Genomic DNA, 72,089 nt, shown 5'->3' on the forward strand with positions numbered 1-72,089 from the left:
GCTCCAAATGAGTTGGCTCTAGTGGGTCCACAATTAGTAGATTTATGTCAATGTTGATTTGTCCACATGTGCCAGCTTAACTTTTGTGGGTCTATAGGTGATAGAGCTTTGTTTTCCACGATTGGTCCACATACTTCCATGTCAATAGCTGGTGGGGTCTAGGGATTCACATGCATGTATACGAGATCACTAGTTTTTGTGTCTTCATATTTGGCTCAACAAGGTTTCAAGGGTTTCATGAAGATATAAGATGCTGCCACACGTCTCTATTCTAGAATTCCTTCATGCTACAATATTCCCTCGATGCTCTGGAGCTTAGAATTGTGCCACATGGTAGAGAGTCCCACATCCTGCACTATCTTTTTTCCTTTTTTAGGGTCACCTTGTTCTAATGATTGTAGCATTTTTGTATCTCCATTGTTATACTTTGCAAAGATGCAACAATCATTGGATCTAGCACATCTTAGAGATTTATTATGACATCTCAGTCATCCATTTTGAAGGAAGGGTCTTGATCAATGAATGTGTCTTAATCTTTTGTTGGAGGGAGATCCTCTCTACATATGGGTTGTTCATCTCAAAGAGAGGATCGATGAACAACTTTTGTTTTTGGGTAAATCAGATTCTCCCCCTTGTGGTTAACCCTGAATTTTGTGAGCGGATTACATGCCATGTTATTTCTCCCCACATTTTTTCTCTAGTGGTGTGAATCAACTTCTTGTAGCCATGACACACTATTAGGGCATGTTCTTCGATGTTGAGTGACTTCTTGGGCCTATTTTTTAGACGCTAATGCCCTAAATGTCTCTTTAATGCATGAAATGATAAATTCTTTGAGGATTTAACCTCTGATAGCTAGGTACATTGTTCTTTTCTCTTCTAGTCACTTCCTATAGCAGGGCACTCCACGATTAGATTTCTTTCTAATTTTTAGCTATTGCTTTCTCTACGAGCTAGTTGGGTGGTTAGGCCTAGGGTTTTTAGTGAGACATTAGAGTTATGCCTAAACTCTTTAAAAGGTAGTTTGTAATTAGTTTCAAGGGTTCTTCTCTATCTTCTCTAGCTCATGATAGTAGCCTTCAACTTTTTCATTGTAACCTCTTTTTCCTTTCATGAATAGAAAACTTAGTTTTACCTCATCTTACTAATCTGATGCATTATGTAGATTTTATGCTTAGTATATGTAATTTTCTTCTCTTTTCTCTCATGTTTTCATATAGTGTGTAGCTTTCTCCTGAATGTTGTTTGGTGAACTTGTTTTCTTGTAACATTACATTAGTTTTATCTTCATGTGGATTCTGAAAGAGTATATTTGAGTCAAGATCTATGTGTTTAGGTAATTTATTCATGTTTTCTATAGTTGTAGTCAAAGTTGTAACCACAATCAATTTTGGTGCATCACCCCCTTTTCCTTTTATCAATTTACTTTTTGAAATCTCTCTCCCTTTTCCTTATAAGCCTTAGTTAGGTGCACCCCAGATTGTGAGAAAGTCGGCCTTCTCTGGAGATTCGATCTGAGATTGTAAAGTCCCACACTTTTGAGATTATTTCCATGTTACACAAGGTCATTTGAAGGTCATACCTCAAGCAGTGGTACAAATTTTTGTTTCAATAGTAATCAAATTTTATATCTCCATATTTCAAGAGGCATGACTCTTGGAGGCTTTCAAAGGCCAAAAATGCTCTAGAGGCCTCCAAAAATACAAAGTACTAAAGTATAGAAAATATTGTAAAAAATAGCTTTTGGTATTTTCCCATTTTCTCTTTTTTCAGCCTCCTCTTGCTCATCACGGACCATGTTCTAATCATTCCTCCCACTTGTGAGATAATAGGCCCCATTGCATCCACACTCTATAGTACATGTGGAAAATGAATATGAATTTGTTCACATGTAAGCCACTTCCCCTCATGAGAAAAATTGCCTACTTTCACCACATGATACAAGTAAATAGTTTGGTTCTTCAATTTCTTCACAAACTTCTCCACAACTTGATTAGTTTGGCTGGATTAGCCACTTTTGGATTTAACTTTGTATGGTTGATCTCCTAGCAACACTTGCAATGTCTAGTAATGGAGGAAAATAAGGCTTTAATAGTTCAACATTGAACACTAGGTGCATACCCAAGAACCATGGCAAATTAAGTTCAAATGCATTTTCACCAACTTGTTTGATAATCTTGTATGGACCATAATGAAGGGGAAAAAGATTTCTATGAAGAAATCTCTCCTTCTAAAAATGCAGCCACACCTTATCCCCAATCTGAAAATTATGAGGAGTTTGATGCTCATCATCCCTTTATTTATACTTCTTTGTGGTATGCTCCAAAATCTCATGAACTAGTTGTTCAAAATGGTGAATTCTATCAATGAACTTCATTGCTTTTTCCTTCTCTTTATCCAAGCATGGGGTCAAATTAGGTTGCATAGCTAGGATAGAACTATTTATTGGCGTCAATGGATGATATCCAAGACAAACTTCAAAGGGGCTATGACTAGTTGAAATACAAGTTTCTCTATTGTAGCTATGTTATACATAGGGAAAAATTTCATCCCATGTATGACAATGTTTTGAGTGATACATATGCAATATTTGAATCATCATGAGATTAAAAACCTTAGTTTGAACATCTGTTTGAGGATGGAATGTAGTGGACTTTGTTAGTTTTGCGTCCATCATTGCCCATAATGGAGACCAAAATCTACTTAGAAACTAACTATCTCAATCTAAAATAATACTACTTGGTACCCCAAAATAAACCTAAACATTATCAAAGAAGAGATTTATAGTGTCTTCTTCAGAATTATGTTTCTATAGTTTCCTTTCTTAGAATGTAATGCTTCAATTGTATGCATGCTTGAGAAATGGCATACAATTTCTTATCATAGGTGGGATACCTATGTACCACTATGGTAGGAAATTGGATGTCCATGCTATACAGGACCACTCCCAGTGCATATTCTGATGCATCAATTTGTATTTCAAAAGACTATTGTAAATCAGGAAGAGATAAAATTGGTGTAGAATATAAACTCTATTTTAACTCCTCAAATTATTTTTGATGAGCACCTATCCATTTGAATTTTTCTTGAATTCCTCCTCGTAGTGACTAATATAGAGACTAAGACAATGTGAAAACCTAAGAACAAATCTGTGATAAAAGTTAGCCAACCCCAAGAAACTACACAATTTAGTGAGATTCCTTGGAGAATGTTAATCTTTGATCACTTGTATCTTTTCAGGATCAACATGAACACCCTCATTATCAATAACATAGATCAAATACTTAATAATTTGCATACCAAAATAGAATTTTTCCTTGTTAGCATAGAGTCCATGGTCTTGCAAGGTATAAAATACTTGTTCCACATGTTGCAGACACTCTTCCTAGGTTTTTCTAAAAAGGAGAATGTCATTTAGATACACCACTACAAAAGAACTAGTGAATGGCTTGAGTACATCATTCATCATCCTCATAAATGTGACTGGAGCATTATTGAGGGTAAAAATGCATTACCAACCATTCAAATAATCCCTCCTTAGATTTAAAAGCATCATTCCATACATCTATTAGATCAATTAGCACTTGATGGTACCCAAATTTTAAATCATTTTTGGTGATGAATTTTATCCCTCTAAGCTAGTCCAACAGATCATCTATCTAGGGGATTGGATATCTATTTTTTACAATAATCTTATTCAATGCTCTATAGTCAATACAAAGTCTCCATGTTCCATCAATTTTATTTGTAAGTACAATTGGGCTACTAGAAGAGATGCACTTGGGAAAATATGCCCCTTCTAAATCAATTCTTGCATCTGCCTTTTGATCTCATCATTTTATAACAAAGATCTCCTTTATACTGGCTCATTAGGTAATGTATCCATAGAATCAAATTGATAAAATTTCTAACTTGGCAATGTGAGGGTACTTCTACTAGTAACTAAAACATATTTTGATATTTTGTCAAAAAAAATTCCATTGACCTTTTTTTTGTTCTTGTGATGGACATGGTGGTATGAGAATTACATACCATTCTTTTATCTTCCTCAGAAAAATAATTAATTGTTGAAAAGAGATTGAGACAAGTATGATAAATATGTTTCAATTATTATTTTTTCACTCATGTCAAACCTACCTTTTGTTGGTAAGACAACTGCTTATATGATTTAAGTACTATCACTTGTTTTATTGATGAAGAGGATTTGATCAAAAAGATGTAAAAAAATCACCTAGAGGAAAGGTTGAGTTATGATATACAAAGGAGTACAAGAATAAGCTAAGACAATGATATCATAATGTATTGAAAATCTACTTAAGGTTGCAAAGGTTGGCTACATTAAGAAAGTTTAGAAGAACGAGTTAAACTAAGTGTGTCTGCCAAGTTTGACTGAAAAGATAATAGGTGCCAAGAAAAGTTAGTACAAGCTAAGAAAAAAATTAGTTGGAGCTAAGTAAAAGTTCATTCTTGTGGATGCCAAGCAAAATAGTGGATGTCGAGTAAAGTTTAGTTGATGCTGAGCACCAGTAAACTTTAGTTTGTGTCGAGTGATTTTTTAGTGGATGCCAAGCAATGCAGTATGTGCCAAGCATAAGAAACAAGTTAATGCCAAGTGCCAACATTATTAGAAAGATCATGAATTTGATGTATTTGAACTAACAAGTTTGTTTTATTATACTTTGTGAACCAGGTGGAAGAAGAGATTGATGAGCTGGTGGCATAGAATTCATGGTAAACCATTTTGAGCCAAATTCAAAGAGGATTGAAGGATAAGTTTATAGAAGTGATATGGAATTAGGGATAGATTCATTTCATCCTAACTAATCTTTCATAATCATAAATTGGACGATGAAAAATGAACAAAAAAAGATCTTAATTCTCTTTTAAAAGGGATGGTTGGTTAGAAGCAAGGGTTGTCATGTGTGAGAACCTAAGGAAAACAAGGAGTCAAGGTATATTGCTTCATCGAATGACCTAAGTGAAGAGTTTGCATTGGCATGTAAAGAAAGAAGGCTAAAGGGTATGAATTCTTGAAGGGTGAACACAATATCATAACTAAAATGTGTGAAAGCCAAGTGGAATGGAGAACTAGAATAGTGATATGTAATCTGCAAATGGAGTTGTAAGTTGTCATCAGATCGAGCCTTACGGTTACTCTCTAATGATTGTATTAGTCTAGGGTAAATCCTTTGGATGAAGGTTGACCTAACAGCCATTTGTAAAATCCTTTAACCAATTGACATTCCAAGTGAATGGTCTAAAGTCCTTTAACAAGGCTCACTCCTTACAGGGTGATTGAAATCCTTTAACAGGGTCACATTTAATAGTTTGTATTGTAACCTTTAACAGGGTTGGCCTTTCATAGGACATCACTTTAGAAGAGTGAAAAAGAGTAGCATGTTACTAGTGGTTTTTCCCAAATTGGGTTTCCATGTAAATCATTGTCAAGTGTGTTGCTAAATCCATTATGTTTCATGTTTACATTTTTGCAAATTGATTTGATAGTAACCTACAAGTTTTAAGTTATTGCATAATCTTATGGATGTGTGCATAATGATAAATGTTTTATGTGTTCACTAAGCTATGAAAATTTTTATCTATATATATGGACCTTGGATAATTGATCCAACCCCACCTCTTAGTTATTCTAAAGAATTCTAGCAATTGGTATCAGTGTCATCTGCTTAAGAGGACTATTTTGAAGGTACTAGAAGCATGAAGATCAAGATGTCAAAAAGAGAAGTACCCAAGCTTAATAGAGATAACTTTCCTGGATGGAAAAGTCTAATGAAGTTACACCTAGGAGGACTTAGAGTTCATGCATAATCTACCATCACTACTGAGCATGCTGATCTTGCTAAAGCCCTAATTGTTGAGGATATGAAAAAGAAGAAAGGACACAACTAAGCATTGCTGGAGATTGTCTCTTCCTAAGCTACACTAAATTTGATGATATCAAAAATCTTGATAGTGCAAAAAAAATTTGGGATGCCTTAACCACTATCTATGGAGGAGAGACCAATGTTCTAAGAGCCAAAGCTGGAAGTCTCAAAGGTAAGTTTGATGATACGAGAATGCATGAAGGTGAAAATATTGCTCAATATTGCTCAAGGAAAAAGATGTTGTCAATGCAATAGGAGGAGCTAATGGTAAAATAGATGATGATACTATACTAAGAAATTTTTTAAGAACACTACTACCGATATATGCTGTTAGAGTTTTTGCAATACAAGAATTGAGATGTAGCCTAAGGAGTAATCTATCTCTTGAAGGTTTGATAGGTAGGATCACTATTTTTGAGCTATCTAAATTTGATAATTACAAACTTGAGAATATTGAATCTATTTTCAAAGCTAAGCTATCACTGAAGGAACCTGATGAGAAGAAGAAGAAGAAAAGGATAAAGAATGTGTCTAGTGACAGTGATACAAATGAGGAGGATGTAGATCATTTTGAAGCACTATTGGCAAGAAGATTCCAAAAAAGGTAAAGGCAAGTTCAAAGGTAAATTACCTATCATTTGTTTCAGTTGCAATGAGGTTGGTCATACTACTGCTAGATGTCTAGAGAAGAAGAACTACAAAGGTGGTGACAAGTACAAAAGTAGAAGAGATGAAGACAACAAGGATTACAAAGACAAAGGCAATAAGTCTTGCTACATTACTGAAGAGGAAAGAAGAGATTAATCTAATGAACATGATGATTAAGTGTTGTATGTTGCAATGAAGGAAAAATCTAATGAAGATGTGGCAACTATACTTGTGAATTGTGTGAACAAGAATGACAACTGAATCATTGACAACGGGTGCTCACATCACATGATTGGAGACAAAAGTAAGTTCATAAGTGTTATGATAGAAATAGTGTAAGATTTGGTAATGATGCACCATGCTTGATAAAAGGAAAAGGTTCCATCGAACTCACAGATAAGATTTAATGTGACAATGCATACTATGTTGAAGGACTTAACTATAATCTATTGAGTGTGTCACAATTGAATAATTTAAGATATAAGGTTGAGTTTGAAAATAAGATTGCTGAGATATATGATACTGATGAAAAAATGATTGGAAAGGGTGATTAGACTAGGAGTAATCTATTCTACCTTGACATAGAGGATGCTGCTTGTCTAGTTGTAGAATTTGAAGATGCGTGGCTATGGAAAAAAAGGTTATTTCATGTTAATTTTGATAACTTGGTTAGTATCAGTAACATGGGAAAAGTTATAGGTTTGCCTAAATTGAAGAGGCCTAATAATATAATGTGCAAACAATGTCAGTTAGGCAAAATGAGAAAGTCAAGTTTTAAGAGTAAAACTCATACCTGTAAAGAAATACAAGATATTGTTCATAATGACTTGTGTGGACCAATTGAAGTGCAAAGCTACAAAGGAGATAAGTACATTATGTTGTTTGTTGATCATTATTCTAGAATGATGATATTTATGTTTCTGAAATAGAAATATGATGCTTTCCAAATGTTTAAGTGGTACTTAGCAAGAGTTGAGAAGGAAACAGGTAAAAGTCTAAAATGTTTGAGATCTAACAAAGGAGGAAAATTTTTATCAAATGAGTTCAAGATGTTTTGTAATAATAGAGGTATCAAAAGACAAACATCCACTCCTAGAACCCCTCCACAAAATGGAATTTCTAAAAGGAGGAACATGTCTATAATGGACTATGCTAAGACACTCATGATGGAGAAAAATGTTCCTTTGAAATATTGGAGAGAAGCTATGAGTACAACTGTCTATACCTTGACCCATGTACAAGTCAAGAAAGGTAGCCATTCAACACCTTTTGAACTATGGTATGGATACTCACCCAATGTAAAATATTTTAAAGTTTTTGGAAGCAAATGCTATATTCTCAAATATTTTAAGAATGGTAAAATAGATGCAAAAAGTGAAGAAGCTATATTCCTAGGCTATTCTACAAGAAGTAAATCTTACAAGTGTTTGAATATTAACACTAAAAAAGTTGTGAAAAGTGCAAATGTAAACTTTATGAATATATAGAAGTATGTGAGGCTGAATCTATGAAAGAACTAGGAGAATACAAATTATTTGTATACTTTTATGAAGGTATGTTTGCTAAAGAAGATGATACAAACTAACAACAAGTCTCAATGACTGTTGAGTCACATACTATGAATGTCGAGTTGCATTCAGGAACTGAGCCACATTTAGATGCCAAGTTACATAATGAAGTTGAGGTATATTCTAATTCTAAGTTTAGTGTACATGAGAGAGATGCTAAGCTAACTGACAGATATGCACATAGTGACTTTGAAGCTAAAAGACCAAATTAAGAAACTAGAGCTAAACCAAGATTGTCCAAATATGTCAAGAGACATCATCCTGATACACAAATTATTGGAGATAAAACTACTAGACCAGTGACAAGGAGAAAATTGAGAAATGATATATGTTTTCTGAGCATGAAAGAACCTAAAACAATGAAATATGCCTTGGAAGATGTGGACTAGAGTAAAGCCATGGAAGAAGAGATTGAACAAATTGAGGAAAAAAAATGGACTCTAGTTCCTAGACAGGAAGACAAAAATGTGATTGGCACCAAGTGGGTATTTAGAAACAAGCTAGATGAAAATGGTGAAGTCACAAGGAAGAAGGCAAGATTAGTCTGCAAAGGTTATGCACAAGAAGGGATTGACTGCGCAGAAAATTTTGCTCCTGTTGCTAGATTGGAAGGAGTAAGAAATCTGCTTGCTTATTTTGCATACAAAGGTTTCAAAGTTTATCAAATGGATATTAAATTTGCATTTTTGAATGGCATATTAGAGGAAGAATTTTGCATGGAGAAACCAGAAGGATTTGTTGATGTGAACAATAGGGATACGGTATGTAGATTGCACAAAGCTCTATATGGTTTGAAACAAGCACCAAGAGCATGGTATGAGAGACTTCATAAGTATTTTGTGAAGATTGGATTTGAAAGGATTGATGGTAACAAAAATCTATACATGAAGAAAGATAAAGGCAAAGGTATTTTGTTATCTAAATTTTTTGTTGATAATGTGATATTTGGAGGTCAAGATGCTTTATGTAAGTCTTTTGAAAATGAAATGAAGCAAGAATTTGAAATGTCTATGTTTGGGGAGATCAAATTCTCTGTGGGTTTGCAAGTATATAAGATGAAATATGGTATATACATCACTCAGTCAAAGTATGTCAAGGAGATATTGAAATATTTTGGATTAGAGGATTCCAAAGAAGTAAGTACACCTATGGTGACAAGACTTAAATTGTCAAAGAATGATGATTCAACTGAGGTGAATCAAACATTGTATAGGTCTATGATTGGAAAATTACAATATGCAGTACATAGTAGACCTGACATTGCATTATTTGTAGGGATAGTTGCAAGATTATCTATTAATCTCAAGGAGAATCATTTGATGGTTGTAAAGAGAATAATGAGATATCTAAAAAGAACATAGGAATATGGTGTATACTATATAAAAAATGTGAAATTTGAATTAAGAGCCTATATTGATGCTGATTGGGCTAGAAACATTGATGATATAAAAACACTAGTGGAGGAGCATTTTTCTTAGGCAAGAGGCTGGTTACATGGACCAACTAGAAAAAAAACTACACTTCACAATCTACTATTGGAGCTGAATATGTTGCTACTACTGTAAATTGCACAAACATTGTATAAATCAAACAACTACTCAAAGGCATGAAAGAAGAGATCACAAAACTAGTGATACTTTATTTTGACAATACAAGTGCTATAAACATATCAAAGAATCGAGTAATAGACACAAAGACTAATCATATTGTAATCAAGTATCATTACTCCAGAGAATTAGTTCAAGAAAAAGAGGTGAAGATGGAATATGTTAACACAATAGAGAAAATTGTTGATATCTTCACAAAAGCATTGCCTAAGGATGCTCATGAGTATCTAAGAGGAAAACTAGGGGTGATACCCCTATCAAAGGCTATCTAAGTAACAAAAGGAGTGTCCTACATCAAAAAAGTTGATTGCCATATGTTACAAATCAATGTAGTGGATCTTACAAATCAATTACAAGCAAGGTGACACATAAGAAACTGAAGAAGTTCATATCTGCATGTTAAGATCACAAGTCTTTGGCATTGTTGTCAAAGAGGGAGATAGTTACTAATCAAGAGAAATAATAAGAAAGAGGGAGATAGTTACTGATCAAGAGAAATACAAGATATTGGAGATTGAATAAAGAGGGAGAAATCCTAACACACATAGTATGAGGGAGAAATGCTGACAGAAAGAAAGTGTATTTGCTGATAACATCTACCTAGCAAGAGGGAGATAATTGTAGAAGGGAGATGTAAAAAGTAATTTAGAGGGAGTCATAAGGATGAATTGATTGTCTGTTGATTAGAATAGAACAAAATTTTGTAACCTATTCAGAAGATGAAAATTTATGATAGAGGGAGAAATTTCAATACATGAGATTATATATTTCTTTTTTTTTAGCATTTTGTTGGTCTTACTATTTTAACCTAGTCTATTTGGTTGATTAGTTTGGTTTTCCATCAATACCAAAGAGGGATATTGTTGAAAATATATTGATACAAGTATGATAAATGTGTTTCAATCATTTTTTTTTCACTGATGTCAAACCTACTTTTTGTTGGTAAGACAACTGCTTATATGATTTAGGTACTATCACTTGTGTTGGTACACATATGGACCCAGAACTTTAAACTTTTAGTTTCAAGTCTTGAACCTTTCAATTTCAAGTTTTGAACCTCTTTGAACTACTTTAAACTTGGTTCAAAGTGTTTAAAAGTAGTTTGATGGTTCAAAGTGGTTCGACATGTAGATTCAAAATCAAGGTTCAGGCTTACTATTTTCAAGTTCAGTGCTCAGTTCAAAATGCAGATTTGTTAGTTCAAAAAAATTTAGAATTCTATCTCAGTTCATAATTTAGGTTTGGATTCTATCAGTTCAATAGTTTCAAGAGAGTGTAGAAGTTTCACAGATTCAAAATTCAGTTTGGGTGTTTGTTAATCTCAATGAGTTCATATGCCAAGAATTTGAAGGCTACAAATCAATGAGTTGAATTCAAAAGTTTGATTTTATAATTTAGATTTATCAAGGATACACCATTAAAAATGTAGAGCCCCTCACACATGATATGGGAATTCATAGTCAGCTCAATATATCAATACTCCAAATAAAAGTGAATATGCTCTTTTGGGATTACATTTACTTATATATCAATTGAAATCCTAAGGGTGGAAAGTTATCCAAAACATGTGAAGAACAAATTTGGCCTTGGTAAACATGAAAGACTTCTACGTGTACAAGGTCCAGGCCATTGAAATATATATGAGCAATGTGTAATGAAATTTATGCGATTTGACTAAAATCACCAGATACATTGACAAAGAGTTCAAAGGGCCATATGAAGTTAAAATTCATGATTCTGTATGCTGTGACTATGAAGAGCTTTATGCCAACACCCCATGAATATATGACACCCATGTCTCATTGGGTCTCTAATATAATAGACATTGAATATAGTGTTTGAAAGGAGTATAAACAAACTCGAGTTTTTTCTTTTAAGGTCATAACATGGCATAACATATATCTATATAATCAATGGATGATTCTTGTAGCCTACAACATTGGGTTCTTGTCCCAGAGCCTTAATATGAATCAAAACCAAAATTTTATTTTCACAAATACATAATGTGCCATTCATTCAAAAGTTCATAAAGGGACACCCACAAATTTGAAATAAAGTCATGTTTCACTATTAAATGGTAAGTACCAATAGATCCTAAAATTCTTAAAGTCCACAACATTTAGATAAGAAGGTGGCAATGATGTAGTATCCACGAGATTCCATTCAACTCCATAGCAACATATTTCAAATGTAAACTACTATTAATGCAATCAGTTTTTGTGGAAGCAGTTAGAGATATGAATATGTGAAGAAACTCACAGGTCATGATGGTAATTTCATAGATGGTATTGTGTCATATTGACAATGTTAAACCTGTAGTTGAATTCCATAAAAAATATTGAAAGCAACATGTAAGTTCATGCTAATGGGGGATTTCAATTATCTTCATGAAGACCTGATAGTGAAGGATGAATACATATTGGATGATCACGAAACTCACAGATATGAATTGTAGTAACACATGGTGTAGACAACATAATGCCAGTATCCCCACGAGTTAAGGAAGATAATTGGTATGATGTGAGAAGTTAAGTTTGATTTGCATAGGGACAAGGATCAATGCTTCACCCATTCCTTCAATCCATGTACATGATGAATGAGAAAAGAATTGATATGGAGGGTGGTGGTTTTCAAGTTTGGAAAATAAAGCTCATTTAAATGCACTGGATTTTCCATGAGCATGAGTAAGCACACCAGAGATTGAATAGAACACTCTCAGTTTTAGCACAAGTGCTTTATACATAAGAGTATTGTATTCTTATATAAATGCATACACATTGAAATTTGAAGCAATTGTGTCGATTTTAGAAGGATTTTAATGTGTCTTATCTATAACTAACAACACTCATCAAGGGCACATTAGATAATAAGTCTAAAATATAAAAATTCTGGGTTATAAACATATATCCCGCATAATCTTTCTAGGTGTCCACAGACCTCTATTCAGAATACAAAATATTATGTATTATACTATAACTTTAATGACATATGTCATTAGAAGTTGCTACCTAATATTCAATTTGGAATTGAACATTACAACTGTGGAAGATTGAAAATATTAAAAGGAAAATGGGAAATCATAAAGTTTTTCAAGATTTAGTTAGGGAAACTAAAAAGTTTTCATAGGAAATGAGAAGATAAAAAATAAGCCAGCAACAAAAATAGCAGGGGTGACATTCTTTCTTTCTTCTGGACTATAGACTGTGTGCTATAGTAGGGAGGGAAATTTTCTAGATTATTCCATTTTCTTGTGAGGCTATGGGAAGAAGAGCTTGTGTTAATTCTCCTATTTTAAACTATGTGTTAGAGATAGGAATAGATTTCAATTGTTAATGTAATGTTAAAGAAAAGAGTTTTAGTTTTTCTTTAGATAGTGGTTTTGGTTGTAAATGTGTAAAAGGATCTTTGTGGTCTTTTACATTTAGAGAAGGGAGGCTGGAGGATAATCACATTAGATCTTTGGTTATGATGTATTTTCCTTCCATTGATCATGATCTTTGCATCATTTTCAGTTTTCTTTGAAATACATTCTAATGTCACTATTTTCTTATTATGTTATCATTTCAAAATATCTTTTAAAGCTCTAATTTTTCATTCGCTCAAGAGGATGGAAGATATATTGTTTGTTTTCACTTGGTAATACAACATATAACAAATGAACTTTGTGTCATCCACTGTCCTTTGTTTTTCTTTTCTTTTTAGTTATTAAGTTTTTGCATCTACTCCATATTTATGGGTAGATGTTTGTAAAACCTTTTGTGTTTTCAAGTTAGAAGCATTTGTACTCAAATTCATTGTAAATCATATATGGGGAGTTGTACCCAGATTAATTCAGAGGGTGCTTACACTCTTTCCATAGTGAAGTGATTCAATTGTTAGAGCTAATTAGCCTTCTTACTTGGGCATTTAGAGTTATATTTGCATGTATTTTCTTGAAGGACAATCCGTTCACTAACAGATTTTTGGCAACTCTGCTAGGGATCAAACTGAAGATCATTGCCTAACATTTGTTTCCTCAGTTTTATGGTTATCTTTGTGTATAGAATATTGACAATTCTGTGTTAAAAACTTCTTAAATTCTTGATTTTGGAGTTCCAGTGTGTTTTATGGTGGTGGTTGTAGCTCAACCATGGGGGGCTTGGATCAGACCTTTTGCCTTGGCCCAGTATTCAGCCTTACCTAAAAGATCATGGGAATAGCTTCCCAAGTTTCATGGAGATAAAACACAAGATCCAACTGATCACATCAAAGTAGTTACTATTGCATGTGAGATTCTTGGTGTGCAAGAAGAAGATGTGTTCATCAAACTATTTGTTGAAAGCCTCATGGGAAAAGCTACAGAATGGTCTTAGAATCTACAAGATGGATGTATCACAACTTGGGATGATATTAAGGAGAGATTCCTTGAGAGATTTCAACCCACAATTGATTCCTATCAATTGTTGGTAAATCTTTTTCAAATTCAGATGAAAGAAGATGAATTTGTAAGGGAGTTTGTTGATAGATTTAACTAGAGTGTTGGTAAAATCCCTCTAGCCCACCAACCTAATGAAATCAATTAGTTATGCTTCTTTATTGCTGCTATGGATGTTGAAGTAAAGTTTTGGTTAAAACACCTTTGAGTGCAAAATTTGGTAGATGTGCAAAAGGAAGCAATCAAGTTGGATGATAGCTTGATTCTTAATGGTCTGAAATCTACGAAGACTCCACCAATGGAAGAATACCTTTGTGGAAAAAAATGCTACATTGATGAGGAAACTACAAAGAAGAAGCATGTTCTAAAAGAAACCAAATCCACTCCCAATATTTCTCTTTTTAGAATCTAACTATTTTTAATGGTGAGGATTTCCAAGAACCTTTATTGGCTGAAGATAATGCTTTAAAGATGATAGGAATTCACTACCTAGATATTGAAAATGGTGAAGAATGTGTTGCTCAATCAAACAAACTAATGACCAGCCTAAATGTACCAATTGCAAGGAAGATACTTGCTACGTATGAGTCAGATAAAGAGTTATCAATGGCTGTCCTTTGTCCAAAAAATGAAGGCTTTACTCTTGAAGTTGCTAATGCCCTTTTTATTATTGATTCTAATTAGCATGATATGGTGTATCAGAAGGAACAAAAACCCATAGACAATGAAGAATTATATGACATTCCTCTCTCCAAATCCTTCTCATTTGAATATATACCATAGCCAGAGGGATGCTTGCAATCTGAAGTAGTGATGAAGCAAGAAGATCTTTCACAGAATATGGTGGGTCAAACTATGCAATCCTCGCCTTTGTTGACAAGCTCTGATGATAAAAATCCTTCACAAGTTAAAACATCTAGAAATCTTGATGAAGTGGAATTGAAAACTATGGTAAAGCATTTCATTTCTACCATGTCACAATAAACACAGGTGAAATTGAGGCATGTTATTTCGATGATGAGGTTGGTATTCCCAAAGAGAAAGAGTTCCTGCAACACATGGTTGTTGAATCCATCTTTGTAGTTGTCACAAGATGTCTACTAATGTTGGTGCATTCTACATATCAGTCACTCTTTTGCACAAACATGTATTTCTCTGAACTAGTCAATGGGTTTCCATGGGCGGATGAATGCATTCCCAGAGGTATGGGCTACTAGCCTGTCTTTTTGTATAAGTTTTTGTGGTGCGTAGTTTAGTTTGCTTGCTACTGCTTTGCATTTAGTTTAGGAGTTTTGGCTTGTTGGTTTTTCCCTATTCCCCTCCACCGTCTCTACAAGCAGCTCCCAATTTTCCCTTCTTGTTGAATCTATTGCCCAATGGTTAAGGCACAAATATTTGGTTAGAGATTGCTAGAGTTCTCTATTTTTGTAGTAAAAAATAGTCCCATAGTTAGAGCCCCTGTTGGTACACATATGGACCCAGAACTTTAAACTTTCAGTTTCAAGTCTTGAACCTTTTAGTTTTAGGTTTTGAACCTCTTTGAACTACTTTGAACTTGGTTCAAAGTGGTTTGAAGTGGTTTAATGGTTCAAAGTGGTTTGACATGTAGATTTAGAATCAAGGTTCAAGCTCAATATTTTCAAGTTCAGTGACTCAATTCAAAATGCAGATTTGTTAGTTTAGAAAAGTTCAAAATTTTGTCTTAGTTCATAATTTAGGTTTGGATTCTATCAGTTCAACAATTTAAAGAGAGTGCAGAAGTTTCATAGATTCAAAATTCAGTTTGGGTGTTTGGTAATCTCAATGAGTTCATATGCCAAGAATTCGTAGGCTACAAATCAATGAGTTGAATTCAAAAGCTCAATTTCATAATTTAGATTTATCAAGGATACACCATTAAAAGTGTGGAGCCCCTCACACATGATATATGAGTTCACAGTCAGCTCAATATAAAAATACTCAAAATAAAAGTGAATATGATCTTTTGGGATTACATTTACTTATATATCAATTGAAATCCTAATGGTGTAAAGTTATCCAAAACATGTGAAGAACAAATTCGGCCTTGGTAAACATGAAAGACTTCTATGTGTATATGGTCCAAGCCATTGAAATGTATATGAGCAATGTGCAATGAAATTTATGCAATTTGACTAAAATCACCAGATACATTGACAAAGAGTTCAAAGGGCCAACTAGAGTTAAAATTCATGATTTTGTATGCCATGACCATAAAGAGCTTCGTGCCAACACCTCATGTATATATGAAACCCATGTCTTATTGGGTCTCTAATATAAAAGACATTGAATATAGTGTTTGAAAGGAGGATAAACAAACTCAGGTTTTTTTTTTAAGGTCATAACATGGCATAAAACATATGTACATAATCAATGGATGATTCCTATAGCTAGAACATTGGGTTCATGTCCTAGAGGCTTACTATGAATCAAAACCAAAATTTGATTTTCAAAAATACATAATGCGACATTCATTCTAAAGCTCATAAAGGGACACTCGCAGATTTGATATAAAGTCATGTTTTGCTATTAAATGGTAAGTACCAAGAGATCTTGAAATTCTTAAAGTCCACAACATTCAGATAAGAAGGTGATAGTGATGTAGTATCCATCAAATTCCACTCAACTCCATGACAATGTATTTCGAATGTAAATTGCTATTAATGCAATCAATTTTTTTGGAAGCAGTTAGAGATATGAATATGCAAAGAAACTCGCAGGTCATGATGGTAATTTCACAAATGGTCTTGTATCATCTTGACAATGTTTGATCCCTCTAGTTCCCAATCTCATGCGTGCACATGAGAATTCCATGGTGATAATGTTAAACTCATAGTTGAATTCAATAACAAATATTGAAAGCAACATGTAAGTTTGTGCTAATGGGGGATTTCAATTATCTTCATGATGACTCAATAGTGAAGGAAAAATACATATTGAATGATCACAAAACTTGTGGATATGAATTGTAGTAACACATGGTGCAGACAACGTAATGCCAGTATCCCCATGAGTTGAGAAAGATAATTGGTAAGGTGTGGGCAATTAAATTTGATTTGTGTAGGCAGAAGGATCAGTGCTTCACCTGTTCCTTCAATCCATGTACATGATGAATGCAAAAAGCATTGATGTGGAAGGTGGTGGTTTTCAAGTTTGGCAAATAAAATTCATTTAAATGCAATGGATTCGCCATGAAGCATGAGTAAAGCACACCAAAGATCGAATATAAAACTCTTAGTTTTAGCACAAGTGCTTTATAATCAGAGTATCATATTCTTATATAAATGCATACACATTGACATTTGAAGTAATTGTGTCAGGTTTGGAAGGATTTTAATATGTCTTATCTATAATTGAAAACAATCATCAAGGGCACATTAAATAATAATTTTGAAATATAAAAATTTTGGGTTATAAACATATATCCCGCATAATCTTTCCAGGTGTATAGACCTCTATTTAGAATAAGAAATATTATGTATTATATTATAACTTTAATGACATATGTCATTAGAAGTTTCTACCTAATATTCAATTAGGAATTGAGCATTACAACTACAGGAGATTGAAAATATTAAAAGGAAAATGGGAAATCATAAAGTTTTTCAAGATTCAGTTAGGAAAACTAAAAATTTTTCATAGGAAATGAGAAGATAATAAATAAGCCAACAAAAGAAATAGCAGGGGTACCATTCTTTCTTTCTTCTAGATTGCAGACTGTGTGCTACAACAAGGAGGGAAATTTTTTAGATTATTCCATTTTCTTTTGAGGCTATGGGAAGCACAACATGTGTTGATTCTCCTATTTTGAACTGTGTGTTAAAGATAGGAATAGATTTCAATTGCTAATGTAATGTTAAAGAAAAGAGTTCCAATTTTTCTTTAGATAGTGGTTTTGGTTGTAAATGTGTAAAAGGATCTTTGTGGTCTTTTACATTTAGAGAAGGGAGGCTGGAGGATAATCACATTAGATTTTTGGTTATGATGTATTTTCCTTCCACTGATCATGATCTTTGCATCATTTTTAGTTTTCTTTGAAATACATTCTAATGTCATTGTTTTCTTATTACGTTATCATTTCAAAATATCTTATAAAGCTCTGATTTTTCATTCACTCAAGAGGATGGAAGACATGTTGTTTGTTTTCACTTGGTAATACAACATACATCAAATGAACTTTGTGTGATCCATTGTCCTTTATTTTTCTTTTCTTTTCAGTTATTAAGTTTTCAATCTACTCTGTGTTTACGGGTAGATGTTTGTAAAACATTTTGTGCTTTCAAGTTAAAAGTATCTGTATTCAAATTCATTGTAAATCATATACGGGGAGCTGTACCTAGATTAATTCAAAGGGCACCTACACTCTTTCCATAGTGAAGTGACCCAACTATTAGAGCTGATTAGCCTCCTTACTTGGGCATTTAGAGTTATATTTGCATGTATTTTCTTGAAGGACAATCTATTCATTAACAACTTTTTTGATTGATGAAGAGGATTTGATCAAAAAGATGCAACAAGAGCACCTAGAGAAAAGGTTGAGTTATGATATACAAAGGAGTATAAGAATCAACTAAGACAACGATATCATAGTGCATTGATAATCTACTTAAGGTTACAAAGATTGGCTACACTAAGTAAGTTTAGAAGAGCAAGTTAAACTAAGTGTCTTTGCCAATCTTGACTAAAAAGATAGCAGATGCCAAGAAAAGTCAGTACAAGGCAAGTAGATAATTAATTGAAGCAGAGTAAAAGTTCACTCTATTGGATGCTGAGCAAAACAGTGGATGTCGAGTAAAGTTTAGTTGATGCCGAGCAACAGTAAACTTTAGTTTGTGTTGAGTGATTTTTTAGTGGATGCCAAGAAACACAATATGTGCCAAGCATTAGAAACAAGTTAATGCCAAGTTTTGGCATTATTAGAAAGATTGTGAATATGATGGATCTAAGCCAACAAGTTTTTTTTCTTGGATTTTGTGAACCAAGTGGAAGATAAGATCGATGAGTTGGTGGCATATAATTCATGGTAAACTGTTTCAAGGTGAATTCAGAGAGGATTGAAGGAGAAGTTTCTAGAAGTGATATGGAATTAGGGGTAGATTCATTACATCTTTCCTAATCTATCCTAACCCTAAATTGGATGATGGAAAATGAATGACATAAGATTTTAATTCTCTTTTAAAAGGGATGGCTAGTCAAAAGCAAGGGTTGTCATGCACGAGAAGCTAAGGAAGACAAGGAGTCAAGGGATATTGCTTCATCAAATGACATGCGTGAAGAGTTTGCATTGGCATGTAAAGCAAGAAGGCCTAAGGGTATGAATGCTTGAAGGGTGAATGAGCTATCATAACTGAAATGTTCAAAAATAAAGTAGAATAGAGGACTAAAATAGTGATTTGTAATCTACAAATGGAGTTGTAAGTTGTCATCAGATCAAGCCTTACTATTACTCTCTAATATTTTATCAGTCTAGAGTAAATCCTTTAGATGAAGATTGACCTAATAGTAATTTGTAAAATCCTTTAATTGGGTGACATTTCAAGTGAATGGTCTAAAGTCCTCTAACAAGGCTCACTCCTAATAGGGTGATTGATATCCTTTAATAGGGTCACATTTAATAGTGTGTATTGTAACCTTTAACAGGGTTGGCCTTTCATAGGGCATCACTTTAGAAGAGTGAAAAAGAGTAGCATGTTACTGGTGGTTTTTCCCAAATTGGGTTTCCATATAAATCATTGTGTCAATTGTGTTGCTCAGTCCATTATGTTTCATGTTTACATTTTTGGAAATTGATTTGACAGTAACCTACAAGTTTTAAGTTATTTCATAATCTTATGGATGCATGCATAACGATAAATGTTCTATGGGTTCACTAAGCTATAAATTTTTTTATCTATACATCTAAACCTTGGATAATTGATTCACCCCCCCACCCTCTCAGTTATTCTAAAGAATTCCAACATTAATAACACAAATATACTAGTTTGGGCAATCAATCTTCTACATTCTTTTGGATGAATCAAAGATATAGAGTGAGTAGGACTTACCTTTGGATTTTGATACTTTTGTTCATTCAATTTGATTATCACACTTCTTGGCCTAGATTTGTACACCCCATGGTGATGATACATGTATGGTTGTCCCAATAAAATGTCACACACATGAAGAGAAGCTACATCAAATATCACCTCATCTTTGAATGGTTTTATGGAATATGAAATACAACATTTCTTGTTTACTTGAATGCCTTGCCCTTGGTATACCCATGCCATAGAATATGGTTGTGTGTGTGTGGTGTTGTCTTCAGATTTAGTCTTTTTATAGTCTCAATAGATATCAAATTCTTTTGGATACCCTATCAACAATCAAATCCAAAGATTTTCCTCCTATCTACATTTGTGAATGAAATAATCTCTCCTCATCATCCTGAGAAAATACTTTGTAGTGGCCACTATGGCATATGGGTTAGCCTCAATAATTTGTTCATCGTCCTTGTTTTTTCCCAAAATCTATCACCTCATGTTTAGTAGTTTCTTTATGGGTTTCCACCATTATATTCTTTATAGATCTGCAATATTTGGTCTTATGAGAGGGACTTTTATGGACTTCACACTGCCACATACATGATTCTTGGGCTATTTTCTTCACACCCCATGTCTTCTTCGCTGGTGAATTTGGAAATGGCTCCTTAGATATTTATTTCACTATAGGTTTATTACCTTCACCTTTCCATTTGTTGATCATTTGGTTTTACCTTCTCCCTTTTTGTTTGAACTTCTCCTCAATTTTTGATGCATATTTGAAAGCACTAGACAGTGTCTCTATATTTAGGATATCCATTTCAGTCTATATGTATCTATGACGACCACTCTTATACTTCAAAAATTGATGTTTTCTTGAATCTTTAATACCAAGCTTTGCAGAGAGAGAATGAAATATTTTAGTGTACTCTTGAATTGATTGGTCCTTCTTCTATCAAAGTAATTGCTGTTAGATATATTTTTGTTCTTATATAGGTATCATTAGGGTAATATTATGATTTTATGTACTTGAAAAAATCTTCCCATGTAGGTATGCTATCCTATAATACAAAAAAATCCATGTTCATCTTGAGCTACTTGGGCTTCTTTAGTTTCTGCATAAACATCCCAACCAACTTTACATGATTCTCATCTTTGAAGAGGGCGAAGGTGATTTTTTCCATATCTGAGAAATTATTAGCATAAAAGTACCTATCCAATTTTGATAATCAATAATCAACAATGTTTGCATCAATTTTCCCTTGAAATGTTGGGACGTCCAAATTTACCTAGGTTTTCCTGCAAAATGTTCAATTAATTGGATTGGCCTGCAAGTCTTGTTTTGCCAACATCTATGAAAATTGCTTCATGATTTCTTCCCATTGTTTATTCAATGCATCTTTCACTAGTGTTTTGAAGGATTCTTCCATCCCATTAGTCTATTTTTTTTTTCCATTTGTGACCACACGCATCTCAAAAGAAGATAATATATAGGATCTCTTCTACCCAATCCCAACCTTTTGTAATTTGACCATGTATGATGGGACATACAAGAGAAAATGAGCTCTGATACCACTAATCCAAATTATAATTCTAGATTATGACACCTAATGTGATACCAATAGTTTGTTAATTCTAATATGAATAGAACAATTTCAATACAATATATTATGCAAACCAAAAGTGGTTCATTTCATTCAAAACTAAAGTTTATAAAATGTTTGATGAATCTGAAAGGGCCACCAAAATCCCTTTCAAAATAAATGAATAGTTCACATGATATTTATTGCATAAGAAAATATTAAAACTATGGAAACTATTTTAAAACTATTTCAAATGTTATGTCTACTTGTAGAAGTCATAACTTTCATCACATAGCTCAAGAATGTACACCACTTACAACATTGGAAAGGTAATGAAATTTTCTATTCCCAATTTTAAGCGGCATGCATCTTGGAGGCTTTTAGGGCCCAAAAATACTCTAGAGGCCTCCAAAACTAAATAATACTAAAGTATTAAAAATAATGGAAAAATAGATTTTAGTATTTTCCAATTTTTTCTTTTGTTGATCTCCTCTAGATCATCATGGACCATGTTTTGATTATTCCTCACCCTTGAGAGGCAATGTGCCCCATTGCATCCACACTTTAAAATAGGTGTGGAAAATGAATTTGAATTTGTTCATGTGTAAGCTACTTCCCATTATCAACAAACTGACCTGCTTTAACCACACGATACAAGTAAATAGTCTGGTTCTTCAATGTCTTCACAGACTTCTCCAAAGCTTAATTAATTTGGAGTGGATTAGCCACTTCTAGATTTAATTATGTATGGTTGATCTCCTCAACAACACTTGCAATGTCTAGTAATGGAGGAAAATAAGGCTTCAATAGTACAACATTGAACACTAGGTGAATATACAAGAATGGTGGAAAATTAAGTTCAAATAAAATTTCACCAACTTTTTTGATAACCTTGTATGGACTGTAAGGAAGGGGATGAATATTTTTGTGAGGTCCTTGCAATCTCTCCTTTTGAAAATGCAGCTATACCTTATCCCCAATCTAAAAATTATGAGAAGTTTGATGCTTATCATGCCTCTATTTATACTTATTATTGGTATGCTCCAAAGTCTCATGAACCTATTGTTGCAAATGATGAATTCTATCAATTAACTTCATTTATTTTTCCTTCTTTTCATCCAAGCATGGGGTCACATCTAGCTACATAGCTAGTATATAAATATTTATTGGTGCCAATGGATGATATCCAAGAAAAAATTCAAAGGGGCTATGATCAATTGAACTATGAATTGCCCTATTATAGCTATGTTGTATATATGGAAGACTTTCTTCCCAAGTATGAGGATTTTTTGAGTGATACATACACAATATTTGAATGATCATGTAATTGACAACCTTAGTTTGACGATCTATTTGAGGATGGAATGTAATGGACTTTTTTAGTTTTGTGTCCATCATTGCCCATATGAAGGCCAAAATCTACTTAGAAACTGACTATCCGTGTTTGAAATAATGCTACTTGGTAGTGCAAAATGAACCCAAACATGCTCCAAGAAGAGCTTTATAGTGTCTTCTATAGAAATTTCCTTTCTTACAGGCTACCAAGATTTCCATTTTTGAAAATCTATCTACAACAACATCTACACAATCACGCCTATGTCTAGTGGTAGGAATTCCATACATGAAATCAATAGAAATTGAATGCCAAGACTTCTTTGGAATGGGAAGTGGTAGATATAAACCATAATTACGATTTGAAAGATTTTCAGTGACACATGTTGTACATGTTTGAATGTATGTAATCACATCATTTTTCATTTTTGGCCAATAAAAATATCTTTGAAGTATAACAATAGTTTTACCTATTCCAAATGTCCTGCAACCTTGTTGTAGTGAGTGCCCCACATTATATTCTTATGTTCTTCCTCAAGTACATAGATTTGGCCAATGTGGTAAAATATTCCATCTTGCAAATAAAAAGCATTCACATGTTTACCTTTTACAAGATGAGTATATACATTAGAAAAATCATTATCACATTCACACAAGTGAGTCCAATTTTCTATTTCATGCCCACATTATTCCAACACCATACTTACTCCTACAATTGGGGGCCTTCTCAAGAAATCTAATACCTTATTGGAACTTCCCTTATGGAAATTGTTGAAGATAGGCTGACCACCTTTTACATCTATCATTCTACAATTTTCCTTGTGCTTGCAAAAATTGAAGGGGTTTGTGGTCTGTATGGATAATAATTTTCTTTCCTAGAATGTAATGCTCCCATTGTTTGCAAGCTTGAAAAATGACATACAGTTCCATATCGTAGGTGGGATACTACCTACTGTATCATATAATGTTTCATAATTGTAGGAAATCAGATGTCCATGTTGCATGAGGAGTGTTCCTAGTGTATTAGTTTGTATTTTAAAAGAATGTTGTAAATCAAGAAGAGATAAAACTAGTGCAGAATATAACCTCTATTTTAACTCCTCAAATACTTGTTGATGAGAACCTATCCATTTGAATTCAGCTTTCATTCCTCCTCGTAGTGATTGATTTAGAGGCCAAGATAAATGTGAAAACTCAAGCACAAATTTGTGATAAAAGTTATCCAACCCCAAGAAGCTACACAACTCAGTGAGATTCCTTGGAGAAGGCAAATATTTGATTAGTTGTATCTTCTTAGGATCAACATGAAAAACCTAACTATCAACAACATGGCCTAAATATTTAATACTTTACATACCAAATGAGCATAGAGTCCCTAGTCTTGTAAGGCAGAAACTACTTATTCCACATGTTGCAGATGCTTTTCCCAAGTTTTGCTAAAAATGAGAATCTCATTTAGATACACCACTACAAAATAACTAGTGAATGGCCTAAGTACATCATTCATCATCCTCATACAGGTAGCTGGAGCATCTATGAGGCTAGTGGGCATTACCAACCATTCAAATAACCCTCCTTAAATTTAAAAGTAGTCTTCTATACATCTATCGGATCACTTAGCACTTGATGGTACCCATATTTTAAATCAGTTTTTATGAAGAATTTTCCCCCTCTAAGCTTGTCCAACATACCATCTATCCAATGGATTGGATATCTATTTTTGATAGTGATCCTATTTAATGCTTTATAGTCAATACATAGTCTACATGTTTCATCCTCGTTCTTTGCAAGTACAATTGGGCTATCACAAGAAGATGCACTTGGGTGTATATGCCCCTTCTGAATTAGTTCTTGTATCTTCCTTTTGATCTCAACCTTTTCTAAGATGGATCTCCTATATATTGATTCTTTAGGTAATGGTGTCCTTGGAATCAAATTGATAGATTGTCTAACTTGGAAGTGCGAGGGTACTCCTACTAGTAACTCAAACACATTTTGATATTTAAAAAAAAATTGTTCCATTGACCTTTGTTGTTTTGTTGTGAAGGACATGGTGGTATTGGAATTATATACCATTCTTTTCTCTTCCTCAAAATGAATCATTAATAACACAAATGTACTAGTTTGGACAATTGATCTTTGACATTGTTTTGCACTAATCAAATATACAGAGCAGGACTAACCTCTAATATTTGATACTTTTGTTCATTCAATTTGATTATCACACTTCTTGACCTACATTTGTACACCCCATGGCAATTATACAGGTATGGTTGTCCCAATAAAATATCACACACATAAAGAGGAGTTACATTACAAATCACCTCATCTTTGAAGGGATTTATGTGATATGAAATACATCATTGCTTTTTTACTTTAATGCCTCACCCTTGACTTACCCATCCCATAGAATATGGTTGTGGGTGTGGTGTTGTTTTTAGATTTAGTCTTTTTATAGTGTCAATATATATTGAATTCTTTTGGCTACCACTATCAATAATAAAACAAAAAGATTTTCCTCCTACCCACATTTGTGAATGAAATAATGTCTCCTCATCACCCCAAGAAAATACCTTGATAGTGGCCACTGTGGCATATGGGTCAACCTCAATAATTTGTTCATCATCCTTTTTTTGCCAAAATCTATCACCTCATATTTAGTAGTTTCTTTATGGGTTTCCACCATTAGATTCTTTATAGTTCTGCAATCTTTGGTCTTATGAGAGGGAATTTTGTGGACTTCACACCACATACCTATTCTTGGCCTATTTTCTTCACATCCCATGTCTTCTTTGCTGGTGAATTTGGAAATGTCTCCTTGGATATTTGTTTTGCTATAGGTTTATTACCTTCACCTTTCTATTTGTTGTTCATTAGGTTTTCCCTTCTCCCTTTTTGTTTGAAATTCTCCTCAATTTTGATGCATATTTGAAAGCACTAGACAATGTCTCTATATTCAAGAAATCTATTTAAGTCTAGATGTAATTACTCTTATACTTCAAAACTTGATGTTTTTATGAATCTTTAATACTAAGCTTTGCATAGAGAGAATGAAATGTGTTAAAGTACTCCTAAACTAATTAGTCCTTATGCTAGAGTAATTGTCATTTGATATATTTTTGTTCATAGGTATCTTTAGGGTAATATTCTTGTTTTATGTGCTCCATGAAATCTTCCCATGTAGGTGTATTATCCAATAATACAAAAAATCCATGTTCATCTTGGGCTACTTGGGCTTCTTTAGTTTTTGCATAAACTTCCCATGCCAACTTCACATAACTTTAAGCTTTGAGGAGGATGAAGGTGATTTTTTCAATATCTGAGAAATTATATTAACACAAAAGTACATCTCCAATTTTGACAACCAATCATCAAAAATGTTTGCATCAATTTTCCCTTGAAAAGTTGGGATATCAAAATTCACTTATACTTTAAATGGGGTTAGCATGCTAAATGTTTAATTCCTTGGATTCACTTATGAATCTTATTTTCCCAACATTTGTGAAAATTGCTTCATCATTTATTCCTGTTGTTTATTCAATGCATCTTCCACTAGTATTTTGAAAGATTCTTCTATCCCCTCAGCCTATGGTTTTTCCATCTGTCACCACATGCATCTCAAAGGAAGATAATCTAAAGGATCTCTCATCCCCAATCCAAACCTTTGGTAAGTTTACCACATACGATAGGACATACAAGAGTGAATAAGATTTGATACCACTAATCCAAATTATAGTTCTAGATTACAAACCTTGTGTGATACGTTTGGTATTGTTAATTCTAATGCATATAGAACAATTTTGGTACAACAAATTATGCAAGCCAAAAGTGGTTCCTTTCATTCCAAACTCAAGTTTATACAATGTTTGATGAATCTAAAGGGCCACCTACATCCCTTTGAAAAGAAATGAATAGTTCACATAATTTTTATTACATAATAAAATATTAGAACTATGAAAACTATATCAAATTTTATGTCTACTTGTAGAAGTCATAACTTTAAGCACATAGATCAAAATGTACACCAATTGCACTATTAGAAATATAATCAAATTATTTATCTCCAAATTTCAAGAGGCACAACTCTTGGAGGCTTTCGGGGCCCATAAATGCTTCAGAGGTGTCAAAAAATGCAAAGTACTAAGGTATAGAATGTACTAGAAAAATAGATTTCAATATTTTCCCATTTATGCTTTTGTCAGCATCCTCTGGATCATCATGGACCATTTTTTGATCATTCCTCCACCTTGAGAGGAAATAGGCCGTATTGCATCAACACTCTATAGTAGGTATGGAAAGTGTATTTGAATTTTCTCACATGTAAGCCACTTGCCCTGATGAGAAAATTGACTTTCTTTCACCACATGATATAAGAAAATAGTCTAGTTCTTCAAGTTCCTCACAAAATTTTCCATGACTTGATCAATTTGGAGTGGATTAGCCACTTCCAAATTTAATTTTGTATGGTTGATCTCCTCAAAAAAACTTGCAATGTCTAGTAATGGAGGAAAATATGGCTTCAACAATTCAACATTGAACACTTCTTGAATACCCAACAATGGTGGCAAATTAAGTTCAAATTCATTTCTAATATATTATTTGATAATCTTGTATTGACCATAATAATTGAGGTGAAGCTTTCTGTGAGGTCATTGCAATCTGTCCTTCTAAAAATGTAGCCATACCTTATCTCCAATATGAAATTTATGAGGAGTTTGATGCTCATCATGCCTCTATTTATACTTCTTAGTGGTATACTCCAAAATCTCATGAACCTATTGTTGCAAATTGTGAATTCTATAAACAAAATTCATTACATTTTCCTTCTCTTTATCCAAGCATTGGGTCAAATTAGGTTATATAGATGGGATAGAAATATTTATTGGTGTTAATGACTGATATCCAAGACAACTTTCAAAGGGGCTATGATGAGTTGAACTATGAATTTCCCTATTGTAGCTATGTTGTACATAGGGAAGAATTTCATCCCATGTACAATGATGTTTTGAGTGATACATATGAAATATTTGAATGATCATGTGATTGAAAACCTCTATTTGACCATCTATTTAAGGATGGAATGTAGTGGACTTTGTTAGTTTTGTGTCCATCATTGCCCATAATGAAGACACAAATCTACTTAGAAATTGACTATGTGTGTCTGAAATAATATTGCTTGCTAGCCCAAAATGAACCCAACATGCTCAAAAAAGAGCTTTGTAGTGTCTTTAACAAAAAATTCCTTTCTAGAGGCTACCAAGATTACCATTTTTAAAAATCTATCTACAACAACATATACACAATCATCCCCATGTCTAGTGGTAGGAAGGTTAGACATGAAATTGATAGAAATTCAATGCCAATGATTCTTTGGATTGTAAGTGGTAGATATTAACCATACTTATGATTTGTAGGATTTTAATGACACATGTTGTACATGCTTGAATGTATGAAATCACAACATTTTTCATTTTTGGATAGTAAAAATGTCATTCAAGTAAAGAAGTAGCTTTAGCTATTCCAAAATATCTTGAAACCTTGTTGTAGTGAGCTTCCCATATTAATTTCTTGCATTCTACCTCAAGTACACAAATTCGGTTAATGTAGAAAAGCATTCCATCCTTCAAATAAAAATCACTCACATGTTTACCTTCTACAAGTTGGGTATATACATCAAAAAATTCCTTATCATGTTCATACAATTAAGTCCAATTTTCTATTTCATGCCCACATGATTCTAACACCATACTTACTCCTACAAGGGGCCTACTCAAGCAATCTACTACCTTATTGGTGCTCCCCTTCTTATGGAAAATTTTGACATGAAATTTTTGAAGATAAGTTGACCATCTTTGATGTCTATCATTCTATAATTTTCTTTGTGTTTGTGAAAATTGAAGGGGTTTGTGATCTGTATGGATAATAGTTTCCTTTCCTCAAATGTAATGCTTCCATTATTTACAAGCTTGAACAATGGTATGCAATTCCGTATCATAGGTGGGATACCTAAGTACTATATTAGAGAGTGTTTCACTATGGTAGGAATAAAATTTCCATGCTGTATGAGGAACACTCCTAGTGCATATTCTGATGCATTAGTTTGTATTTCAAAAGACTGTTATAAATCAAGAAGAAATAAAACTAGTGTAGAACATAACCTTTTTTAACTCCTCAAATGCTTATTGATGAGGACCTGTCCATTTGAATTTTTCTTGCATTCCTCCTCATAGTGACTGACTTAGAGACCAAGGCAAATGTGAAAAACCAAGCACAAATTTGCGATAAAATTTTATGAATCCCAAGAAGCTATGCATCTCAGTGAGATTCTTGTTGGAATTACAAATAAGAAAAGTAAACTTCTAAGGGGGGGGGGGGGGGGAGGGTGAATTAGTGCTTTAAATTTTGACTCGTAAAATATTCATCACACATCCATCTTACATATTCAATAAGTTAACTGAGATACCATGTAAAGCATATACATCTAAAGCATGTAAATAAGCATTCACACATTCATGACACAAGATATGATTACGTAGAAACCCTCCAATGAGAAGGTAAAACTGGGGTGGGGATGACACCCACAAATATTCACTACTATAGTAATAAAGTGTATCAAATGAAGTTGACAATGTTTGATCATGAAACATGATGTGCCCTATGAATTTTTCCTTGTTAAAGGTTTACAAAGACTATTAGATCTTACCCTATTAAAGGATTTGAACACCTTATTAGAAGTGTGTTTGGTTAAATGACTTCAACTCATAATTAAGTAAGTACCTTGTTAGAGGAATTCAATACAGCCTGTTATGACTACTCTGTTAAGAGATTTAACTAATGCACTTGTTAGAATGTCTTAGCATTGATCCTACAGTTAGCACTCTGATGCTTGTTGATAGATCATCTTTATCCTATTGTGTACTTGATCCTTCTTGATTGGATGTCTCTCTATTGATCACTTCTTCTTTCCTTTGTTCTCCTTTTATTGATTTTGCAATACAATTTAGATCATACTACCTTGATCACCATGAATGTCCTAATTTGTGCACAAAAAACTCTCCTTTTATCATTCATTCATTCCCTTTCTCGCACACATAATGTTTAGGGTTCATCCTCCATAAGAAGACCTAGGTGAGTTAGGGTTAGGTATGAATCAACAGTTGTGATTCATCCATATTTCCACTTAAACCTTCCCTTTACTTGATTGGGTGCATGTAATACATAGGGATTCCCAATTGAGATTTGTCCTTATCACCAAGATATCATAATTCAATCCTTAAGTCAGCCCAAAAATAGTTTACATAGTAGTTTGTGCCAATGCAAACAACTATGACAAAACTGTATAACTCAACATCTGAAGTCCCTGGTGCTTGGCACATACTGTGACTTCAATGTTGTCACTCAAAAATTGAATGACTCAGCATATACTGCTTGCTCAGATCCTAAATCACTCAGCTCATACTATCTACTTGGCACTTGAGTGACTCAAAAATCACTATTTACTTGACATGCTCTAACTTATATGTTGTGCTTGACATATGTTACTTGTTCAACATGAACTGAGTAAATGACTTAAGTGTATAGAAACTCACTAGTCAAAACCAATCTAAGTTTAACAATCTCTCCCTTTGACATGAGTGTCAAAAATATTTGGTCATACATTAATACTCTTATTCTTACAAGCATAACATAAAATATTATTTGGGTTCTATACAAAATTTCAAAATATCAAAATTTAGCAACATGACTTATACCTCAAAATCTTATAACTCTCCCTGAGTTTTTTGATCAATTTTGTACTACATTCTGTATCAAAATCTTTCTCCTATTGAGTAGATTTGCCTTAACTGATACTCTTTCACTATTTTCTACTTTTTTCTCTTACTCCCCCTTTTCTCTTATTCTCCAATTCTTGCTTTGCTCCACCATAGCTCTTACTCCCCCTTTTGACACTAATGTCAATGGGTTATACACTAATAGTGTATTTGTCCAAAAAGGATTTATGGACCTCAAGAATAATCTTAAGAGTTGCATCCCAATTATCACATGCTACCTCCAAAGACTTAATTTGGATGGCCAACTTGGCAACAAGGTGTACTAAGCCATCTAATGTAGAAAGATTAGGGTCTTTCTTCATAAGTGTTTTTGCATAGCCTAGCTCCTTGTGTAGAATCTCCATGTGAGGAATCAATGTAGACTGGATACTAATTAGTTTAACCCTTATGTTGACTTCATCTGCTTGTAGTGTTGCTAATTTCCTTTGGGTTTATAATAGGGTCCTGAAATGTTTCTCACTTTGAGCTAGAGTCACACGAAATTTAGCTTTGGATGACAACATTTGACTTTCCAAGCTTAGGATGTGATTCCTTATCTCTTGTGTGAAGAGTGTAGGATTACACAGTTTAGTGTACAGAGAGTAAATGTTCTCTAGGACCTTCTTCACACTATCTATCTTAGTTGCCAATGCAACTTGTGTTAGTGCTATATCACTAGATATCTTTGCATTCACTTTATTTTGAAACTTCTTAGAACATTATAATAATTTGGCATTAGTATCTAGATCTGTATCACTTACTCTTTCCACTAAGTTGGTCAATTATTCAATGGTTAGCTTTGTTTCATTTGGAGTAGGCAGATTAAATGCATCTAAGAAAATGTCTTTGATGTCAATCAAAGCTTGCTTCTACCTATGCTCCCTTCTAAGAAGTTCTTGATGTTTCTTTCTTGCTAGGGCCTCTTGAAGTATACCCATCTACTCAATTGTTATTCCTACGTAATCAAACTTAGGAAAAATAATTTCTTCATCTAGGCTAATATCTCCATAAGTTATTACCTCTTCTACCTTCAATGAGCTAGGACTCAACACGTAGAATTACAAAGGTGTTGCATTTGTGCTTGGCCTCTAAAGAGTTTGAATGGAAGGGTAATGTTACTAGTACTTGATTTGCTTCTAGCTCCTTTGGTTTGGTTTTCAAATTTATCTCTACAAGCTTTTCCTCTTCTTCCTTTTTTATTCTAGTTACACCTTGAACTTGTGTTGGAGGTGTAGGTACATCTACCTAACTTGTTTAATTTGGTGTCTCACCATTGACTAGTGTTTCCACCTTATCTTCTCCAATTGCCTCAACCTTGTCTTTTTTAGGTTCTTGAACATTTTGTGAGACTGGAGTGCTTTGCATGATGGGTGTACTGATAGTGCATCCTGCTATCTCCTTCCTTTCATATACAACTAAATTTGGTTAAGGTTATTAACTTGTGACTTGAAGAGTGATTGTAGGCATGTCTTATGTTTTTGCTTCCTCCCCTCTAGTCATAGATTTTGACTTTTGAATTTCATCAATACTTACCAATATAGGGTTGTCACATAATTTTCCCTGTAGTATGGATTGGTCAAGTATCCTTTTCAAATCTTCCTATGTTAAGGGATTGATGTTCTAATTAGTAGGATCAAAAACATCCTTTATTGTGACACTTGTAGTACTTACACTTATTACCTGTGGAGGGCTAACACTCAACATTTGTGTATCTTGTACACTCTGTTCTGGTTGCTACTCTTCCTCATCTATTGCTTGATCATCAATATTCATATCAATGCCTCCCTTAACTATGCCTTCTTCATTTTAATCATCTTCCTCATCTTCTACCTCAATAGGTTCTTGCTCATCATCTTTGGCTATGGCTAGTCCATATAATCTTCCCATTTATTTGGACTTCTTTACAACATCCTCTATGTTGTTCTATAATATGTTGAATGCCCTATAATTTAGGTACAAATATCATAGCATATTTCTTTATGGCTTTTGACATTTCAGCCTTGCTCAGTTCTAGCATAACTTGGGTGAGGGATGTCTCCCTAATTTTACTTTTTGTGTTTAAATAGTAAAGCCATTTTTGATCAACTCTATCATATAGACTCTTAGGTATGGAGTTGGAAATTTATAGAGGAGCCTTCTTGAATGTAGCCATCATGACATATATTTCCTCCTCTACTTGATTTTTCTCAATCTTTTGAAGGTTATTAAATTCAATGTGAGAGAAACCTAAAAAATCAACATTGTTTATGATGTTCTCACATAAATTAACTAGATCCTAAAAAGGAACTATGATTAACCACTTGGAATTGGTTGATGTCATTAGATTCAACCTAAGAAACATACTTTTTCCTTGGTCTTTTCTGTGCTCCACCTTCCTTCTCTTTAGGCTTGGCTACCTCTTTAGCCTTCTGTGCAATGACTCTTTTACTAGCCCTTGTGGTAGGTGTTGTTGGTTTGGGTTGACTAGGTTTTGAAACCTTCTTTAGTCTTTTCATTGTAGATGTATTTTCCTTTCTTTTCTTTTTATCAATAGGAGTAGGTCGCTAATACATTTGGCATCAATTTGCAATGGCTATGTGTCACAATTACAACAGAAATGTGTCACCACTGTGACAGTAGTAGACGTCATTGTTTTTTAGTTGCAAATTACGATGTCTATTTTATACCATCACAATTATGATGCCTATCCATCGCTATGCAACCACTTTATTGTGACGTCAACCCCATCACAATTCTTGTGGCCGACATCATAATTGCAATGGAAACCCTAGCAATTATGATGGCAGTTGCCATCGTAGCTACAACAACCCCATCACAATTCTTGTGGTAGACATCACAATTGCAACAAACACCTAGCAATTGCGATGGCAGATGGCGTCACCATTATAGCAACCCCATCGCAATGCTAGTAATTGACGTTGCAATTGTGATGGGTACAAAGTAAAACAAAAAAAAAAAATTCCTCAGTTGAATCCTGATAGCAATATCACAAGTATCTAGTACTCCAAGTGTTGCATACCTTTGTTTTTGTATCCACTATTTTAGAATCTCCACAAACACTTAAAGTTTCAAGAATGATTCGGGTACAACATGGTGAGATATATTTTCATATTATATATATCCTAGATCCACATAACTTCATTCCAGTTGCATCATTGCATCACTTTCAGATTGAATAGGAATGCCTTAATAGTAGCTAATACATTTCCATACATATATTATTCCAAAAGCAACCTCAATGATATGTGTAGGACTATAAAAGTTCTAATTTTTGAATAATTGTGCACATAGATACACTGCAAACATTTATCCTGATATACAAGAGCTGTTCAAATCAAATTATAATGTTGACTTCATCAAGAATATGCAACATCATATTTGTGTCATATCCAAATTAAGTCTTTAATAATTAATTGTGAACATGGCACTGAGAAAACATTGGTAACAAAGGTTTCTTCTAATGTGCAGCTGTTATCCTAGACTGAAATAGGATTTTCAAATATAGTTGGAGAGATTACTTTGTCAGTAGGCCTGATAATTTGGTTGACATCGATAAAACCCATTAGACAACGTTTCTTTGAATTCTTCTACTACACTCACCACATGAATTTGATATTCATCATCTTCTTTGCACTGCATGTTGGAGACATGGCATTCTCTCTTGCACCACCTGGAATTTTCCTTTTTCTTCTTGACCATTATCTCTAGTTTCTCCAGTCACAAAAAATTGTACATGTTATATATGCTAGAAAATTGTCTTCAAGCATAGTACAACTGGCTATTGCAAAGCACCCAAGTAAGTGTACATGCCTTATTAAACTCAATTTGTTTATGTACAAATAAAAATAGGTGGAATTTGAGTGGAAAATATACAAATAAAACAACGTTTAGTTTCAATTTATATTTATCTTGCATAAGCACTTTTATTCAAGAACCAAATCGTTTTAGGGCTCACAGATTGCAAAGTAAGGAATCCATTATTTTCTATTTCTATGAACTAAGTTACGTGCATTTATATTAGATTCTCATTCACATCAAATTATGTTATTCTAACAAAATGTTTAAGCATATTTGAAGATATTTTATACCCCCTTGAACCTTAGGAGGAGTTCGCTGGTCATTCATTTAACTTATGTCGATTATTTTCACATCATTTGACAAAAGGCTCATTCAAAAATTTTAAGATAGTTTTTGAAAAGCTGTCAGAGTATTAGAATGTCTATTTTCAACTTTTGACATTTTTAAAGGATTTTGAGATTGTTTCTTGTCTTAATATTTTTGTTCTGCATTAACTGTCATTACAAATTTGTCCAATTCTTTAGGGAATAAGGTAGAGTTTCAATCTAATCTTTAAATTTTTTTTGATTATTGGAAGACCAAGGATGGTTAGGAACTTTTTGATATTATTTTGTTTGAAGTTTTGATCTGCCAATAAATGTAATTGCCAACCACAATTTACAATTTCATTTACATACCTAAAACTTATAATTTTGTATACCTTATTTATACAACATTTTATTGTCATATGCATATGAATATGAGAAGATCAACAAGTCTACTATGGAAACACAAGTTAAGTACATACAATGTAAATGAGTCAAGACACTCTTTGACTAAGCAACTTCTATACATGCAAGGCTGGTGTATAACCCTATGAGTGTTATTCTTTTGAACCTTCCTTTTATATCATGTTCAGAATGGCATCCTTTCAGCATTGTTTCTACTTCAAGCATTGACTTGGACCAATTCTCTATACTAATCAAGTGCCAATGAGGATGGACCAAAAATCTTGACAACTTCACGGAATGTATAAACTCTATGGAGAGACCTTCACATCTTCAAGCAACTATTGAAGGTCCTTATGGTCCAACTTCTTAAGGTATCAAATTATATGTTCAATTTTATTATTATATGGTAAGATTGTTAGATTATCATGGTGAGAAAACATAAGCTGCAACATATATTATATTGTGCATATATTTGGGCATTAGTCGACTTAAATAAAGACACAAGATATGCTTAAAAGGTGTTGATACAGTTAAAAAGCCTTGATAACTCCTACAATTAGTTACTCAAGAGAAAATACTATAACTTGACCAGGGACCATTACAATTTTTTTCAAAAATGTTGAAAATATGCCTTATTCATCCAACATAAAATGTAAAATATCTAATCTCAATTATGTTCGTCTGTGTAGGTATGAAGCATTGGTACTGATCAGTGGAGGGAGTGGAATAGCCCCACTACTGAGCTTTTTATCAGAAACATTGCATCACAATAACATTAACAATGGAAACCATGTTCCCAGGGAAGTCCTACTCATATACTCAGTCAAAAAAGCTGAAGAGTTGTGTGTCCTAAATCTAATATCTCCCTCAACTATCTATCCAAATTATTCTAGGCTGGTAAAAGTAGAGGTGCAAGCATATGTAACTCAGGCAAAAACCCCAGATACTAAAATGGGAAAGATGGATGTAGAGGGAATACTTTCACCTACTGAAATATTTTTTAACAATGACCACAGCAAAGGAGGAAAAATCTCTGAGGTAGATACATGTATGGGTTCTCTACATTCTATAACAAGCAGAAACAATACTTTATGGCATGCAACAATAATTTCTTCTGCATTGTTAGGATATCTTATATTGAGCATCATACTAAATCACTTCTATATATACCCATTGGTTAACAAAACTTACACTATGTTCCCATGGTGGGCCAAAGGACTTATAACATTTATGTGCATGAGTTTGGGGATTGTGATCTTTGGAGGCTTACTTTATATGGTTTGGAAAAGAGTTCAAACCAAGAAAGTCCACAAGTCAACATAGGAGATGTATGAGATGCAGTCAAGAGGCAATATAGGGGAGCAACAAAGTGACACCATTTTAAGTGGATGCAGTATCCATTATCATCAATGGCCTAATCTTCAAGGTAACTTCATTTCTTATGTAATTAAAAAAGATTTCATCCCTTATGGATTTGCTATGGAAATCATGGAAGGATGCCACCCAATTGTTTGTTCACCATCTATAACTAAGCAAAGCGATTGGCTGTGCCGAAACTTGGACTAGGGGCAATTCAAAAATTTTATACTAGGCTTACATGGGTCTAACACTAAGCTATAAAGAATTCATGAAACACACAATATATTTTATATTTTATATTTTTAAATTTTATCTATCTAAAAATGTTAGAAAAGTGCAAAACCATACATGCTTTCTAATTTCAAGTAGAAAAGTAGGAGTTTCCGTTGCAAGTCAAATTGTGATATTGCTATTAGGATTCAACCATGTAGTTTTTGGGTCTACTTCAATGATCCATGTTTCATGAATAATGGTTCACAAGAGCCCATCTCTCATGAGAATGAATGGAACACTTAGCATTCATTGCACTCACTGACCCATGAATGGAACACCTGAATGCAATGAGTTTGAAGTGTTCCATTCACTCTCATGAGAGATGGGCTCTTCTGAACCACTACTCATGAAACATGGGCTAATGTGTTTGACCCAATAACTACACAATTGAATCCTGATAGGAATATCACAAGTATCTAGTACTCCAGGTGTTGCATACCTTTGTTTTTGTATCCACTATTTTATATGGATCTATTATGAACTAAAACATTCTTGTAGTTTGCTTGACCCAAATACTTATAATTCTTCTTTGTGATTGGCATGTCAAATTGGAAGACATCATTGGAAAATTTGGTCTGGAAATGGATGAAAAAAATTGTGGGTGTTATAGTGTATGGACCAGAAAGTATGCAGGAAAGTGTAGCGTCAGCCTGTAGGAGTCACACTTCCTTATTGAGTTTAAAATCCTCTACTACACTAGATTTTCACTCCATCAGTTACACTCTCTAATCAAGTCTTCTCACAAGATTTGAAGTCCTGCCCACTTTTCTTTCTCAAATGCACCTGTGTATGCAAAAAAAGAAAAAAAAACTTTGAACATTCACCATACTTCATGAATTTGCCTATATCATGTCCAATAATTCATAGACCCCACATAGTATTTTCCTCTTTACCAAACTCTGTAGTTTGCCTGAGTACTATGTAACTTTAATGTAATGAATTTAGTAAGAATGATATACTTTGAGCCATTCTGGAGGTTTTAACTTTTTTCTTTGTCTAACTTTTCCTTATGGTATCAATTGAGCATTCTCACAAATGTATCGAGAATTAAAAATAAAAATAAATTTCAAGATTATGGAAGATTTTGGATGATGTCAAAATACTAAGAATAGGTGCCAATTATTTGGATAAATATGTAATAAATTTTTATGTTCACATCATTAGAAAAAAATTAAACACATAAACAAGGGACACGGATCCCCTTTCCCTCTATACAAACATTTGATAATAACAATAATGTGTATTCCATATCTATTTTTAATTGGATTAAGAAGCAAAGTTAACAACATTGTTACAACATAATCATAGTAGCATCATGAACAAAATAACTATAGCAACAACATTACAGCAAGAGGAGAAAAGCCCAAAGGAAACTAAGAGCCAAGGTAAAAAGGATAAGCCTCGAACTGAAAGTACAAATAAAGGCGAGGAAGGAAGGACTACAGGTAACAAACAAGATCCTCTAAAGGATAATGTCATAGAGAGGGAATTAAGGAAGGATGGGGATCTTCCTGATAAAAAAGAAGGAAGAATTGTAGGATCCCCAAGATTGTGAGTTGGATAAACATATGGTGAATTTGCCTAATGTGGACCAGAATGTTGGTGAGTTGGAAGGAAGGCTTTGATGTTGTGGGGGAAAAGGATTTAGTTGGGGGTCCAAAAGACACTAGGATTGAAGAAATTAATACTGAGCAGGCTAACTATGTCATTGATGTTCCTAATGATATGGCTAGGGAGGTACGAGAGGGCAATCTTGAATTTCTTCACAAAGCTAAATTGCAGGCTGATATTTCCCTAATGGTTGATAGTTGGATTTATAATGAGGTGAATTTTTTGAAAAGGACAGCTAGGAATTTTTAGGCTAGCCTAGAGAAAGAGAAAAATAAAAGGATGGAACTGGAAGCCAAGGTTGGTGGCATTCTAGGTAAACTTTTGGATTATGAGGCCAAACTTTGCTAGCTTATCAAAAATAGTGAGTAGAATATGAATATGGTGACTTCTAATCTCTATGCTACTACTGCTAGTCTAGGTAAAATAAGTGTAAAAGAAATTGTGTTCCCTTCTAGTATCTCTTTCAGTGGTGGTCCTAGTAAGCATACCGGGTTGAGCACAAAGAAGGCAATTGAGGCAGCTCCTAGTTCGATTGCGAAGGAATCTATTGAAGAAGTGGCTAGCCTTGGGAGGAACTTGACTAAGGCTATGAAAGAGCTAGCCAAGTGTTGTGTTTCTTCTTTTTGTCTTTTTGATTTTTTTGTCCTAGTCGTCCTCTATGTGTTTATTAGTCTTTGGTTCTAGTCTTTGGTCATGTCTGTTGGTCCCTGTGTTTTTCATAGTATGTAGGTGTCTACTCTAATGGGGTTTTGATATAATTTTTACTGTATTAATTATTGAGGTTTCAGGTCCTTATAAAACTTGTGGTTTTTTGCTACTTTGATAGATTTTGTATGGGGTTTTGGGTCCCCCCAAAACCTATTTTAACATGAATCCAAAACAATATTATAGCGGTATTAGAAAGAGAACGTATTTACATTTTCATCACATTTTTATTCATTATAAGAACAATAGACATATATATCAATGAGGCAATTATGGACACGCAAATTTTATTATAAAACTAAAGCTGGAAGAAGGGAGTAGCATAATGTTACAAGAGTGTTAAAGCACTTCCCAATTGCCAGTCAATTGAAAACCCCTACTTCTTGTGCCTTTTCATCCTTCTGTTGGAGAGGGAAGTAGAGAAGAATCTAAAATGTATCATGTTGTAGTTGGCTTAACTCTATCTCATAACTATGCCTAGAGATTTTGGCCTGCAGATTAGTTGCAACATAATGAAAGGATGATACTAGCCAAGTCACTAGAGCTAGAAAATTGGAGCCTGTTTGAATTTCTAATTCCAGTGGGAGAAATGAGTGGGACAAGAGGCTTGACATCAAATCTTCCCAACATTTTTAATAACGACACACCTGCAAGAATCATAAATCATATTATATGCATGAGAGGATCTAGGAATAGTAGATTTCTATGACCATGTGAAATGGAAGAGAGCTGGAATGGGAGTTTTAGCAATCTCACACAAGAACAAAGTCAAAAAAAATTTGTTAAATATTCTTCTTCCCCACAAAAGGGACAACATGGGGTTGGAATGAGGAAATTCAAACAGTTCACCTGCTACCAGTCTATAGTTAAGAAGTTCCTACCTTGTCTACAGTGGCAGCAAGCATTTGCCCATACCTACCCTTACTGCCACTATAGAAATTTTAAAAAATAGTATACTTTTCTACTTGGATAAGGAAAATTGAGCATGAAGATAATACTTACCTTACCCATAATACTACATTGTCGACTTATTCCCACATATTCATAAGTTTTCCCATCAAAATAGTGCACAGTTTTCATACCTGCCCAAATACCTTCACAAGAAAAAAAAATAACGACATTAGGACTAGATTTGTATACTACTTAAACAATCCATGATACAAAAAAGTGGAAATCAAAGTAAGATTTGTGATTTTTTCTAAAGATTGAACTCTCCATTTTAGGCTCAGTTACAATGAGGTGAGATGCTGAGTATGACATTTGTGGCCCTAATTATATTATTCATAAGCTTTCTTGTCTTTTCCACATTCCATGAGCATTCTATATTATTTGTCACAACCCATTTTATTAACTCATTATGTGAATAAAAAAATTGATTATTAACTAACTATTTATCTGTGTGCATTTGATGTTTCGATACAATGAACTAAATGTGATGACACTAAATACAAATTTATGTCAATTAGTATTTTATTATTTTATGAATATCCATGACTTGATATCTTGTTAGTCTAAATATTTTCCATAGGTCCTCCTATTCGAATAATTTATAAATAAGATTGGTAAAATTGATTATGTTTTGCAAATGATATACAGGCAATATTTTAATTATTTCTATTGAATTGAATTATGATCTTTTGATTCTGACATTGTCTAACTACAATCTATTGGCATGAGGTGGATGCTGGTCAGTCTTTTTCCCCTCTCGCTTGTTGAGTTAGGCATCATCTGGAAAAGGGAGGCTGATCATGATAGTGAGGAAATTGTACTATAAATTTTAAGAACTTGTACACATGTATCAATCGTAGTTGATTGTATGATAATGCAGGGTAGACACGCAAAGGTTTTCTCAAGTATCATCACAAGTATCTATACTCTCATTGCCTTTCTATCGTTGTATGAGATCCAATGAAACATAGGGACTCATTGTTTCCCTAGTTAATTATGATAATCGTATCATTGGTGATAACACAGTCCCAAGATAGTGCTGAGATCCAAGGATGCAATAAAAAAGATACAAGTTTACAACTTCATGATAGTTCAAAGCATGAAGCCTTAGATGCATAGTACAACAGTCTAAACATAGGACAAAATAGAGAAATATTTAGTATCTTATTGAGCTTCACTTTGTTTCAAGAATAGTTTAATATTCTCTACTAAACAGGGCCAACCACGTGAAGGTAGAAGCTCATTTGGCCCCACCACCTCCCCCTAACATCAGTCTACATTCCCTGTTAAAATCTAACATTCATTCATTCTTTCAACCATTAATAAAATGTAACATTCAATTAATATCACATGATAACATTCAATCAATATCACATGATAACATTCATTAACACAAAAGAGTCATTAACATGCAACATCCATCAATATTATGCATTAACACATAATTCATGAACATTCATTAGCACATAATTAAATTCATTGAGACATAAAATTCAGTCATTATCAATTAAGGTATGTAGATGACAATCATTTCTTTTTTTTATTTCTATTCCTTTTTTCTATGTAAGCTCTAAGAGGAGCATCAGTGTCATCATCAATTCCCCCCTCATCAGTTGTTCTGTTCTTTGTTCTTGATGATCTCAAATTCCTATGCTGTTGCAAAGGGGGGTCCTCTGCAATAGCAAATAAAAGAGTTAAATTAAAAATAATTTATTATAATTTTTACTAGTATTTAATTATTTTAAATAACATAACTATGGCGCTCTTTACCTAATCTAACCACATCATTTTGTCTGGACTCAACGTCAACAAGCTCATGAACATTGACCCCTCGATCCTCTAAAACTGCTATACAAAATGTTACATTAATCCAACCACCAATTATAATTACATATAAAAAATTTAATAGTAAATTTATACCTCCACCATTGGGATGCACATCATGTGAACTTCAACATCCATAGATTGTGTAGAAGGATTCTCAGGCTGCATTCCAACATCCTACGCATTGTTATCATTGCTTGCTTAAAATAGATATACTCACTTTATATTGGAACTTAACATCAAATAGACTAATTTGTAAAGTATTCAATTTGAAATAAATTTCATTTAGCTTATTTACCTGTGGCTCAGATGCATCATTATTAGAACCTTTCACACTAATTTTAGCTCATAGCCATTCAGCCGTGGCTCTATAGCCTTGTTGGAAGCCAATTCTCTTATCCTTTTCTGTGAGGCATCTCTTGAACTTTGAGCCTTGCATTTTTGCATGGTATGGTGAATTTTACTTGCATTGTTTCATCAATCAATGGAGGGTAGTTAAAATATCAAAAGGAAATGGTAAATAGTTAGTAGGGTTTCCAACCCTTGTTACACCTTATTTTGGTCATGTTGGAGTTGTTCTAAACTATCTTTGGTGTTTGGGAGTCCTAGAGGATCCAATTGCACTCTTGGTTGGGTGTGTAGAATAAAGGTCAAGTGCTACAATCTGCCTTATGACTGGTAACAAAAAGTTTGCCTTAGACCTAATTTGTTTTGGGTTGTGTTGATGTTTGTTTTGGTTTCCATCTATATTAGAGGGTTGGAGTAGTCCAAAACACTTGGTGTCAAGGTTGGTTGTATGAGGCCTTGAATTGTACAAGGGAGAATTAACTAGTATGTAGCCTTATGTGATGAGTTGGGTCCATGAATTAAAGGAGCAGTTGTAATAGCAGATTAGTTCCTTGTTTGAAGGTGAATCAAGCCTTGAATTTTCTTGTGGAGAATAGAGGATTGGGGTGATAACTTGAATTGCTTAGTTGTTCCAAGGTGCTAGGAGTTTGTTGGTGCTTCCAAAGCATGTTGATCTGCATCATATATTGGTGTGGAGGAACACTGAGATCCAAGTTGAGGATCAAGAGCATAGACAAGCTAGTCTATCCTAGCATTTCCCATCACATTATATAAAAAATTTGATACAATTTTTCATTTACTAATACTTACAACTCATGCTTGAAGTTTCAAAAAACCACCAGAGCCGAGCTTGTGTGTCCCATGCTTTTCTAGTCTTCCCTTTGTTGCCTTTGATGTGTTAGGAAATCTATGAAAAGTTTGAAATATGTTAGATAGTATAAATATAGAGGTTAATTAGTACATAATTACATTCTCAATAGTATCAAATACCTTGTTGTACTCTCTACTAGTGTAATATTATTTTTCTTGTTAGCTTTATACTTTCCATCCAAAATCAGAGCCTACCACTTAGCCTCAGGAACATAGGGCCGACGCTCGTACTTGGGGTTATCTCGTAATTTTTTTTGTACTAGTCCCTAATATACTTCAAACATAAACCAGCTTTTTCAAGGAGCTTATTTCTCTCAAATGCACGAGGTCCAAAGAGTTGGGTCATGCTCTCTATAAGATCATCCTTCAATGGTTTGTCTTGGTTATTCCACCTTTTAAGTAAAAAAAAACATGTTAGACTCATAAATGAAGTGAAGCTACCTTTAATATAGTTCAAGAAGTGGATGAAAAGGAAAACTATTCTAGCAATGATATGAAATCAAAATAGTGGTTTGGGGTTTTATTTAGGATATGATGTTCCAACAGGTATGCAGGGTGGGCCCAAATATTCGCAAACACTCATCACCAAGTTTTCTCCAAAAGACATCATTCCTACAAAACAATCATGGGATCATTAGTCAATGAAGAGTGATCAAAAACTAAATTACTATTATATCACTATAGAATAATAATAACTTTAAAGTACTTGGAACTTTGGCTACTTTTAATGGAATGCCTTCATCATCGCTGACGATCAATATGACATCCTTCACCATTCCTATACTAGGAACATAGGAACATCCAGGAAATGATGTTGCAGCTCCTATTGCAAAAAGTTTCATAAGTTTCATAAGTCTTTGTCATGAAGTATAAAAGAAAAAATGATAATTGATGTTAAAATGTTGTAAAAAAAAATTGTTTGTTGCTATCATAAGAGAGAAAAAGAGGGATTTGTGTACCAGTAGATGGTGCAACAGTTGATGCCTGTAAGCTGCGTGTTGTCGACTTAGCAGTCGGAAAGATATTTTTGGTTTTCCTAGATGGAGGCAACATTGTCATAGGATACAATTGATTTGAAGCTAAAGAATAAAATTGTTAGAGCATGCATAAATATAGAACGCATGGACTAGCATGGACAAGATTGTTAGAGCATTAAAAAAAAGGATTGTTTGAGCATGTATTGTCAATTATTGTGATCATTCCTATATATATTCAGTGGAAAACACAAGTGGGGAATGGAACATGCAATCTACCTAAACCACCTGCAACACACTCATCATGGGAATGGGGCTTGAAATCACGCAAAAAACTCTATAAAGACAACACATCCATATTTTAATTAATGCTATAAAAGAGCATAACATAAAAACCATTATTGAATTCTTGTTATAATTAAAAATTTCATTAATAGTTACTTTTAAGGTTTCAGAGGTGTGCGACAATTCAGATCCCCTATCTTTTATTTCCTGAGTAGTAGGCTTTATGGTTGCCAAACATATAATTTCTCTACCAATTTTCTTTAGCACCTTTTTAATCAAACTGATCGGGTCATCGATCTCTTCTAAATCAATATAGAAAGGGTCCTCCTCGGGGGGGGGGGGGGGGGGGGGCTGGCTACTAAGGGACTGCAGGTGCCTTTCCCTCCCTCCAACCACTAGCCCTCTATGACAACAATAGTATTAGTATTATCAAAATTACTCCAAAACAATGAAGAAAACAACATTAAAAAATAACATTTTGCTTCTATCTAGTTTGCACAATTACAATGAGTTTTACTTGCTCATGTGTAGATGAGCTGAGAACATCGCCAGCATCCCCTTTGGGTGGTTGGTCCATATTGTGCCCCTGTGTCAAAGATCAAGTATAAAAATGTTAGCCAAAAATTTATCGACTAAATGGTATGTTGGAGTCATTGATTAGAAGTTGGTTTAATGCTATGTACCACCTCCATGATAGTAGCCTCGTTTGTATCTATGTGGTTCAAATTATAATCAATAAGAAGCTCTTCCCTTGCACATATTGATTTTGTTGCACAGATGAATACAAGATTTCCCTCACGGGCCTCAAATATGCAATTGGGTTGCTTTATAGTTGACCCAGGTCATGTACTATTTATAAAACCCACAATATTCCCTATTTCTTTTGGCCTTCCATCAATGTATATAGCCACACTTTTACTTTGATTATTGTCTTTCTGTTGTATATAATTTTTCAAAAGGGCATACCTATGCATACTTTTTTTATATTGAACAATATGCATCCAACTTTTGTAATCGTAACATGGTCCAACATACTCCATCAATTTAGAAACTTTGTTGTAAGACACCTTTATGCCGTCCATGTAAAATAGGCCCAAACCATGTAATGATGATGGTGCTATGTGATATATCCTCTCGTTAACCAAAAATTAGTGTTTATTGGAGGAAGTTCCTTGGGTACCCAATGTTTCTGTAGATGTTGGTACCTCAAGGGCATCTCGATGTCACCTTCCATCTCATCATCATAAGAACATGACCCCCCTTGAGCAAGGAAAAATTTCATGCATTTATTGAATTTCCTTCCAGTCCTTTGACCTCTAGTTAATCTCCCTGTTCTAGATAAACTGCATGTCTCACTTTTCTCTTCTATTCCTATATTTCCCTCACTCGAGGAAGACACTTTTGAAAAATACCTATTCGCTAGTACCTACAAATGGGAGAGATCTTAGAAGACATCAATCTTACTATTGATAAGTGTATTAAATAGACTATCTATAAGGAGTATAGACTTATACCTATCGATCCATGAGACTGTGCAGGATGCTCCTAAAAGGGGTTTAGTTTCTTGCAAATGTAATTCAATTATTGTGAGCATAATCACATCATAATCATAATCACATCCATGATAAGCATCACATAAAAATTAAAAACATTAAAAGGTACACAATATAACACTTAAATCAAGCTCACATTATAAGCCTACTAGAGAAGTAGGCCTAGTAAAGGGCTAAAACTAGGTTTTTATATTAGCTGATGATTTGAGGGCTTAGTCACCTTGGGGACATGCTATTTGAAGTTTTTTTATGTGTGTGGAGGTGGAGGAAACACCTAGTTAAGGTGAAGTCAAGTTTTGCGCCTATTGAGGCATTGTGAGCATTTGATAGTTTGTTGATTAGATTGCTTGGATGAATCCATTGGATGGATTCAGGGACATTCATTGGATTATTCCAAATATGTAGAACCTAAGGTGGCATAAGGATTTGGTGTCCACTCTAATAGGTTATGGAGTTGCCTTGGATCAAGGAGAGGGTTCTTATGAAGATGCTTGGTTGGTGTTGTGAGAACACTATGGAAGTCCCTCTTGTTATGAATGATTGCAAGTCCACCTAGGGTCTCTGCATCACCTATAGAGACATAATTATTAACCAAAAAATTGGGTAAGCACTTATATTATGTTTTCCCTATGAATTTTATTCTAGGTACAACTCCCTTTTATAGATATTTAATGAATTCCTTTTTCTAAACTAAACACTTACAAATGCTTTTGACCTAAAATAAAATAAGGCTCAATACATTCATGCATCAATATGTGTTTTAAATAGTTTTATTTAATTAATTTAGATTAATAGTTAATTTAGATTAGCAGTATTATATTTGTAGTTGAAACTTGTAGCTTTTAAATAGATAATGAATAAACTATGTAACCATAAAAGGCAAATATATTTCTATCAAGAAATAAATATAAATAGATTAAGGATTGATGGCATACCTCTAAATTTCATCATCATCATCCTCATCCTCATTATCATCATCATCATCATCATCATCCTCGTCATCATCGTCATGATCATCATCATCATCCTCTCCATCATCATCGTCGTCATCGTCATCGTCATTGTCATCATCATCATCATCATCATCATCATCAACATCAACATCATCTTCATCATCATCATCAGTAGCAGCATCATCGTCATCATCATCTTCTTCTTCTTCATGAAAATTTGTGTCAGGAACATCATCCAATAACTATCGATCATGATCACCATCTACATCATCTTCTACTTCTTCAATATCTTATTCTTCCATCACATTATACTTTATTGGCCTTCCTCTCGGTTCATGTCTAACAACAAATGACCAACTTGATTTATGTGGAACCTCTAAGTAAAATACCTACTCACATTGGCTTGGAAGAACATAGGGCTCATCCCCAACTAGCTCAAATGACCTTGTATTAACCATTGTAAATCCATTATCATGTTCAATAATAGTTCTATCAGGATCATTTGGATTAAGTCGTAACCTATACCATTTGACAATGAAGAGTACTAATTTGAAGGAACTAAAGTCACACTCAAGTATATCATCCAAAATGCCATAGTATCAATTTTTGGACTCTCAAGGATGTAAGTCATTTTTAGATGAAATATTAGTCACTTGAAAGACTGTAGTTATTCCTAAATCACAAGTTTTCTTCGTGTCATCCAACACTTTGACTCAAAATTTTTGACCATTACAGAACATAACCTTGTGGTGTTTAACCTGCAATAATATGTGAAACATGTCAAAATTACTGATCATGAGTTGATAAACATACGGGTGATTAATAAATTTGTACATACCTAAAAATCTCTTGAACCACGTGCTAAATCTATTTCCCTTTGCGTAACATTGAAATCTCCATTACGATGAGCTTCTTTAACCAATGAAGATACACCTTCCCATGTTAATGTGCAACCAAAATGTTGACATCATTCAATCCATACCGTCATCCAATCAAGATTGTTTGCAATATACAAATGTAGTGCATCTCACTCTTGAGCACTTGTACAAAAAAAAAATAGACAACTTACAACTGATTTATTTTGAAGATTAAAAAATAATTTATTACAATAACATCTTATAATTTATTACCTCTCACTTTTCTCAATGTGCCTTTCCCCATCAAGTACTCCCCTTCTAATTTTTAAAAAGGCTCGAGATCCCAAATGCGATCTACATGGATATTTGATGCAAACTTAGGAAAATATTTTGTAATGTACACCATAGTCTAATATAGCATATATCCCTCTACCATAGAACCCTCAAGATGTGCTCTTTGTCAAACCAAAGCCTTCAAATATTTCAAGTTCCTCTCAACCATCCACATTGACCTAGTGTGTACAGGTCCACACAATTCAATCTCCTCAACTAGGTGTATGAGGTAGTGTTCCTGTGCATTGAAAAAATTTGGAGGTAGACACTTTTGCATTTCACACAGTAAATGAGGAATTCTTATCTTCCAATAGTTTATATCTTCTTTATGGATTTTTTTAGATGACAACCACCTACATTAAGAGATTCAAGTCACAAAAAATATATAGATATGAGACTTTACAAAATAATATACAATAGATTACATAGCAAGAAAAACAAATTGCGAATATAATAAATATATACAACAAATTAAATAGATATTACTGCTTACCTCATGTATTTTCCAAGATCGTATATCACTTGTTTGATGTTATTGTTGAAGTGCTCTGGGAGAGATAGAGGAAGCACGTACTACAGTAATTATAAACCAATCATTTCATTGTTTTCTAACATAACATAACGAACAATACACGTAGTTTATGAATATATTGTAAATACAGAAGAACATAACTTACCTTGATGAAAGTATGCCAATCATGCGTTTTGAGCCCTGGCCCAAATTCACTTTTTTTTTATATGAGATTGTTTATGTTCGTAGAAAATCCTATGGGAAATTGAATTTTTCATATGACTTCTTTTATGTCATCACTTTGCTGCTCTGTTAATAACAAAGGAAGGGCACTTATATTAATTTGATCTCTGTTTCTATTTGAGTGAATGAAATTCTTCAATGCATGATTGGATTCATGAATGTCATTACAAATTTTGACAATTTTTTCTTTCTCACGCTTTCCATCCAATATTTTCCACAATATCTCTGTTATATTCTTTCCAATATGCATAGTATCAAACAAATGCACAATTTATAAGTGCTCATAGTAGGGAAACCTACTAAATTATCTGGGATAGCTTTTTAGTCCCTTTGGAAGGTTGTCAATACTGCCTTGATGACCTTCACGATCATCAATTACATAATTAGTAAACAAAAATCACAATAGAAATATATAAATTACAAACATAAACCATTAGGTGGAATGGCATTACCTCGACGATTAATTCTATTAGATTCCAACTTCCATAGGCAAGGTGTCATTCTTTGTGGCTTTGATGTAGTCTCTTCTTTCCCATTGAAAAGATATTTTTCCATACTTCGATACTTATGATTCCTGTGGAGAAAGTGTCTACACTCATCAAACACCTGCTTTCCTAAACTTTTTGAATGATGAGATTTCATCTTTAGACCACAAACTAGACATGCAAATTTTCCCTTTGTTTGAAGACCTACAAGATAATGATATAATTGGATTATTAAATATGTTGATTTTTATAATTAGAATTATTGTGCACAGCTTGAATTCACTATAACATACCACAAAAATGTGTTAGCCCTGGGGCATCATGTATTGTCGATGCAAGTATTGCATGGAATTGAAATTGTCTTTGTCCTATTGGTCTAGACATGTCATACATAGTGACACCATTCCATAACTTCACCAACTCGTCAATAAGAGGCTCAATATATACATTCATATCTTTTACTTGATATTTACCTACTTGAATGAGCATTAACATTACATAATTATTGTGACCGTTATACTACAAGATTTGTAAGTACATGTAAATTAATAACTATCAAATGATAAGATACCTGGAACAATCATTGCCAACATAATGTGCTCCCTCTTTATTGACATCCATGGAGGAATGTTATTGTTGATAACAAAAACAAGCCACACCAAGTAAACAGATCTCATATCTCCAAATGGATTAACACTGTCTGTTGCCAATGAAAGCCTAAGATTACAAGGTTCTTCTTTGAAATGTTGCCACTTTTCCTCTATGTGCATAAATGCCAAACCATCCACAAGGATTTGAATAATGTCATCTCGACTTCTATTGCGTGCATGATAATCCATAAATTGAGCCAAGCTATTACACCTGAATAATTGTTGCATCCGTAGAATAATGAGGATGTAACGAAGAACCTTTCAAGGCACCTTTTTTGTTAGTTGATCTATTTGATATCTACTCATATGACATACAGGGCATTGTGTTGCAAATTCATGTTCTTTATAATATATAATATGATCATTGGGACAAGCATGTATTGCTTCATACTCCATTTCAATATCTTTCATAACAGTAGATGATTCTCGATATGAGTGAGGTAGAATATTTGACGGTGGTAACAAAAACTCGCCTATCAATCTACAACAAAAAATATAAGTTTTTAATATAAACAATATTAGTGGTACATTATTCACCCTTTGTTAACTATAAAGACATATATGACATACCTTAACATATGTGACATTGTTATGTTGGATAAACCATTCATAACCTTCAAGTTCAACAACAACAATATAGCAGAGAGAAGAGTTGTTTGGGAGTCTTTGTATAGGGGCTTGTATGCCTTCTCAAGTAGAGGTACATCGAGGCTATCATCATCATCATGATCAGATACACTTGGACTAAATGTGTCATGGATCAATGTATTTATACCATCATCTTCAATTGTATTTTTTGGCACATGATCGTCATCTTCCATGGGATCATTATCTTCACCTTGGATATTTGCACCTCCATGTTCCTCCACTTTGAAAACCATATTCTTCAGATTGTTTTGGTTCATATCATGTACTTCCTTGGGGAGATCAACCTATATAAAATTGATTAACATAAATAAACCATGATAATCAACTCATCATCAAGTGATTTCATATGTATATAAATTGTTAAAATGATATAATGAACAACTTACTAGTGGATGATAGACATGCCCCCCTTCAATGTGACCATTCTCCCTACAATGTCTCTTAACTGTTTTGATTAGCAGTCTTCTATGGTTTAAGCCCTTACAAATTTTGCAAGGACAATAACATTTTCCATCACCTTTTCTTTTTAAGTTAGACCACAATCTAGCGATTGTCTCCCTATTTTGTTCTCCACTTATATTATCTGACATGATCGTTCTTTGTAGGAAGCAAAAATTTGGCTATGAAAACTTTGGTCTACAACTTTCACAAATTAAGAAAAATTGTCAAAAGTACACAAATCTTCTTAGACCTAGCTAAATACTTTAATATTTAAAAAATACTTTCTTGGACTTTATTCCTAAGACATTTAACCCAATCACCTTTTATAACATTCAGTCAATTGCTTTAGGAAAATTTGTGGATAAGATTATTCGTAAAACTTTGACCAACCACTTGAAGGTCTTATTTCAAGAGAACTTACAACATTAAGCCACTAAAAGAAATTTCAAAATATATAAGCTAAAATTCTAGTTAAGATATACATTAGATTAAAAAATATACAATTTTCATACCCGAGCGCGGAGCTATAACTCGTGCAATGACCTTCTTGCTTAGCTATAGAAGCTCTCCAACAATCAAATTATACAAGTTGCAAGGCCTAACAACAATTTCAAAACATATAAGCAACAAGGCAAGACATATTACATGACATGGAAAAAGGAACAAAATTTACAAGCTTTAGCAAGACATATTAAATGACATCATAGTGCTAGAGAGATCACAATTATATGAGTCAAACATAGTCATGAAAAAGCACATAAATTAGTTATTATATGTAGTTAAAAGATATATAGTTAGATAGGGACATCCATAGGGCATATTGAAAATGGAGCAATGAGATCTAGTGGGGGTGAAATAGGTGGCCAAACACAAAGGAACAACACAACAGTGATAGATGCAGATGGAGATGCAGCCGAGATGGATTGATGGTGGGCAGTGTCAGTGGGGTTGAATTTTGGAGTTGGATTTGCCAGCATGATTGCAATGTTGTGCTTTCACCTAAAATCAAGGTACACATGTTTTACTTTGATGGATGGTTTTATCCAATATCTTTTTGAACGCTGAATTCATGAAGGTTTTATGTTGGTCCTAATGTATTTGAATTTTTATATTTAACTTCTTACATACAGTTAGAAGTCCCACGAAGTAGTTGTTATATGGGTTGAACTGATTCTTCCTCTCCTTTATTTTATTGACCAAATTTCTCAAAATTAACTATTTACATATTGCATTTGATTCCAGTTTTCCCTAAATGCTTGCAATTGAATATTAAAGATATAACATTTTGTTAACAATCAAGATAATTCTGTGCAATCAGATTTTATTCAAGAAGCAACTTCTTATCACTTTGAAAGGTGACCAATATTTGGTGGATCTACACAATAAAATATATAATTCTTGCATAAATTCGATAATGAGTAGAATGTATGTGAGAATTTCAAAATACCTTTCAATTGCCCCAGATACATATTCTTGATAGAATCTTCTTAACAGTTTGCATTTCAAGAGTGCAAACATAAGAGCTTATTTGTATTGAATTAAATATGATTAATGTTGTTTGTTGTTATTATTTCTACTAAAAATTGTTTTGGAGCTTTGGTTAGCAATCTGTAGCAATATATTACAAAGATTACAAAAAGTAAAACATGGAGGCTCTTCGATATATTTCTAGTGATGCAAAATTTGCAACTGTCTTGTTAACTGGCTCTATTCCGCTATCTATATGTCTTGCCAATAATATTTTAGTATTTGTGGACTTTTCAAAGAATGCACTAAGTGATGTCACTCCTACAAATCTGGTTAGATGTTCTCAATTGAGATTTTTGAATTTGACTCAAAATTATTTCAAAGGTGGGGTACTAGAAGAGTTAGGGAATCTTCCTCTACTTGAGACACTAAATCTGAGTAAAGAAAAAATTACAAGCTATTATTCCTCCTCCTATTGCAAATTGCACAAAACTTTGAGTATTTGACTTGAAAAACAAAATTTAAGGGTGTATCTCAATTTGGATTGGAGAACTAGCAGAGTTACGATTTCTCAGCTTGTCTTTTAATGAATTGTAAAACATTCTCTCACTAAAGTTGTTTACGTTAAAGAATCTTCAAATTCTAGATTAATCTCATAATAATTTATGAGGACTGATTCTTGAGAGTTCAGGGATGTTGAATGATAGAAAAAATGTGACACAAAGTGAAAAACAAAGCTCTCTCTATCTTCATCCAGGAACTTGATCGTTACCGCCATTTTCATTGTAAACTATCCCTTTCTAGCCTCTATAAACCTCTTATTTCTGAATCTTTCATCAAACCACCAAAAATGACATGTACTTGGTTCCTTAATCCTCGGCAGCCCACTCTTCTTTTCACCCAAATTTACCACAATTCTTGGAATGGACTTTGCAAAAAGCTCCTCCATTCCACCCAATGCCCAACTACAGAGCCCATACCATGATCTTGGAATGGATGTCAGTGTTTTTTTTGTGATGTTTCTCAACTTGGTGGAATAGCTCCCTCAACAAAAGAAAAACACTCTCCATTAATTTATTGTCCATAAAATTGAACATTTTATCAACCCTAGTCTTCTTACTCTTCCCATGATAAGAATTTTTTTGCTTGGTGCAAGTGAGAGTGAAAGCAATTTCCATCACTCCAATTGCAAAAAGCCTCTCAAACAACAATGTGGTTACCAAATCTAGCTTTTATTGAGGATTCAATTCTGGGGGCACACAAGACAAACATTCTCAATCATTATCAACCTAATTGATGGTACTTACATGGCACTTTTGGCAAGGATCACCAAGAACTCCCATCACATCACTATCATTGCCTACATACCTCATTAAATGGATGAAGTTGGTGGTGTCCAATAAAAGAAAGGAAAGAAATAATCACAATGGATGAAGTTGATAATGCCCAATCAGACATGGTGTTGACCTCTTTATTGCCTTGTCTTCTCAAATGTGATAATTTGGAGTCATCTAGAGAAGCTAATTCGGCATTAATTTGATCTATGTAGTTCTACAAGTTCTAAGCTGCCATGTCCCTTTTATTATTGCATTTACAATGATTTGTGAATCACCCTCAACATGAAGTTTTCTATCTCCTAGCTTCTTTGCTACTCATAATGTTGAGATAGCAACCTCTAGCTCTGAAACATGCTTTCTACCATATGAATCATACTCCATAATCCATCATCAGGATGAAAGAGTTCAATCAACAAAAAATTGGATCATGGTGTATGATTTGAGATGTTAATTATAAAAATAATGTTACATAATCAAATTCTAGAAACACACTACAGAATTCAATGTGGATTGTGGAAGCCTGCTATCTTTAATTAGAAATATACTTATGAGCTCTACATTCATTTACTTTTTTCAAAATTTACCTCAATTATCTTTTATTCAATTTGTTGCATATATGCATCCGATTAATTATTTGGACATCTTGCAACAAAACAAAAGTTTAGTTTACATAAGATGACTTTTGTTCAATGGATTGATATGCATCTAGATTATTGGTATATGATTTATTTGCTAAGGAGAGATCAAGGGTTTTTCTATTCATCATTTTATGGCAATCTTAAATAAGGATAACTATGACCCTTGACAAAACAGTTTCTTGACACATCTTAAGTTGCTTTATCTTTTGTATTATCTTTATAGACTTATACCAGAACCAACTATACCTAGGACACAATCAACATGGGGAACTAATATCAACTATTTTGTAAGACTAATTAATTCCAATGTTGATTCAGACATTGTGTTCTATATTAGACCTTTATTACCCATTCACGCTTGGACCATAAATCTCTCCATTCCCAAATAATCTTGGTACAAATTGCCTCATTCCCCTTGATTGTTAATGTTTTGCCCAGAAGTAAGGATAAACAGCAACAAAGAACACAAAAAAGGTACAAAAGACACAAGACATTTATTTTGGGAGAACACTTCGGCTTGAAGGGAAAGACCCAACCACACTAGGAAAATATATCTTTTATTGATATAAAAATGTTCAAGTACAATTCTTTCAACTTGATACGTTATCTCAACACACAAAGCAATCACATATATATAATTGAGAGACTCTTCATATCACAACCAATGTTCTCTTCGATTTCCAAATACAAGTCTCTTCATATTTCCAAATGCATGAAACATGTCACTTCATATAATATTATCTCAAATATCCAACTATAAACATAATTCATAGGTATTATCTCAATTTCAATACATAGAGAAAAATTAGAGATAAAGATTTCTATTACAGCTAAAATCTTTAACATTACTGATGCCAGAGTTCATTGCAAGAAAAAAAAAGTGTGTGATACAGTGGTTTTAAGGTCAGGTGCATTAATAAGTACAAAAAAATTACATTAAAAAAGCCAAGAGATTGCAATAAATTGGGAGGAAGAAGAAACCAATGAATGTGTACAACTTTATTTGTGAGCATTTACAATAGGTTGCTAGGAGTAACTTAAACCTCAACATTCATCTCTATTGGGATTATGCAAATGCCTATTAATTTCAACAATACCTCTTAATTTCCACTTGCCATAATATTCTTCCTTATGGAGAAACTTGGTTTCTTCTAAATCAATGTGGTATTTTGTATTGAAACAATGCTTAAAAGTGCATATTAGTTTATGTATTCATGTGCAATGTCAACATTATGTTCTTTATTCTTGAGAGCAATAACGTGGATAGTTTCTCCAATATTAAGGGAACCATATGAACAATCAATTCTATAGATAGCTAAATTGAAAATTCACAAGTGGTTCTCTCTAGACTCTAATCCAGCATAGCAAAGATCACATTCCTAATCATCTAGTGAATTAGGCATTATATTGATGCTTTTTCCTCTAATATTTTTTAGATCTCATTTGAGATTTCCTTTGATATAAGTTTATGGAGTTGCAGTGTGATAGAAAATTGCCTTTAATAGCCCTTCCTTGATATTATTCATTTTCTAAAGCTTGATTGTTCCATTTCTATCAAGTGTTCACGAAAAACAACATATTTACCTTTATCTTTAGACATCTTATCATCGCCATGCTACCCAAAAAACATTTCTACTAAACACTAAAGCTGCAAGAGAATTTCAAGTCTACATTGAGGTACAAATTGATCAAAGATGTCTGACCTAAGATAAGTGTTTGAAAAGAATCAATACAAATCTAAGTCGATTGCTAGGGCATTTAAAGAAGCCAAAAGATGAAACAAGGAAAGTGTGGATACTCACAAAATAATACAAGACCTACGAAGCAAAATTGAGCAAAACCTACGGGGGGTTGGCCTGGGAGGCTTTCCACTCTATCTGCTTCTTTAGTGGCTTCATTTCTCCCCTTCACCAACAAAACCAAATCCAACTTAGTCTGAAAATGGCCTCACCTCAAACTTGCCCTAAATCATCCATCCATCTATCGACATTGCGTCTGGTAGCGGAATGGGTTCAATATCCTCTGTCTATATATCTTGTTAGCATTCAATATCCTCTATTTGTATATCTGTCAACATTGCGTCTAGTAGTAGAATGAGTTCAATATCCTCTATCTGTATATACAAATGAGCAACATTTTTTTTTTCTCTTATATCCTGTTAGTGTCAAAATTGTGATGTCGTAGAGCAATAATTGAAAAAAAAAAAGCCAAAAACACATTACATTTTCATACCATCACAAATTGAACCCTAATGTATTAGTGGGTGCTTCATTGAATTCTTCTCCCTCAGTACCTTCTACAATTTCTATCTCCTCTTCTTTTTGATCCTCTCCTTGACCTTGTGTTAGATCTAGTGCTGCTTGAGCCTATGTGTCTTCTTCTTCTTCATCTTCTTCTTCTTCCTCTTCCTCAACTCCTTCACCAAATTTTTCTTTTAATTTCTTCACCAACTTATTATTCTTCTTGATTATAGAGGCATCCTTCAACTCCATAGTGATTTTACATTTGGCTATTTTATAGTTACCAAATGCTTTGGCTTCTTTGTCCACTTCTTCTACAAGTAATGTTGTGATTGCTTCAAAGGCCTCATATTTATCTCATAACTTAATGGCCTTAGCCATCTCACTCTAGGAATTTTTTCTTGTACATATTTGTGATCAATGTCAACTAGGAAACAAACATCATCATAATGTTTCTCCACTAGTGAGACTAGTATCCTTAATCTCTTCATGGATTATTTAAAATCTTCAAAATAACTAGTCATTAATGACTCAAAGTTATTTCCTAATTGTTCAATGAATTCTTCAATTGACCAAAAGTAGGAAATGTATTCTACACATAGAAGAAAATACATACCAAAATAGATCCAAATTTGCACTGAGCACTCTTTGTTTTCCTTATTGCTCCCAGGATTTCAATCAATTGTTGCAACTACAACTCGACAAGATCATAAATATGATCTTTCTTTATAATTTTATAGCCCATGTCCACTACAATGCAATGTACACTATTTAATCTACTTGATTGATAAAACTTATATGCTATTACCCTCACTGCCAAAGCTATCAGGGGATCTATGATTGTATGAATGGTCATACCCCTTTTGTTCCATACAATCCTTGTGTTCTTTTCACTAACTTCCTTTGAATCACTTCTCATAGGATTTGGATGATCTAGGGTTGGATACCCTATTACCCCATGAAAAATTTTCTATGTAATTTTAACCATCCCATTCTCTAACCATATTGAGTTGTCATATATTCTGCTTAAGACAATTCTTATCCACTTAGTTTTGAAGACATTTGAAAAGTGTATGGCATGAGTTAACCCTTTCTTCTCAACAATATTCAATTCCTCTCAATGCTCCATTTTCACATAGTCTTCCATATGATTCTCTAATTTTCATGTCACCTATGCTTCTAGTCTTGTAATTATAACAATTCCTGACATCTTGTATCATTAAGACTCGCGATGGTATCATAGATAATGCGCTGGAGAGATCCTACTTATATGATATGTCTAGAATAGCCTTGAAAATAAGTTGTTTAATCTCATTACTAATTAAATAAACATTTAAAACCTATTTTACCTCTACACTTTTTGCTTTTGAAGGACTAGATGCCATCACATAAATCTAGGGTTTGTAAAATTTGAAATTACCTAACTCAACATATGATAAATACCTTACAAATCCTAATGAAATGGTATTGAATAGCCATTAAAATCTCCTAAAAATTCTTAGATAAAGTTATCCAAATTTCCTTTAGCTCTTTGATTTCTTACTCAAATTCAAATAATGTTAAATGGGAATAAATCGATCAAATAGCCCTTAGAACACTGCAATTAATGCTAAGTGCTTACATAGCTATAAGCTCAACATCAACTAATTTCTAGCTCACTCGGCATCCACATGTCTTTCCATTACAAGCTTGGCCTTAACTAACCAATTCTGATAGCTTGGTATCCACTAAAATTTCACTTGGCAACCATAAGAAACTTTTCATGCTCGGCAATAACGTGAAAATGCTAACAAAACTTTAAAGATTTTTCCTTGATTTCTAATAAAACTTTGCATCTTTATTCATGCATATGTAATATTTTCAGAATTAGATCATTGGAACTAATGTATGGTATAAATTTTAAATATTAGTCCCATTTACCTCTTGATTTCTTAGTTTGATGAGGTGTAATCACCTGATCCATTGGGTGAAGTGATCCCATTTTTACTTGATGTGATGCAATCCTCCTTTCTCTTCCATGTCTTGTTCATCTCATTTTTGGCATTTTCAATATCTACCTTGCTTTTACCTTTGTTGAACTCACAACTTAGTGCCTTTGACCTTGTTGGACAATATTGACTGATGTGACCAGTCTTCAAGTAGCTAAAACATTTGGTTTGACTCAACCACCTTTTGTATTCATTCCTGAAGTGTGTTCTAATATATTTCTTAGGAACATGTCCATACTCTTGATAGTAGTGACAACTATATCTTTTATTATAATCCCAATTATAAAAGTTGTCATTGTTCTTTACTTTTGTTTGATTGTTTGATGACCACATGATCTACACTCAAAAGCTCTATGACCATACTTGTGATAGTTATAACAATATCCTTCAAATTTGTGAATGTGCATGGTCTTAGTTTTGCATTCATGTGCCTAATGATCTTGTTTGTTACACTTATGGAAGTGAACCATGCTCTTCTACTTAACATTTTGATTTATAGTCTTGCTTTTGCACACATTAGCAATATGTCCTTTCTTACCACAATTATGACAAATAGGTTTTGAGTTCTTACCTTTGTTACTTCTTTTTTCAACACTTTTGGATTATTCTCCTTCTTCAGTACTTGTGTATCCTAGTCCAGATGTATCATTGTTAGATTTAGGAGATCTCATCAAATATTTAAAGTATTTGATAGCTTCATTTGGTTTATTGAATCTTTTAGCAAACTTCTTTTCCCATTTCAGATCATTACTCAACTATTCATTCTGCAACTTTAGTGTTGTTATCTCAATGTCTTTACTATTTATTTCATGATTAGCAATCATGAGTTGATTCATTGTTTCCAATTACATGTTAGCAACCCTGTTTACTTCTGATAATTTTTTCTCCAATCTGTTGATCAAAATTCTTTTGTCATCTTCAACTATGGCTTTGTCTTCTATAGCTTTATTTTTTCTATTTGGTTAGCTCACATAGTAAAATGGCTTGTGATTCTTGTTCTATATTAAGATTTCTAATCTCTTCAGATAAGGTTTTGTTCTTTTCCATTAGATTTGCAATTATTATATCAAATTCATTGGAGTTTCCATTTTCAAATAGCTTAGTAGTGTCCATCTCTTGGTATTGTATGTCATTCTCCTCAATAGAAATTTCCTTCCTTCTCTTCAATGATTTCTTTAGATGATCTCTTTAACTGATGTAGAATGAGTTGTATTTCAATTGCCTAATTCTCAATAATCTTTCTCAACTTGTAGACTTCCATTTCCAAGATCTTTCCTCAAAGCTATTAGGCTTCACTTTTAGAGAACTTTACTTTGATGCCAATTATTGGAATTATAAATAAGAAAAGTAAACTTCTGAGAGGGGGGAGGGTTGAATTATTTATTTAAACTTTGATCCATAAAATATTCACCACACATCCATCTTACATATTGAATAAGTTAACTGAAATACCATGTAAAGCATGTAAGTAAACATTCACACATTCATGACACAAGATATGATTACCCAGAAACCCTCCAATGAGAAGGTAAAACTAGGGTGGGGATGGCATCCACAAAACTTCACTACTATAGTAATAAAGTGTATCCAATGAAGGTTACAATGTTTGATCATGAAACATGATCTACTCTGTGAAAGGTCTACCCTGTTAAAGGCTTAAAAAGACTATTAGATCTTACCCTATTAAAAGATTTCAACACCCTATTAGAAGTGTGCTTGGTTAAAGGAATTCAACTCACAATTAATTAAGCACCTTGTTAGAGGATTTCAATACAGCTGAATATTCTATTAAGAGATTTAACTGATTCACCTGTTAGAATGTCTCAACATTGATCTTGTAGTTAGCATGCACTCTAGTGCTTGATGACATATTATCTCTATCCTATTGTGCATTTGATCCTTCTTGATTGGATGTCTCTTTATTTTTCATTGTTTCCTTTCTCTATTCTCCTTTTACTGATTTTGCAATACAATTCAGATCATAATGCCTTGATCACCATGAATGTCCTAGTTTGCACATGCAAAAATCTCCTTTTATCATTCATTCATTCCCTTGCTCACACACACAAAGTTTAGGGTTTGTCCTCCATAAGAAGACCTAGGTGAATTAGGGTTAGGTATGAATCAACAACTATGATTCATCCATATTTCCACTTAAACCTTCCCTTTATGTGATTGGGTGCATATAATACATAGGGATTCCCAAATGAGATTTTTCCTTATCACCAATATATCATAATTCAATCCTTAAGTCAGCCCAAAAACAATTTATATAGTGATTTTTTCCAATGCAAACAACTATGACAAAACCATGTAACTCAACATCTGAAGTCCTCAGTACTTAGAACATACTGTGACTTTAATGCTATCACTCGACACTTGAATGACTCAGCATATATTGCTTGCTTAGCACCTAAGTCACTGGGCACATACTGTTTGCTCGACACTTGAGTGACTCAGCACTCACTATTTACTGGACATTCTCTAACTTATATGTTGTTCTTAGCATATGTTACTTGTTCAACATGAACTAAGTCAATGACTTAAGTGTATAAACAATCAGTAGTTAAAATTAATTTGAGATTAACAATTCCTTGGAGAAGGTCAGTCTTTGATTACTTGTAAGCTTTCAGGATCAACATGAACACCCTCACCATCAATAACATGGCCCAAATATTTAATAATTTGCATACCAAAAGAGAATTTTCCTTGTTAGCATAGAGTCCATGGTCTTTCATGGTAGAAAATACTCATTTCACATGTTGCAGATGGTCTTTGTAAGTTTTTCTAAAATTGAGAATGTCATCTAGGTACATCACTATAAAAGAACTAGTGAATGGATTGAGTACATCATTCATCATCCTCATAAATGTGGTTGGAGGATTTCAAAAAGCATTACCAACCATTCAAATAATACCCCCTTATATTTGAAAGCAATCTTCCATACATCTATTAGATCAATTGGCACTTGATGGTACCCAAATTTTAAATCAATTTTAGTGAAGAATTTTGCCCCTTTAAGATGGTCCAACAGGTCATCTATTAGGGGGATCAGATATCTCTTTTTTAAAGTGATCTTATTCAATTCTCTATAGTCAATACAAAGTCTCCATGCTCCATCATTTTTATTTGCAAGTACAATTGGGCTACCACAAGGAGATGCATTTGGGTGAATGTGCCCTTTCTAAATCAGTTCTCGTATCTACCTTTTGAGCTTATCATTTTCTAACATGGATCTCCTATATATTGGCTCATTAGGTAATGGTGTCCCTAGAATCAAATTGATAGAATTTGTAACTTGGTAGTGCAAGGGTACTCCTATTGGTAACTCAACACATTTTGATATTTTGTCAAAATTTGTTCCATTGACCTTTGTTTTTTGTGGTGATGGACATGGTGGTATGAGAATTACATACCATTCTTTTCTCTTCCTCAGAACAAGTCATTAATAACACAAATGTACCAGTTTGGGCAATCATTCTTCTACATTATTTTACCCTAATGAAAGATGTACAATGAGCAAGACTTGTGTTTTCAAGGATTCTTCCATCCCGTCAACATGTTATTTTTCCATCTGCAACAACGCACATCTCAAAGGAAGATAATTTGAAGGACCTCTTGTACCCAATCTCAACCTTTTATAAGATGATTGTGTATGATAGGACATATAGGAGAGAACAAGTTCTAAGACCACAGATCTTGACAATAATTCCATATTGCAAGACCTAGTGTGATACCTACAGTATTGTTAATTCTAATGCGATTAAAACAATTTTAGTACAAGAGATTATGTAAGCAAAAAGTGGTTCATTTCATTCAAAACTCAATTTTATACAATGTTTGATGAATATGAAGGGCCACCAACATCCCTTCAAAAAAAATGAACAATTCACATAATGTTTATTACATAATAAAATATTAAAACTATAAAAACTATTTTAAAACTATTTCAAATTTTATGTCTACTTGTAGAAGTCATAACTTTCAGCACATAGCTCAAAAATGTATGCTACTTAGATCATTGGAAAGGTAATCAAATTGTCTATCTCCAAATTTCAAGAGACTTGATTTGCGGAGGCTTTTAGGCCTAGAAATGCTCCAAAGGCCTCCAAAAATACAAAATATTAAAGTATAGAATATACTGGAAAAATAGATTTTAGTATTTTCCCATTTTTAGTTTTGTTGGCCTCCTCTGGATCATCATGGAACATTTTCTAATCATGTATGTAGGATTTGTGAAATAACTGTATTGCAACTAGGGAACATCAATAATTCCAAATTGCCAATTTCCTCATCCTTGTAGAAAGGGTCAAATTTTCTCTTTAATGAGAGTGCATTGTGGACATAGCTTCTATTAACATATCAATCATAATGATTCCCATTTGTATTTAGTCTTCAAATGATTAAGACATCTAGTTGGTCAATTGTACATGGTAAATATTTTGAAATTATTTTTATATCTTGGGGGAAGCTTATTGTTTGGCCACTATATTTGTATTGCCCACCATGAGAATGGGTTAGTTTCAATATGGGAGTAACATGTACAACAAGCATCTCTTTTACTTGGGTGAGAACCCTAAACACAGTTGGTTTCCCAAAGGGGTCCATGTTGTTGGCTTCTAAGAAGTGATGTATTCCCCTCTCAGAAAAAGATCTCTTATAAGTTATAACTCCATTGGATGTACATACATTCATACAAGGGTAGCATTCCTTAGAGGTAGTACATGTTTTTAGTTTTGAGAGGGCATTAATCCTAGTTCTAAATCTTTGGGTTGCATTTATATATTTAGACAACAAATGGAAATCCATGTGGGTTGTTAATTATTCACAATGAGGGCTTGACACAGTAGGATTTGGTAGAACAGTTATAAAAGGTTGTGGATTAGGGGAACTTTTAGAATCTTGGAGGTTGTAGGGGAATGACTGGTTTAGCGCTGATTATAAATGTTGGTAGCATTGGATGCAACAATGTACTTTATTTTCTTCTCTATGGTGGGCATAATATAGGAAACTTCTCTTGCATGATTACATAGCAACATTATTCCTATGGTTGGGTTGTCCATCTAGATTAATAAGAATGGAAGCCATTTCCTAAATTGTACAATAAGATGGACAATGCATTTATATTACCATTATACAGTAAAAACCAAAGAAGTACAAGAACAAAAACAATATTATAAAAAAAAATATCCATCCTTATGTGCAAGTTTTATAGGTGGATAAATCAATTACATCAAAGAGTAAGAGTAATAGTTTGTTGGTGTTTAGTTTTATAGAAATGCAAAATTACCAAGAGTAATGGGTTGATTATTTTTCAGAAATGTACTTGATATTACTAAATGTAAGATATATTAGATAATAATATCAAACATGTAAGCATAAATCAAGCATAGAGAACATGTATGATAGAGCACACAAAATTATTAGAGAAGAAAAATATACCATTAAAAACCATAAAAAAATAGATATAACCGATAAACAAGAACTATAAATTTATTTTATTAAAAGGGGAAAATGCAAGTTTTGAAAGGGTCTTGAAACCCTATTGAGAAGAAGAGAGTGTAGGTATAGTAGTCAATATAAAAAAGAGAAGGTGGTAAACATACAAAATGGATATTGAGGAGAAATAGAATAAGTTATGATTCACATACAATATACTTATAAGAAAGAGTTGTCTTCATGTATGGATAAAAGTCTTCAAAAATGTAAGTTTTGTATCTTCATGTGTGTTGCATTTCCTATTTGGTGGCAGATGAAATGAGGGGGAAAATTTTATTGAAGGGTAAGGTGCTCTCATTTATGAAATCCAACTTAGCAACTTATAGGATTGTTGATTTGAGACACAATTCATCATTATATGTTTCCATTTTTCTTGTAACTACAAATATAAACTAATTGTATTGTGCAATTTGTATAATGACCTCTGCATAGTTAGGTTAAGTATCATTGAATGTAGCATACAAAGTTGTTTTGTAGGCATACCTTGGAACTTAGATGTGGTTTCATTGAAAGAAGTTACCCACAATGCTCTAGTATGGTCTTCGATCTTGACTTGAAGTATATATCTATAGTCACAATCTAATAAGGTGGTGAGACACTTTGGGTAGTACCATTTACAATCACTATTTTTTTCAACTATTTTCTTACACTCCTTTCCTATTATGAAAATGGGAAAACATGGATAACAAAAATTCTTTATTATGATAAAAAAAATGGTTTCTTTAACAATGCATTGGAGAGGTTTTGAGGAATTGAAACTTTCCTCTTCAATGATGGTAAATGTTTTCTATGCTAAAATTAGAGGTGGATCTAGTAGGGTGGGTGTTGGTGCAAGATAGGTATGCCCATGTTGGGATTTCTAAGAATGTAGTTGGTTGGCTTCATACATATCAGGTATATAATAACTACAAAGTGGGAAGTCTTCCCTACGACCCTACCATTATATTTTTCCACATGATAATTTTTTACAAGTACAGTTGACTTTCATAGATGATACATTTCTTGTAGTTGTGCACATTCTTTCATAGCCTCATGTCCCCACAAAAGTTACATTGATAGTGAATGTAGAAACATCAATCATCTTGAAACTCTTTCTGACAAACTCAATTGTATCTCATCTTTTAATTGTAGAGGCAAGATCTATACAAATGACAATTCTAATGAGATCACGTATATTAGTAATATTTGTATTGATGGGTATAAGAGTGTATTGAAGTTTTGGAATTAAGAGGTCATCATCACATAAAAAAAGTGTTGAATCTTCCTTTAAAGTGATTTCAAAATCATTATTCAACTTATTGTAGAAATTGTTTATAGATTTGACAATACCACCAAACAATGTGTAGAAACTCCCAACTTGGACTTTCTCAAAGTGGAGGTATGCAAATCATTGAAGCAAATTATCTAGACTTTAGTCTTTTTCAGTATCCATAATATCAAAATTGAACATATGACCATTCCCATTCTTTAAGTTGAATTGGTAGTTTTTTAAATTTTTCATAGTCACATGACCTTTAGTAGTCCACATTGTTTGATATGGGTTTAGAATTTTAAATGGAGTGATTGTTAAAGTGTGATATTTTTCCTTTAGTGATGCATCAAGGCCAAACATAAATTTAGTAGGATTCATATGTGTTGATGTAATGTGTCCAACATTTTTTCTCATTCTTAGTGGACTAACAAAGAATGGTTTACTATTTTCTCTAATTTTTTGATAAGAAGCTGGGAACACCAATGATATCATGTTTCATGCATAGAACCTCTAAGTTGTATATTACAATCCACCTAAATAGGCAGGTAAAATAATAATATTAACAAGGTTGCATAATTGAATAATAAACAAGAAGGAATTCTTTTAATAGGATCATAGTAGAAGTTAACTTAACTCAACTCGCAAATGGTGGAAATATAATAGTGGGTGGCATGTATTAGAGAACCCTTTTGGATCTTATCTGAAGTTATAAGATCAGTAAACTCTCTTGACAAGATCACTTTTTTTAGGTGAAGGCCATCAAAAAGATCTAACTTGTGTCTATTTGTTGCCTGAGTTCCTTGTCCAAATGGTGTAATGCCAAAGACTTGGAGATGTGGTTGCACATGTAGGTTATCATTATTGATAATTCTAATTGCATCTTTTGTAAGAGATGGAGACATTACTTGGAGAGATTTAATTTTCCCTATAAATTGAGCCAGACGATTACCATTATCTTATTTAGAAATACAAACATAGTAGTGAGAAAAATGGTAACTTTAGAGGAGTATGTGTTTGTTAATGTCATAATAGCCCACTTTATATAATTAGGGTTGTACCTAAGCAATATGTTATGGTACCACTTTTCATAAAGAATGTAGTGGTCATAGTAGAACAAGAGTAGTTGTAGCTTACTTTGATATGGTTAAATGTATATATCTATGGTAAAGTGTCAGAGGGAAAGCAATTAGTAACTATAGAGGCCTACAACTATGAATTCTATCCAAAGAAAATGGAAGGTAACATCAATATTACTTCATGCTATAATGATGCATACTTAGAGGTTGTTATTCATGTAAACTTCCTTGTGTTAAGCATGTTGTCTATGTTTAGAATTCAATGTCCAATAATACCCTTTCATATTTTCAAATTTATTTTGAAGTTAGTGAAATATAAGATTCATTAATGTTGTCTACTAAGCAGGAAATTGTAATAATTTTAATTGTACTATGTACCAGTAGTTTGAAACCAAAACAAGTATGCAAGGAAAAGGAATAGAGATAAGAGGGCATACTAGGAATATGAAATCCAAAATTAGTGTCATGAAGTACACATTTTATGATGCCAAGTATGTTCTTGGATAATGAGTAATGTTTGCAATAAATGGTTAGTGTAGCAGAAAAAGACATAATTAGTTTTAATAATATGATAGAAACCTTGTTATTGATGTTAGCATAAAAAACTACCAAGGAAAGTAATATCCATTTGTCTATTAAAGTGATAGTTTTTATTGTATCTACTAACATTATTTTGAAACAAAAACATGTACATGAGGAAAATGTATAGAGATAAGAGGGAATACAAGGAAACTAAAAACTAGAATTTCTTTGGTGAACTACACATTTTCTTATTAAAGTGCAAGAATATATTGAAAAGAGTACTCAAACTTGTAGTATAACATATTAAATGTCAAGCAAAACCCGAGATACAATAGGATGGACACATTTTTTCCTAGTGCTAAGGAAGCATATGTAAGAATATGTGTAATGCATGCAACTGTTAAAATAATTTTAGGACAAAATTAGATTAAAGTTAAGGTGAAAATTGATATTTTTACAAAAAAGGATAACAGAAAACATAAATATGTGTTATTTAGAATTTGGCATACAACATTGTGCTGTGAAAAAAACCCATTGTAGTTAAACATATGTGGGCTATTTTTTAGACATTATAGACCAATTTATATAATTAAACATATGTGGTGTCTCTTTGAGAAATATAAAATATGTAGGGGTAAAGAAAGATGAAAAATGTGTAAGTGTTGGAGATATATGTAAGGCACACTTGTATTCATTTTGAAAAATAGAACCAAATTTTTACAAGTTAAACTATAATCAACATTTGATATAATAGAGGAGGAACATAAGGTTGATTCTCTCATTACATTAATAGGAAATGTTTCAAAAACCTCTATTTTTTAAAGAGTTATATAAGAGGATCCGCTAATAGAGACCTATGGAGGAAAACACAAGTGAAGCATGTTCTATGAACGATTAAGATAGTCTTGAAATGCACGACGAATAATGGGTGCATTTCCTTCTCTAAAATACTTGTCAGCATGAATTTCCCTTAGGTAAGTGCAATAACTATAATAGTTGAGTTGTAATGCATTGATTTCCTACAAAACTTCCTTTGCTCTAATGATCCCAAAATCTTTAAAATCACATGTATGTATACTTTCCACTTTTATTTGTGCATATAGTTCAATACAATTTAGAGAAGCACAATTTACAAGGTTTTGGATTTTAGTTTGAGGAAACCCAATCCAATTGATAGAAACATTAGACCCCATAGATGGTTGTGGAGTACTGACCTCTAATGTACTACTTGAGATGTCTATTACTTGGAGAGGTTGTGGAGGATTAACCATGACCTAGAAAACCAAAGAAAGCATTAAATCTGAAAAGAGAACCAATAAAAACATTTGTACTATCAAATGGTAGTTATTTTTATCCACATGTTATAACAATTTGTAGTAGTATTTTTTCAAAGAAAAATAAGTTTAAATGTATGAATGCATGCTATTCTCAAGAAGATTATGATTTAGATTCAGAAATACAAAAATAACTTGAAAGAAATATACAATTACATAATTTGAAAATAAAAAATTTACTAAAATTAATCTCATATTATAATATCAGATGAAAATAATAAAATCATGATACTCTAAAATATATAATAATAATGATTAAATTAAGTAAAAAATTATATTAGAAATCGAATATCTTAGCAAAAAATAACATAAGAAAGAAAAATAATTTTAATAATATATTAGAGAAATAGTAGAGAACAATAATGATAATAATTTTAAATAATTTTAGAAAATTGAAGTGCTTGGGTTTGATGATTTGATAAACTTGTATAAAATGAATCCTAATTTTGCAAAACCTTGGAAGGCTTGAAAGAATCACACGAAAAATGGACAAGATAATTAGGTTCATTATTTTATTCAGGAAGATATGTGGTGTAGAGTTATTGCTTAAACAAGAAACAATGATGTGGTATGGCCTTGGATTACTTCAAACACCCCAAAATGGAGTCCAGAGAGGACTCTACACCTTTGAAAGAATGTTACACAAAACATAGCCTAGGCACCCAAAAGAGCACGACTAGGTCTTAAGCACAAAATCTCCAAATACTAGGTTTATGCCTTGAATGAAAACCTATGAATTTATAGGAGATTGGAAAGATTCCAAAATAATTATCCAACTCAAACTGGTGGGTTTGATCTGCCTATCTTGTTCCAATGATCATAGATAACGAAATTGCCTTTTGGGCCTAATTACTAGGTTTTGTGAAGGAAGCACAAAATCAATGATTTACCAGGTTAATATACCAACTAGGAAACATGTATGGATCTACTAGATATCATTATCCACCCTCAAATTGGTTTCATCCATCCCTTAAGTACCTGCAACACTTCAATACCTGTTGTCCTACACCAAACACATAGAAATGTTTGGCCTAGGGCTTGCTAGAAAATGTGATTACCTTGCTTTCAATCTCTCATTATTTAGGGATCATATTGCACATCCTCCTAAATTTCATTTTTCCAAGTGGCATGAAGATTCCACTGTGGGAATGCAAGTTAGGGCATTATTCCTAAAACTACTCACCAAATGGAGGGTTCCGGTGCACCTGAGAAAGAACTTTAAATAAATTTAGTTAAAAAGCACTTCAAACCCTCAAACCAATTGCATTCTTCAATTATGATATTAAAAATTCCAAATCAATCACTTATTCACATTTGCCAATCCATACCAATTTGTACACTATGGAAATGTAATGTTTTACAAGAAAAATGAGATCTTTTTATTAATTCAAATGCAAAATTACATATTGTGTATCTCTATCTTCCACCCACCTAAAAGGGCTATTTGAAGACCTTTCACAACTAATCCAACCGATTTTCACATATTGTGACTTTTGGGAGTGATTAGGTGAAAGTTTGTAAAATGCAACGAAAAACTATCAACCTTGTCAAGCAGTCAGTATTAGCCGAGCCTACTCAATCACTGAAAACAATTCCCCTGTATGTGTTGAGAATTTTATTTTTAACCAAGTTCAAAGATAGTGTCAACCAAGTTGATTTGGTTAACAAAGGAAGGTTAGTTTAACCTCTATATCAATCAATTCTCAAGCACTGTCGAGCTCCCAGACCATGTCGAGCTCCAAGACCATGTCGAGTTGGGTCAGTTAACAAAGGATTCCTAGTGTTAGTTGAGTACATAGTTTTAGAAGCCTAAGAACACACATATCCTATTTTAGGACTAAGATGTGCCTAATGACCATAGTAAAAAACCCATGGTTTATAAAACACCAATGGTGACTAGGCCTTATAGGTGTTAGTGTAAATAATTATTATTTACACTTTACTTAAGTTTACTTAGGATAAATGCATTATTTTATTATATATTAGGTTAGACACCTAGTAGTTTGTGTACTCATATGAGTTGTCCTATTGACAACATAGAAGTAAGCAACTCTAATTTAGCACATGGTGTCTACAACATTAGATTTTGCATAAACAACTGAGTTGTCATGTTGACAACACAATTGTTCACACTCTTAATTAAGCACATGGTGTCTACAACATAATCATATGTGAAACACCTTTGTAGGCTTATCCTCTCATCATCATATTAACTCCTGTATGTAATGGAGGATAACCCATTCTTGGTGGACATGTGCTTAGTTGTGGAGCTTATCATATTGCTAACTCCTAGACATTCTAGATGTATCATAGAGGCTTTTATATACGGGCACCTCTAGTGTACTATACAATGAATTGAATATCATATTGTTATTCTGACCATACTATGTTGGTCTATTTGTGCTAGTTATTGTGCTTCTTGGTCTTGGGTGATTTTTTTCCCTAAGGAAAATTCTTACATCCTACTTGCGTAATGCATGTGGGATCATTCCCCCATCAAAAATTAAAATCGGCCACCACCAATCATTGCAACTCCTCCGATAGGTAGCTTTGTTACTTCTAGCCCATGCAGATTACAACTCTGACACCATTGTTTGCAGACCTCTGGTAGATGGAAAAAAATTTCTTTGGCTCTCGCTATCCAAACTCTTGGCATACCTCCCAACCACTAGTGTCCAACTCAGTCTACCAACTCCACAGATAGTTTATCACTTCCTCTACCATGCGACATGTCCACAATAGTCCCACGTCATGCCAAACTATACCCTGCCACCTATGCAATGGCCACATAAGCAATGACAACACAAAATTTTATGTAAGCATAGTGCCATGTTGGACACCCCAACATTGACTACCACCTCAGCCTAGTTGTATAGGACAGATAGAAAATTTGTACATCTGTACATGTGCTAACGTATGCATTCCGTGTAGTGACATCATTTTCCATGTCACTAAGGGACCCATTTTTGCTGATGTCATCATTTTATGGCATTAAATTTGATAATTTTTTGATCATCATCTGTAGGGAAAAGTACACTACTATGATAGTTGTTTGACCATCAAATTTATCCTCATAGTTTGCTTATTAGACCGCTCTCTAGATTCAGTTTTGATTTGATAGTTTGACTTTGGGAGGCCGTATCTCAATCATCTAAGCTCCAAATCAGGTGCAATTTTTTTTATTTTGGGTAGAATTTCCAAAAAAATTTAGTGGTGTTGTTCTTTTCTAGTTTTGGTGCATGGATTTATTAAAAAATTTAGTTTTTGGTGATTGTACCTATCCAATCTTGCATTTTGTAAATTCAATTTCTTTGCATGAGCTCATTTGAACTCAAAATTAGGTTCCATTTTTTTTGAAAGTGCATAAATTTTCATCTACTTTCCATATCTACAATTAGATTATAGGGTTGTGTGGACAAAAATATCACTTTCAAAATTTGGTCCTTTTCTGCATTGTAATGATTTGATATAACTTTA

General features: G+C 33.3%; 2 pseudogenes; both read left to right on the forward strand.

Moving 5' to 3' along the window:
• The first annotated feature begins 8,814 nt into the window (after positions 1–8,814).
• LOC149578460 (ferric reduction oxidase 2-like) lies at positions 8,815–35,758 on the forward strand (annotated as a pseudogene).
• A 257-nt stretch (positions 35,759–36,015) lies between these two features.
• On the forward strand, positions 36,016–37,749 carry LOC149578461 (ferric reduction oxidase 6-like; annotated as a pseudogene).
• The last annotated feature ends 34,340 nt before the right edge of the window (positions 37,750–72,089 follow it).

The sequence above is a fragment of the Cupressus sempervirens genome, chromosome 1 (assembly GCF_028749045.1).
Source record: "Cupressus sempervirens isolate cs-2001-9-10 chromosome 1, ASM2874904v1, whole genome shotgun sequence".
NCBI classification, from domain to species: domain Eukaryota; kingdom Viridiplantae; phylum Streptophyta; class Pinopsida; order Cupressales; family Cupressaceae; genus Cupressus; species Cupressus sempervirens.